At 33.9% G+C, this 72,089-nt stretch overlaps 2 pseudogenes across 1 annotated transcript; both read right to left on the minus strand.

The window, feature by feature from the left end:
- Window positions 1-39,955: 39,955 nt before the first annotated feature.
- Window positions 39,956-43,355, minus strand: LOC149556839 (pentatricopeptide repeat-containing protein At3g26782, mitochondrial-like; annotated as a pseudogene).
- LOC149556840 (pentatricopeptide repeat-containing protein At3g12770 pseudogene) lies at window positions 43,329-46,739 on the minus strand (annotated as a pseudogene). Its single transcript, XR_016364794.1, has one exon. The product of XR_016364794.1 is annotated as a pentatricopeptide repeat-containing protein At3g12770 pseudogene (transcript).
- Between the last annotated feature and the right edge of the window lie 25,350 nt (window positions 46,740-72,089).

Here is a 72,089-nt window from a genome sequence, read left to right on the forward strand (position 1 = left end):
AAACATCCCAATGAAAGCATAAATCACAAGAAGCATACTCCTTAAATTGAAGTACCAAGTGAACACATTCAGCAATGGTCACACTAGGATATAAGATCATCTCTATACACTAGTCCCTAGTAGCAGTGAAGGTAGCTATGCCTCCCAACCATGTGGCACTCATAGGTCCACACCTATTGTGCTGATGGAGATAATGAACCAACCACAACTACACACAAAACAAACTTCCATGGCTAACACTCATGCCAAGCAGTATGATGACTGAATCTAAGAGTAAGACAATGCATAACTATAGGTCCTAGTCAGACATCTTAGAGGGCTACTATGTAGGAGCTAAAATCATGGAGAATTTCTTGGCATTGAAAGGCCCAAGCTTAGATTGTGTTTCCTTAGACTTAAATGGGTGCTCACACATTGTGCCCTCGAACTTAATTGGTATGTCACACATTTTATTATCTTAAGCTTTATTACCACCCAGTATTTTCTTTAGTTATCACTTATATAAAGCTCCCTCTACCAACCCATGGCATCAAGATCACCGGGCTACAAGATAGAAGCCCCCTCCATATGCTACCCTACCCTTACCATGCTCATCAAACAATAAGTTTCCATAGGCATGCAAATTCCCAACCCAACCCCAATGATCATAATTATGAAAATACCATGAAAGATCAGAACTCGCAAGTCATTTGACAATGTACGTGCACATACTTGTGTGTGGCACACCACCATCACAAAGATCATAACAAAAGGACTAGATGAGAACACACAGCAAAATGTCCCTCAACTGAAAGTAGAATCAAGAGGATGAATGCAACATGCATCCCAATGCAATAAAATATTCCAAAGTGGTCTAACGGATATCCAAACAGATCATCCAAGTCCATGACCCACATTGTGCTGAGAAAAATTGACAAAAAAGAGTAGCATGCAAGACGAGGTAAAAAACCCAAATTTTGGAAAAATTCCAAAATTAAAACCCATTTGGCCTTTGGGTGCAAAAACCCAAAAATTCAAAAAATAATTGAAATCAGATGGCATATGCAAAAATGGCCAGCATGATGGCTCAAAACCCCAAACCCCCATTTTGAAAATAGGGGAAATGTTCATACCCATTCAACCAGGTATAACCAGTAAACAAAAATAGAGGGGAACACTAGTTCTCAACCTCCTAACATACTACTACAAGAAATGGAAGTTGAAATGGAGTGAAAACAACAAAATGAGAAAGCCCTACCTGATAGAAAAAGGGGCCGAAATAGTAACTTGCCCAATAAAATAAATCATCTGCCAAGTCTACTAAAAATGATGACAAAGTATAAACTCTCCAAGCCGAATCCAATGAGACCAACCTCGCACAAATTCCATGCTCATAGTTCCCATAATGAACAAAATAAGAATCCTTCAGAAGAGGATTTCCAAATTTGCTCTCAAAATTCTATTTCTAAAATGTGAGAGCTCCATAATGAATTCACTTTTCCAATACTTATTCATTTATCAAGTGAATAGTCAATTATCGCAAATAGCCAGCTGGAGTAGTTAAACTTTGAATTAACCCAAATGAAAATAGGTTATTATCCATAATATAAATTCACCAAGGCAAAGTTGCTAGAAATTAAATCCAAAAAGATTTAAAGCCTAAAAACCCAAAATCACAGAAAATAACTTAACACTTTTGTGACAAATGTGAACTTCTAAATGCATAGACATGCTCACTAGTCTAATCACCTAATGAAAATGAGTTTGGATTTACTAATCATCAAAAGTTTTAGATTTAAACAACTAAATAAGGATACATCAACCATACAGGGATGACATTGGCAAAATATGAATAGCTGGATCACAACTGAAGGAACATGTATTAAAATACCTATTTAATCCATTTACATCACTCACATTCATAGAAAGCATAAAAATAAAAGAATGAAGTAAATCACCATAGCATAAAACCCATCACATAACATAACCAACAAATATGTCCAAATAAACCATATAACTAGATATCATCATAGATCTACTCTCATCTCAAAATAGCATCAACATGCAAATATGATAAATTGAACAACATAGAAATATAGCGTCTATGGTACCAAATCAAAGTATAACATCTAAACCTCAGGTCATCACAAAGTACATATAATCAGAGTATCAAGTATCTCTCGAATCAAAATAACAAGGTACAGACTGCAAACACAAGAGGCACTACACCTTCCAAATTGTAAAGTTGGCTCAAATAAAAATTAGAATAACCAATATTCATCACCATAGTTGGCTAGAATCAATAGGTAAAATAATTAATATTTTACATGCCAAAATAAGAAAATTATTTCGTAGCTAACCTAGCTCAGTAGAAACTGATTCTGAGGTGATTTCCTATGTTAACCAACAAAAGCTCAGTTAACACTACAAACTTACAAAATCCCTTTGGTAACTGAGTGAACTTGGTTAATACTAACTCTATTCAACTTTCCCTTTATTAACTGAGTTAGCTTGATTAACACTCTTCTCTGCATAACTTCCTTCAATGCCCGAGTGAGCTTGGTAGATACTGCCTTTTGTATAGAGTACACTTAGGAATGCTCGGTAGACTAGGAAAATTGTCTTCACTGACTAAGTGAGCTCGGCATGCACTGATTGTCAACTGATATGACATTTGTGTAACATTAAATGCAACATACAATTAATCAATTGTATCCAACAGTCTCCCTCTTTGGCATTGATGGCAACACAACATGTCATAGCACAATGAAATTTTGAGAACAAGACTCCCTTTGTGAAGGAGCTATTTAACTTCTCCCTCTACAAAATTTTATAAAAAATATGACAATAAACTCCTCCCTCTTTGACAACACATGCCAAAGACCATTCTAATTAGTATCAATGTACCTTGAGTACAGATTCATCTACAATATGTCCTTGTCAATACTGCATCAATTGATTGATCTTCAACTTGGTTCCTATTGATGCATCGCTAAACTTTATTTGGTGAGCTTCAGATAGGGGAATAACCCCTAGCTTACCTCTTAGATACAAAAATGCATCCTTGGGTAATAGCATGGTGAATATATCTGCAATTTTTTCTTTTGTATGCAAATATTCCAATCTAATTTCTTTGTCCTATACTAATTCTCTTACAAAGTGATATTTTATAGCAATGTACTTTTTTTTGGAGTGCATCACTAGATTCTTCGATATGTTGATTGCACTGGCGTTATCACAATACATGACTATTGGCCCTTTGATTTCAACCTTCATTCCTTCCAACAACTATTTGAACTAATCAATGCTAGAATAATTCACTGCTACTACTACATATTCTATTTCTACTATGGATTGAGATGTGCAATTTTGCTTCTTACTTGTCTAGGATACCAGCCTTTTACCAAGAAAAAAATGCTCCACCACTAGTTCTTTTTCTATCATCAAGATTTCCTACCCAATCATCATTAGTAAATACTTTTAGGTCAAGGTTGCCTCCAATTTTGTACCATAAGCCATAGCCTTTAGTACCTTTCAAATATCTCAAGATTCTTTTTATTGCCATCATGTGGTTTTCCCTAGGTTTTGCTGAGAATCTTGCCACTATCCCAATTGCTAAGGCAATATCAAGCCTTGTATGTACCACATGCTATAATTACCCAATCATTGATTTGTATAAGGTCTGATCTACTTCTTTGGAGTCATCATTTTTGGTAAGCTTAAGTCCAATACACATGGGGGTTCCAACTAGTTCTGAATTCTCCATTCCAAATTTCTTGAGTATATCTTTGATATACTTAGATTGAGTGATATAGATAGCATTTGTGTTCTATTGTATCTACAATCCAACATAGAATTTAATTTCAACAAACATGTAAATTTCAAATTCTTTATTCATTTGTTCTAAAAATGCTTTGCATAAGTCATCATTTCTTGTGAATAGAGTATCATCCACAAATATTTTTGCCAACACAATCTTCTTATCTAGTCCTTCCTTGATATATACGTTATTTTTATCATTTGTTCTTTGAAAACCAATATGTATCAAATAGTTGTGTAATCTTTCATACTAGGCTCTAGGAGCTTGTTTTAGACCATATAGGGCTTTGTGTAATTTTTAGATCATGTCCCTTTTGTCTAGATCAACAAAACCTTCTAGTTATTCAATGTAGACTTCATCATCAAGAATTCCATTCAAGAATGCAGATTTAACATCCATCTAATATACTTTGAATCTTTTGTGAGCCACATAAGCTAGTAAATTCCTAACACCTTCTAATCTTGTAATAGGGGCAAATTTTTCACCCGTAATCAATACCTTTTTCTTGAGAATAGCCTTTACATACCAACCTTGCTTTGTTTCTTGACACTTTTCCATCCTCATTAAGCTTATTTCTAAATACCCATTTCGTACCAATCACATTTTTATCTTTGGGCCTAGGTACAAGAGTCCAAGTTTTATTCTTTTCTATTTGTTCTATTTCTTCATTCATAGCCTCAATCCAACTTTCATTTTCTAGTGCACTTTTAATGCTTCTAGGTTCAAATTCAACAAGTAAACATGTACCTTTTAGTTTGCTTCTTGTCATTGTTCCATCTAATTTTTCTCTAATGATCTAATTAGGTGCATGATGCCATCTGACATATTTAGCCAATACAGGTTCTTTAATTTTTGAATTAATTGTATTGTCTTCATTTTGAATCTCAACTTCAAGCTTTGGTACTTCTATCTATGGCTTAGGTTCTTCAGACTCGATATGCACTAAGTCGATAGCCCCTGAATGTGACTTGGGTCCCTATGACTTGGTTTGTACTTCCTGCAACTTGGTAACTAATGGAGACTTGGAGAGCTTGGGAGATGAAGTCTCCTTCTTGTTAAATGTGGACAAACCTTTTATAATCTTCTAGCACCTTTTTGCTTTCTTCTTTAGTCTTTTCTACAAACTCATCAATTCTCACATGTGCACTTTCTATGATTTTATGAGTGGACAAATCTAGACATTTGTATGCTTTACTTCTGTAGGAATATCTTAGAAATATACCTTCATCACCTTTTACATCAAATTTTCCTTTTCTAGATTCTTTCAAGATATAACATTTTCTGCCAAATACTTTCAAGTAACTTACATTAGGTTTGTAACCATACCATAGTTCATAGGGAGTTTTGTTTGAGTCCTTTTTTAACTAAACTTAGTTTAAAGCATGAACTGCAGTGCTGATAGCTTCCTTCCAATATTTGATAGCAACATTCTTCACAATCATTAGTGTCCTTGCACAGTCCATGATGGATCTATTTCTTCTTTCAACTATTCCATTCTACTTAGGAGTACCAAGGGCTGATACTTGTCTTTTGATTCCTCTTTCAATGTAGAAATTGTTGAATTCATTTGAGATGAATTCACCACCTCTATCTGATCTTAAGCATTTCAATCCTTTTCCAGTTTCTTTTTCTACTCTAGTCAAATACCATTTGAATTTCTTAAAAGTGTATGATCTTTCTCTCAAATACATAATAGTCATCATTCTAGAATAATCATCAACAAAAAGCATGAAAAAAATCTCTCCACTATAAGATTCTATTCCAATGGGTCCACATAAATCAGTATGCACAATTTCCAACACATCTTTTGACTAATAGTTTTTGCTCTTAAAACTAGTATTTCCCATTTTACCAATTTGGCAATTCTTGCATAATCCAACATCAAGTTTCTTTAAACCAATAAGACCTCTTACTCTTTTAAGTTTTCTTATCTTGACCATATTATCAATGTTTACATTTACATGACATAGTTTTCTATGTCATAGCAAGCTTCCTTCTACTTGAGCAATAAAGCATGAACACTCACCAAGATCAAGATAAAGTAGGTTACCTTTTGTTTGCTTGCCTAATCCAAAAAAAATTCCTTGGTTATCCAATAATCTTGCCTTGTCATTTATGAATTCTACCTTTAATATAATGTTGTTTAGCTATGCCACACTCAATAGATTATGTTTTAGTCCTTCAACCCAATAGGCATTGTCACATACTAGTTCATTGGTTAATGAGATACAACCTTTTCTTTTTATGCAACAAGGTTCATTGTTTTCGAACCTTACACTACCTCCATCATGGTGTTCAAAATGTTCAAACTTAGTTTTGTCTCTAGTCATATGGTGAGAACATCCACTATCTTTGATCCATGTGTCATTTTTGATAACATGAGAGACAAGTGCCATCTTTTCTCCTTCATCATCAGACTCATCTCTTATAGCAATATACACTATTTCATCTTCACTATTATCAGAATCATTAGCCATAAAACAAGTTTTCTTACCTTTTTCTTTGTAGGATTTGTGACCTTTGAATTCCTTCTTGCCTTTGTAGTTATGGTTTTTCTTCTCTTCCTTGCTTTCTTTGTTTGGACACTTAGAAGCAATATGACCAATTTCCTCACAAGAAAAATAGATTAGAGGGATTTTACCTTTGTACTTTCCTCTGCACCTAGAATATTTCTTTGCAAGTAGAGCTTCAACAATTCAATGATCATTATCAAAACTTTCTTCAATTTTTTCCTCACTTTCTAATTGATTTTCTTTTATTTTCTTTCCTTTTTCTTTGAGTGAGAGTTTAGCTTCAAATGTAGACTCAATATTCTTGGAAGCAGGAACATTGTTGTCAAAGTTGTCTAGTTCAAAAGCTGTCAACCTTCCTACTAGGGCATCCAAGCCTATCTTGTTATTTGGATCACATCTCTTTTCTTGAATAGTAGATACTCTAATTGCATATATAGGAAGCAAAGTTCTGAGTATTTTACTCACAACAATTTCTTCTTTGATTTCTCCTCTAGATGCTCTAATTGAACTAACATTGGCTTTGATTCTTTCCACATATTTTGCAACATTTTCATCTTCTCTCATTCTCATTTGATCAAATTGTCCTCTAAGGCTTTCTACTTTGGCTCTTCTTACATTGTCATCTGCTCCATAGATTTCTTTTAGTTTTTTCCACATATCAAAAGTAGTTTTATAGTCTTTGACCTCATCAAATTCAACATAACTAAGAGCAGATGGAATGTCAATCATCATGATGTTATTGTCCTTTTTCTCAGCAATATCTTCAATTGGTAATGTTCTAGTGGGAGTTTTACATTCTTCATCAAGATATTTGCATCCTAAATCACTGATGGTAGCTTGATGAAGCCTCATAAGTCCTTTTCATGCTATAAAGTTATCTCTATTCAGCTTTGGATTCTCTCTCTTGTAAGACATCTTGATCTTTAGCTTAGGTTCTTGAAACCTTCTTTGCAAACACCAAAAGCTCTGATACCAATTGTTGGAAATATAAGAGGAGTAACTAAGAGGGGAGGGGTGAATTAGTTACTACTAAAATAAATCCTAGATCCCTTGGATATCAAATCAAATTCAGACTAATAAAACTGATTACTGTTGACACTTGGTATGCATACAGAAATTGCTATGACTTAGTAAATGTAAAGTGTGTATTGCTTAGCACATCTTAAGATATTATTAATAATTACTTGCAAGCCTAAAAGAAATAACATGAACACATAAGAAACTAAGATTTAACATGGAAACCCAATTTGGGAAAAACCACCAAATCTAACTAGTTACTATTTTTCACTCTTCTGAAGTGAGCCCTGTTCAACCCTGTTAAGGGTTACAAAACATACTATTAGGTGTGACCCTAGTAAAGGATTTAATCACCCTATTAGGAGCAGCCTTGCAAGAGGTCTTTAAACAACTCAATGGAATTGCCACCTTGTTAGAGGATTTACAAATGGATATTAAACCAACTCTATTAAGAGATTCTAGTTCACTGCTACAATGGTTAGAAAGTAACAATGAAATGACCTAATTATATACAATTGAATTACTGATTACAGATCTCTATTTTGGGTCATACTTGATGCTTCTTGATTGAATAACACTTTTTTGCTCCACAAGGATACCTACTTATCTTTCAAGTTCACTTCCTTTCTTCTTATCTCTTTTAACTTATTCAACTTGCATGTTACACTCTTTGAAATCACAACTTGACCTTTTACTTATACCTTCTAGATTGTCAAGTCATCTCAAATACAAATTAGAATAACCAATATTCATCACCATAGTTATCTAGAATCAATAGGTAAAATAATTAAGCTTTACATGCCAAAATAAGAAAATCCTTTGGTAGCCGGCCTAGCTTGGTAAAAACTGATTCTGAAGTGATTTCTTGTATTAACCAACAGAAGCTCAGTTAACACTATGAACTTACAAAATCCCTTTGGTAACTAAGTGAACTTGGTTAATACTAACTATGTTCAACTTTCCCTTCATTAACTAAGTGCATTCAATTAACACTATTTTGTGCATAACTTCCTTCAACACTCGAGTGAGCTCAGTAGATACTACCTTCTGTATAGAGTAAACTTAGGAATGCTCAGTAGACTAGGAAAACTATCTTCATTGACCAAGTGAGCTTGGCATTCACTAAATATCAACTAATATTATATTTTTGTAACATCAAAGACAACACACAATTAATCAATTGTATCCAATAAGTGATAGGTTCAGAATTGCAAGGTACACCTTATCTTCCAGTTCTAGCATTAGAGGATGACTACATAGTAGATATTTTGGGTTTTTTTACGGATTCATACATACCAAATTTTGGAGACATAATTGATGATATACATATTATCTTTGATGAAGAAGATCCTAATTCAGTTGTTGTGAGGGCTCACTCTGACCCTCATGTCTATTCTCTACATGATCAGTCTTCACAGGTTGATATGATTGTGGATTCTTATGTATAGAAATTGTAGGAAGTCTCTTTATCCTTTGAGGGTATAGTAGGTTATTTTGGATAGGTTCTACATCCATCCTTGCTAGATCTAACATTATTCTTTTCAGCAACATTAGAAGGGGCGACTATTAGTATCGACACAAGGATAGTTGAGTAGGTTTTAGAGGCATCATTGATCATTGAGATTCTTTCTACACATAGGGGAAGAATCTCATATGTACCTATGATATTTTTTCTTTCAAAGGGGAGGAACATTATTCAGCAATCATGGATCATCTTCTACATTGGAGTAGCTATCATTGATCGGCATTCTACATTTTTTTGGGGGGGGTAACTTTTTCCTCTTATGGGATTTTGTCCTTCTCATACTTCTCTTTTGTATATACTTTATGTATGTCATAATGGGGGGGTCTTTATTACTCCATCCATCCATGCATCTTGATTTTTTATCTCTCTTTTTGGGGGAAGTTTTTTCCCATGAGGTTTTGCCTCTTTCTCTGCTTTATGAGAGATTGCATTGCATTATGTACATGGATACCTAACATGGCCTAGTAGCCAGGACCCATCTTGCATTCCATCCTAGCTTTTGTAAGCTTAAGTGCATTCCCCTAAGTTGCACTTAAGGGGGGTGTTGGTGTAAATAAGTATTTACTTATTACACTTTACTTAAGTTTACTTAGTTCAATGCATTATTTTATTATTTCTTAGGTGAGACACTTAGGATTTTGTGTACTCTTATGAGTTGTCATGTTGATAACACTAGAGTAAGAAACTCTAATTCAGTACATGGTGTCTACAACACTGGATTTTGCATAATTAACTAAGTTTTCATGTAGAAAACATAGTTATTCACACTCCTATTTTAGCACATGGTGTCTACAACATAATTGTGCGATCTCATTATTGCACATACTCCTATGCTTAGTGGAGGATAATCCACACCTGCTAGACATGTGCCTAGTTGTATGACTTATCATGTTGCAAATTTCTATTCATTCTAGAAGCCTTTATATATAGGCACTCCTAGTGTACTTTCACATTGAATTGAATATCATATTGTTATTTTGATCATACTCTTTTGGTCTACTATTGTGTTTATGCTTGAGTTCCTTGGTCTTGGGTGATTTTTCCCTAAGGAAAATTCTAACAGAATGCATTCCAGCCTATATGTCCAAGTTCTATATCTCAGATCTTAGAATATAAATCTATCAATTTGGACTTCTTTGGTATGCCTTGAAACTTGAAGGTCACCAATTTAGGTGTGATCTTCATGGCCATAGAAGATGAGGATTCTATTATAACCTATACAAAAATTCAAACATCAAGATACTATAGCTTGGAGGCCAAAATGGTGATCAACAATAGGACAAAACTAGCAAAACATAAGATAAAACCAAGGAAAATACAAGGTGCCTAGTAGACCACCTTGCACACCTATACAGCGTGCACCTAGTGTATTGATGCCTAGCTAAGAGGTTTTGTCAGAGTTGGTCTTTTGAAGTTTGTGCACCTTGCATAAGTGCACAACTCTATACCATCAATTTGTGCACTTGTGTTTGGACATGGTGTTTATAGGGTGGTTGTCAAAGGTCATGCACCTTATGTACCTGTATAGGTTGCACATGTGCACTTTGATTTTACCTTGGTTCTATGGGATTTAGTGCACAAATTCTTTTTGGTAGAGCTCTAGAGGGTGCAATAATCAAGAGCTCATAAGCAACAATGAACCCATATGGGAGGAGGGTCCCCTAAATATAGGCATAGGCTACAAAGAATGTGTACATTTCTCACATTTCCAAGGAGCACAACTATTCTAGGTGCACAAGTGCACCTCTTGGCCTTGTGTGAATTGGTTTTGGAGCTTCACATTTAGCATAGTTTCACACCTATGCAAATGTTTTGGGTGCACAATCGTGCACCTTAGCCTTAGGTCAATAATGGCCTTTCCTAGCTGCTAGATTATGGATGATAATGCCTAACCTAAATCCTAGAGCTAACCTAGAGTATTCTTGCTCCATGAGATGTCTTAGAAGATGCCTTGTTATAGAGAATGGGGCCCTATGACTCAAAAGACAAAAGGGGGTTCCCATTTTTTACTCAAAAATGGGGCATGTTATGAAGCCACAATAGATAGCCCCAATGAAAGGAAGAAATAACAAAGGCATTTCTATATTAGCAAGCAATATTTAAATGCACATCAAGATGGGACTTGATTCTCAACATCATGAGAGGTTATTTGAATATGTGAACCTGAAACTCAAACCTTCAACCTTTACATTTAGTGTGTATTTGGTATCTTAATTTTGTTGACTTTCCTAAGCGCCAGCCACCATGAGTATTTAGCAGTTATAGAAAAATCCATCATTCATCAACAAGATTTGTGGAAATATCCTCATGAACAAACTTTTGATCACTTTATGACTAGATGCAAGAATCCATTCACAGGATTCTTGATGAGATGTCATTTTTGCATTTCGTGTTTCATTGATCTTTTGTCAACTTCACAAAGTTCATATGTTTCCACTTGATTCTTCTTTGAAATTTATTTTGTTAATCTATGTAGTAGTTATGTTGTGCTAGAATTACTTGATCATTTTGTATATTTATGAAGTCCCTTTTATGACATCATTTCTCTTTTTTCCTTTTTATTTTCTTACACCTTGAACACAATTAAATGTGCAATCAAGGTGCGGTGTTCTTTTTTTTAGACTTTTATTATTTTGATGTCTTATGTGTTCCTCTTTTAGTGAACTTTGGGAAACTCACACACCAACATGTGATCTTGGTATGATAATGGGAAAAAACTTTTCTAAAACTAGAGAGTTTCAAATTTCCCTTGGCTACTACTTAATCATGTTGAAAGAACCTTTGTGAATCATTTATTTATATGAGTAAAGTGTTGAGAGCAATCAACCTCTTATCTAAGTTAGGAGTTGAGAATCTCTCATTGCCTGCACATGAGACTAGTATTTAGTCCTCATAAGAAATAAAGTTATCTAATTATTATGATGATGCAATACCTCTTCCAAGGATCAAGGTCAGTTGGGATGGTTCACTTACTAGGGGCATCCCCAAATATACATTGACTCCCAACTCAAACTAAAACAAACAAAATAGAATAGACAACTTAAGAAAAAAAAATGAATAACTCAGGCTTTAGAATAATGTTTGAGGAATTGACCATTAATGGGAAATTAAATCCATTCCCTTTTAAGTGTACATAGCCTAAAATTATCATCCTTTAGGATTTCAACTATTTGGTAGGGGTCGACCCATATGCACTAGAATTCAATGTGACTTTATGATTTCTACTTGGCTTTATCCAACATGAGGACAAGTTCAGATATTATAAAAGCCTTTATTGTGGATCTTTTGTTGAACTATTATTTGACAAAAACATGGTTCTTTTACATATATTCTAGTGCTTCTATTTTTTCTTGTCCAACTTCAAAAGGTTCATCAATCTGACTTGGACCTTATCAACAGTTTCAACATATCCTTTCATGAATTTTAGTATAGGAATCTTGAGATTGAGGGAAAGATAAGATCTTGACCATAGACCAAAAAATATATGGATGTGCCCAAAGAATTTTTAACTATAACCATATCAATCCACATATTTAAACTATGTTTTCCAATCTCTTAAGTCCTCAATGAGTAGGCATTTTACAACAGTTATTAATTTTTTGTTTGTGGACTCCACTATTCCATTTCCTTTTCCATAGTAATTGGATGAGAACTTGATTATTACCTAATTCTCTAGTGCCCATTGAGTAAGGATGATTGATTCAGAGGAGAATCTATTGTCACATACTAGAAAAATAGGCATTCTAGACCTAGTGATGATGTGTTCTTCAAGAAACTTGGTAACCACTTGGGCAATGCAATTTTGAAATGTTTCTTCTTCTATCCACCTTGTGTAATAATTAATGGTTATCAATATGAATGATTTCTAGGAGAAGATGGAATTTCTATAGTCCTAATGAAATCCAACCCCCACTTGGAAAAAGGGTATACCTTTAATATTGGTTGCAATGACATGATTGGATTTCTCTCTCTATTGGAACTAGTTTGGTAGACATGATAGGAATGAACATGTTTGTATGTATCCTTCAAAAGGATAGGCTAATAATATCCTAACCTCAAGATTTTATGATCTCTAGATTTGGTTAACCTATGCTTGGTACTATATTTATCATGATATTTCTCCAACACCTATTTAGCTTCCTCACTATTCAAGCACTTTAGGTAGATTCCTTCATAATTCTTCTTGTAGAGCTTTCTATCCTAGAGCATATAGGACTCAAATTTCATTTTTGAATCTCTAAAATGTGGATTTTTCATCCCTTGGAGACATTGGTTTTTCAAAAGGTAATCAATGATGTTGAAATACCAAACATTTGATATGAACCCTTTGCTTGTGTATACACAAGAAACTATACCTTGTTCCTCAATATCTCCCATCTTCTTGGTCAATTCATGTCCTCTTACTAGCTTCATAGGTTGAATTTCCAAGTCAACTTCCTACAAGATATCTATCCATTTCCCTCTTCTCTCACCTAGCTCATTCTATATCAGAAATGAGTTAACTACAGTGTTGGATATAATGGGGTAAACCTTGCTTTAGAGTAAGTAATGGCAAAACTTCTTGATTTACTTTACCATGGAAAAAGATTGTTTATCCAAATTTGAATAATTTGATTCAATGTTCTTCAAGGGGAACTCATGAAAGAAATGGACCTCTCATCTTCACCATTCTTCTTTTTCTTCAAAATGTCTACACAAGAATGCTTTGAGGAAAAAAAGTAGACCTTGAATGGTAGCTGATAATCCAAACTTATGAATATTGGGGTAGTATAAATTGCCACCTTGATACCTTCAAAATATTTCTCTAACCTAAAGTACATTTGATCTTCATCCCTCTTTTTACTAAATCATTAAGAGGGCACAGTATTTCAGAAAAACCGCTGATGAATTTCCACATAAAGTTAATCTTCTTGAAGAAAGACCTTAATTATTTATGACTTTTGGGTGGCATCAATTTTGATATTGCTTATGTTCTCTCTAGATCAATTGAAATCATAGCTTTAGAAATGATACGTCCAAGGAAATTCCCCTTCATAACCCCAAGTGTACATTTTTTGGGATTGAAGAACATGTCAAACTTCTTGTATCAATTAAGCACTTGTTTCAAATTTGTAATGTTTTTGTTCATGTTCTTCAAGAAGACTATAAGGTCATCCATGTAAATGAAAATTCACTTTTTCACTAGCCCTTTGAAAGCTTTGTCCATGGCCCTTTAAAATTTTGGTCCAACATTGATTAGTCTAAAGGGCATCCACCTATATGCAAATATTCCCCATTTTGTGGTGAATGTTGTTTTTAATATATCCTCTCCATCCACCATTACCTAATTATATCCTAAGTACCCATCTAGAAATGACATCATCTTGGATCCATTCACAATTTGCAATACTTCATTAAGTGAAGCTAATGGGTAATTGTCCTTTTGGGATGCTCAATTCAAGTTCCTAACTCTCTGCTCTTCTTTCTTACAAGCACCAAATTGGCCACCCAAGTAGAGTGTTGAACTAGGAAATGATCTTGGCATAAACCAACTTTTGGACCTCCTTCATTATCAATGGTTTGGCGATCAAATTCACAAGTCTTTTCCTTTTCCAAAAAGGATTGGCATCGAGATTTAGAGGATTATTGTGTGTAATAATGTTTGGATCATAAATTCTGAGCTCTTCATAAATCCATGCAATAACATATCTATATTTTGTGAGGAGACATAACATTTCATCTCTTTCCCATGTGCTACATGCTTCCTCTATCTTGAACATTTTGGGATCATCTTATGTACCCAGATTGTAAGAATCACACTCATCACCTCCTTCTTCTTTGAGGGTTCTCTTATAGTGTGTCGATACATCTCAGTCAAAAATATGTTCTAACTCTACCATCTCCTTTGGTATAGTGTTTTTTTCAGGTTTATGATATTGTATTGATCTTCATCATCTTCTTATTAGTCTTCTTGAAACTTATCTTCAATTTTTTTTCTTCAAACAAAACATTGCACAAGATGAAATCTAGAATATGTTGGTTGTCTTGGAAGACTTGAAAATTAGTGATATTATCTAGGATAGATCGAGTGATCATGATCTTGACAAAGAACCTTTTGAGATTTTTCTTTTCAAAAAGTTCCAAAATGCTAGTAGAGATAGCAAGTGCATCGAAAACCACATTCCTCCTTTTGGGGATAGATTTGATGTTTAGTGACTCAAAGTTTTCCATCGAATCCCAAACTCTTTTATGATAATCCATCAACCTTTTTTCATTGCAAGAGTAAATTATATTAACTTGTTGAACTACTAGTTGTGGATCTCCTTCTACCACAAGCACTTTTACATTCTTCTTGAGCGTGTAAAGGAGTCTGTTACAAGGGCTTCATATTCCACCATATTGTTAGTGCATATGAATTATAGGTGGTAGGTGGCATAGAAATATTTACCTCTAGGGTTGATCAACTACATTCTAGCTCTAACCCCTTTCTTGCATATGGATCCATCAAACTACAGAGTACATATCTCATCTTCCTTTGGTGTTTTGGACTTAATTTTATTAGTTTTGACATTTTCTTTTACTTGGTTTTTGAAAGACCTTTTATTGGGAACCCATTCCATCTTCCTTTGATTTGGCCTAGGCATGCTACTTGTGGTTGCCCCTAATACAAAGATAGCTTATTTTTGTTGTTTGTCTTGAATTTATTCAATTGATTCGGTGATCATGAAAATTTGGAGTTCAAGGTGTATGACCATTGAGACCCAACCTTGTCCTTTTACAAAGTGTTGCCTCTTGCAAACTATGATTATTCCCTCAGCAGGAAAGGATAAGGCCCCACCACTAAAGGATGTATCATTGTATGATGCATTGAGATCCTCTTTAATTCCTTCTACAAGGGTGCCATCATCCATGTTAGGCTCCTCTTGATGAACCATAATGTGGTCAAAATTTTGGTTCCTTACGATGTCCTTAGGAGTGTTTTATGTTGACTTTTCATTTACCATCAAGAGATTATTTGATATTGTGTCTAAGCATTGGGACAACTACATCAATAGCTAGGCAACATCATCCTAGAATCTTGAGCATTTGAACTCAAAATGACTAGCATGATATAGTCTACAAAATATGGGGAGCAAGAGGATATGTGGGTTTGCATCATCCCCTATATATTGTAGTTTGATAACCATTTTGTCCACAAATTGAGTGAAAACTTCATCTTGCGAGGAAAATTCTTGCAATCCCATAATGGGGCTGACATCAGTCATTTCCACCTGAAGCACCTCTATTTCCATAACTTGATAGGAGCCCATATCTAACTAAAGAAATAATACTTTGTTAGGAGCATTGTATAATGTAATCATCATCTTCATCTTGGGTTTGACATCAATCTTGATTTGGTTGTTAAGCCCCTTCAATAGGAACCATAATTGAGTAAAATTAGTAGAAAACCATCCTCTTAGGCATTTGGTCCATTCCTTGCTTAGAATCATGTTGTACATTTTAGGGATGTCCACCACATGAATGTTAATGGTATCTTGGACCCTAGGGTCCATATTCAACTGGATATGTGCATCTTTCAACACTCCTAAGACCTTCACCTCTATTTTATCAAGTTGGATCACCACTCAGCTAGTAGGTTGTGTAGTAAACCCTAGCCTTTCAGATATTGAGAGTAGCATGATGTTATAGGAAGTGCCAGAATTAGTGAGGCAATTATGAATTTTTTTCCAAATATTTTGATGCTAAGTAGGAAAGGTGGCACCTATTTCTTATCTTTAAATATGGTGGGCATGGCTTTAGTAGTGTTAATCTAAGGTGTTGATTCCCTTTGGTTGCTTGTGTCAATAGTTATCTTCGTTTGATCAAGTGTCTTTAACAAGGTTTCCCTTTGGCTAGGAAAAAATTGTAGAATGTCATATATTGAAATATTTTCCTTAGTCCTTTTCAACTCTTCTATTGCACTGTACTTTTTTGTTGACCGTGTTGGATTCTTCAGTATGGAAGGGGCATTTCTTGGCACCTAAGCAGTGACATATGATTGTTACTTTCCTATGGATCAAGAGGAGTAGGTTGTAATCACAGAGGAATTATGTCAGTCAAAGGTTCCTTTTGGTTGCACAAGTTGTATTCTAATTATCATTACGGAAGCCAAAAAAGTTAGTTGTCTCAGGATCTGCTTCTTGGTTGAATGGGAACACAATTTCTTTGTTAGCCAAATCTTCTCCCTTAGTATGTAGTGGAGTGTCATAGGATTATAATAGCATAGTTTTGAATTAAAATGGAGGCATGTTGTTAATGTCATGCAACTTTTGGGCTAGATCTTGATTTCCACCAAAGAACATGTTATTGTTTTCATTGGAGACATTCTAGTTCATGCCTATTTGATTGATTTCAGCAAACTAAACATTGTTTTTATTATCACATGGGATGCTTCTATTGTTTGGGTAAGTATTCCACTACTATTTTTTCCTTGGAAGCCCATTGTTGCAATCTAATGTGTTGAAATTATTTCCCATGATGTTATTCACATAGGAGTTAAAGTTCTTTTTGTGGTTCTATGCATAACTATTATTGTTCAGGGTTCTATTATATTGCTAAAAATAGTTATTTAGTCCTTGTGACAATCAAAGATGAGCGAGATCATTTATTATCTGGGACATGTTCCTCTTTTTCTGCTCCAATTTAGCTATGCACTATTTTCTATTTTATCAGGTGGTGTCACTTTTTGCTAAAAACATGTTGCTTTTGGAGGCTCATATCCTGGATAATTTGTGGAAGGGATTAAGAAAACTAGCACCCATTTCATAGGTACATGATTTAGTGAGGGACACTGGTTGGGAATTACTTGTGCCCCCATGGGGTAAGGTGGGACCATTACGATGGTGTTGGCAAGAATCATCATACTTCCTCCACCATTAAGATTAGCCTATTTTGTAAAGGTAATCACCTCTTTGTGACTTTCTCTAATGTGTCAATATTTGCAAGAGGAAGGCTTCATAAAAAAATAGATTTGAGCTAATCTATTTAGTTCAAGTATATTTGTATCCTAGCTCCTAGTGGTATGATGTAGGGGGACTCTAACCTTCCGTAAGCCATATAGAAATAATTATCGAACCACAAGATACTTTTTGTTGGGTCCCTCTTGATAGACACAAACTAGTGGTGTAAGATAGCTGGGTTGATGAATGTCTTGAACTGGTCCAAGACAACTTCTAAAAAACTACCTAATTTGTGATTGAGGTCGGTGGTAGATTCATATACCAATTGATTGCAACTTCCCCCAAGCTATATGATAATAAACAAAGGACCACATCTTCATGCTGGATTTGTTTCCTATTGCATATTTCTTTAAAAACCTTGGTGTGGTCTTTTTTCATTCATTTTTTTCTATAGATGAACTTTGGGTAGAATTTTTTTGAATTCTTAGGCATATTGTGAAGTGGACCTTCCAAGCTAATTGGTGAATCATGTGTGTTTTCAAAGAAAGCTATGGGTGGAAGTGTTAGTACCTGACATTTTTGTGGTGGAAGGTTGTGCAAAGTGGTGTGGGGAGAGTTAGTTGAATGTGAGGTGGATGAAGATGATTATGGAACTTGTGGCATGAATGGGAAGATTTTAGGTATCCCTTTGTCATTGTGAAGCTTATGAAAATGGTTAAGTTTTAGGAACTCACATTTTTTGGGTGAAGACCTCAATTCCTACTGCAAGAGAGATAATAGATCAAAATTTTCCATTTTTTGCACCTTTAGAGAAGTGCACCTACAAATATTCAAAGTTGTAAAAATGTATAACTAAGGCCCTCCTTCTAGCACCACTTTTGTTGAGCAATCGTTTTGCATGATGACAACAATAGATTTCCTTATGAATTTCTCTCTTGAAAATTTGATGTTCAACCAAATCCAAGGTTATGGATGGTTCTTTCTCACTTAAAGATAAATGTGTATGTTCACAAGGAGCCCTTTGTTAGTATTTGTAAATCATACATAACTTTAAAGAAACATGACCTAAAACTGATATATTTTGTGTATTTTTTAGATTTTATGATGAATGCAAATTCTAACAATGCAACTATATGAATTCCTATTCTAACCATGCATTCAAAAACAAATTACTTAGATAGGGTAAGAAGAAATCAAAGCAAGTTGGTGGAAATAAAATTCCTAATTGACATAAGTTATAGTAATAATGCATTTGAAAATTAAATTTTCAAAAGGATCAACAAAGAAACAAATGAAATTAAGAGTAGCACATCCTTAAATCCTGTAATGCAATTTTCAAAGGAACTAATAAAAACCCAATGGTAATTTCATGATTTAACAAATTGTACAACCATGGAAAGTGCACACACATGAGACAAATCACTATGCAAAAACTCAAAGGTGATCCTTTCTCTAATTCATCACAACAAAGGAATGTGTTAACAGATATGAAAAACACCAAATCTAATTTATTTGGCAATCATTAACATAGCACAAAACTATTGGCTCTATCATTATTCATGAACATAAAATTCATAAAGGAAGCACACAATCCAACAAGAAACACTAAACACAAAATGAGAGCACCAATAGCATACTTTATTACATCAAAATATCAACTTTGAATACATATTACATTCTTGTGTTTATAGGATACCTCATCCTTCATGCAATTTTGAGTCTAGGGTTTTTTCCTTACAAAAAACATGCTAAAAACACTAATTTTAAGCAAATTATGTACAAACAAACTCCTAACTAGGTGCTAAGCAGGCTTGTACTCTTTATTTTATTAATTATATAGTGTGAGGACCTTTACATGACTTCAAAACTATCAAAGAAGAAAGAAGACTTTAGGTGAACTTGGAGTCTCTAGGACTTCTAAAAATGCAAACTTGACCTTCTTTGAGTGTCTCTTCCAATTAAACTACCGCAAAAAAACATTTTTAGTGCATGAAAATGTCTAGAAAATGGAACTAGTAGTTTACTATTAGTGCCACCATAAGTGATCAAAAATATTAGTGCATTTGTTCACCTTGGAAAATTGTTCACCTGCACACCTTTAGGTATCATAGGGTCAAAACTACCAGGATTTTCCTAAGTCCCAAAATTTCAATTTCCTACATCTGGGTCTTGTTGATCCTCCACCAAAATCATGTCTGGATGTTCCACCTTGAATATCTCAATGGAGGTAGCAATCTCCTAAGACTTTGGTAACTCTAAGGCTTGATATTTTCTTGTCACTTCTCTATGAAATCTCGGACCTCTTGTGTCACTTTGACAAATTTATCTATTTTAGAGTCCAACTCTTTCAATGTCTCCTTGGCTTTAAACATACATCACACATCATCCTTAGAGGAGAGTGCTTCAAAAGATGGCTAGAATTTTTGCACTATCATTTCCATTGAGCATAAATGTGTCCTAGATTCATCATCAAAAATCTCCCAAACTGGTCATGCTGTGATACTTATCTACCTCCAAAATTTGAGAGTGAATTTTGGCTTGCATCTCTTGGTTATCCTCATATAGAGACAACGTGACTCTATTCTCTGATTGTATCTTCTTAATCCAATCATCAATCTTTTTAATTCATCCCATATATAGAGTAACATATGGTACCTCGAATTGAGTAACAACTGGAAGAACAATTAGCCATTTGAGTGGCTGCTACTCCCATTCAAAATACTGGTTCTCCCGCTCTTGGTCCTGTTCAAGATTCTGGATCTCCTACGTCTGGTCCTGTTTGTTTTCCTGGATCTCCCGATTTTGGTTTGGTTTGAGCTCCTGGATCTTCTACTCATGGTCCTATTCATACTCCTGGATCATTCGCTCCTAGTCCTCCTCGAAAACCTAGATCTTCCATCCATGGCATCCCTTCTTCTGGTCACATGGGTGGAGGTGTTGTTTCTAGAAAGGAAGTCAGCTATGGTAGCAACAATGATGTTGCTAGGGTTTCTGGAAATGGTGGTGTGGTGGCTTATGCATCTACAAAGGTTGCTAAAAATGAATGTGGGAATCAAGGTGCTAGGGTTTCTGAGGCTTCTAAACTTGGCAAGGCCACTTGTTGTGGAAGTGGGAAATCTAGATACAGAGAAGTGTTGGCTTCTGATTCTGGAAATGTCACTGGCTATGGAAGAAGATCTGTGGTATCCACTTTGATCCCTTGTAAGCCTATTTCTCTTACTCTTGGGGAAAAGTCACTTTTAGAAATTGAAGAATGTCCGAGGGATCTTTCCAAGGATTCTGTTATTTGTCGTTTTAAAGATTTTTGGCATTCTTTATCAAAACTCCATGCTTGGATTTCTAAGAATCGGGATCCATATGTTACAAATACTATTGAGATTTTCCCTTTGGTTAAAGGTTTTTTCATTGTTACTTTTCTTAATCTAGAGGACAGGAATGCTATTTAGTGTGATCGGGTCTTTTTTTGGGAGGACCACTATCCTTTAATGGTTAAACCATGGCATCCAAATTTCAACCCTCAAATGGAGACTTTCAAAGTCCCGACTTAGGTAAGGTTACCTAATCTTCCTCTTCAGTTTTGGGTGAAATCTATTTTTAAGGAAGTTGGTGAGGCTTTAGGGGATTTTTGTATGGTTGATCCCCAATCCTTTGAGCATTACCATTCTACTCATGCAAGGATTCTAGTTGATATTGATGTTTCTAAGGGTCTCCCAGTTGAGCTTCTTTTACATCATTCAAAGGGATCTTGGACTCAGTTTATTGATTATGAGAGCCTCCCTTTTAGGTGTAAAAATTGTTTCAATACTGGTCATTTGGCTGCTAAGTGTGAGTATAGGAACTCTTCATACAAACGTCCCTCCTCCTAGTGGAAGGGTGTTCTGGAATAGCATTATACAGTTTTCAAATCTTCTCCTGTTGATGGGGATTCTAGTTCTGTGTTGGTGAATGCTTCTACTTCCAAGGTGGATGCCCAAGATGGTTGTTCTGGTCCTCTTGGTGCAAATTCTGGTCTTGTTAACAGTGTTGTGGATCCTATAGCAGAATCAGGTCAAGACTCTAGTTTTGAGGATGCTATGGGCTTGTTAGACTCTATTTCTATTATCTCTGATCATGGTGCTAATTTTGGTACCCTTTTTTTTGAATCTGGTCGAGATAATGTGGCTGTTGATTTTGGAAAAAAAGTGAAAGTATCTAATCTTAGTGATAATGTTGGTTCTCTGAATACTGGTTCCAAATTGGTGGATGTTTTGAAGGCAGATTGCCTTGGTCAAAAGGATGTATGTCCTTTTGATGTTGTTGTTGGAATTGGTATTCAATCCCATGGTTTTTGCTCTAGATTGCAAGATGTTGTGATGGTTGATGGTCCTAGCCATAGTTTGGATGATTTTCCAACTATTATGGATGCTCAAAAGTAGCAGTCAAAGGCTGTGTTGGTTGAGGAGGGATGGATACCTGTAAAAATGAAAAGATCTAAAAAGTCTCACCCTCAATTCGATAAGATTTTGCATTCTCATAAAAAGGGAGTGAAATCAAAATCTTAGTCCTTGCTTTTCTAGTCTGGGAGGTTTCTCTAGTTTATCCAATCTATCTTTCTAGGTTCCAAGTTTCTCTTTGGTTTTTCTTTCTAAACTTTTATGTTGATTTTAGGTCCTTAACTTGGTTCTGTAGTATTGTTGGTTTCAGGTCCGTTTGAAACATGGTAGAGCTTAATGGTAAATATTTCTTTATGATGTAAAGGGTTTCGGGGCCCCTTCAAAACCTACTTTTACCTTAATCTAAAACATATGGTACCTCTAGCCTTTTATTGTTTACAACACTTCTAGGTCATTAGTCCAGGTAGATACTTCACTCATCAAGTGAAAATCTTGGCTGACCATTATTGTCAGTCTCTCTAGATTGTTCTATGTACTATGTAGGAGATGCATATTTAGCTCTATGATCTCTATTCCTTGCTCCTCAAAACTATAGAATCATTTCTTGCAGGGTAAAAGCACAAACTTGTGTCACCTTTTATAAAGGAAAAGTGATATAAGAATTTAAATTCTTCAACTTTAACGACATAAAAGTGGCATTTGTGCTTAGAATTTGAAGATGATGTAAACTAATGAAATGTGTAAAATTAGATGAAGTTTATCTCTATAATTTTAAAATTTTAAAAAATTGAGTGAAAATTTTATTTATTTTTGAATTTTTAAAGTCTATTTTTTAATTTTTTTAAAATATTGAAAAATATAGACTTCTTTTTCCGTCAAACAAATATATGCAAATGTTCATGTTTTGGTCTAATTTTGGAATATGTTAGACTTGACATGTATACCTAGTGCACCAAAAAAGAAAAATAGAAATTTGGCTAATATTTTTCAAGTTATAACTAGTCAAAGTCAAAGTTATTAGAAATTGACAATTTTTTTCTCCCATCAAATTTTTTCTATCAAATCTAGATTTTTTTTTTTTTTTAATTACATATTCTTGAAGAAGACTCTCTCCTCTAGTGCAACATTAAAAAATAGTAATTTTTGAATATGATTTACTATTTTTTTCCTACTTTTGAATAGACATCTTCCTAAATCTTAAAATACGTACTTGTAATATTTTCAAATTATAACATATTATCCATAATCCAAATAATAAAAATATTATATGGTCATAATCTTGACTCTGAGACTTACAAAAGTATATTTTTAGTTTTTAAAAAAAATCAATTTAGTAGGTCAAATTGGCCTTCAAAGTGAGATGTTTGCAGAAGTTCTTATTTTTTCTTGTGTGGCTACCACCTAGGATGCCACATATGTAGTTACAGCCAAAACTATTTCAGTCGTAACCATTCTGGCCAAAAGGGTTTCGGCCAGAACCCCTATCGGCCCAACAAACTGTAAGCAGTTAGTTTGGCAGTTTCATGTATAAAATAAGTTAGTTTCCAAGCTATTTCATGTAAAAAATAAGATTTGTGTTTTCTTTATTTTAATAAATATAGAAAACAACGAAAAGTAGAAGAGCATTTTTGGAAGACAATGATTTTTGAAGCCATTTTCAGCAACTATTTCATGGAAATCCTAAGAATCGCAAAGGATCGAATATTTTTAAGGTGTTTTTTCCCATCTACTTATTTTTTATTTTTATGTATTCTAAATTGAAGTGTTAGCTAGTATTTAGTGTTCAAAATCTAAACTAATTTTTTTGTTTCTATAGATTAAAGTATTCAATGGGCAATAAAAGGAAAAGATCAAGGAAATGTGATAGGAAAAGAGATGACAAAATGAAAGGTCATACAAAATGTAACCAAAACCAACCTACTGAAATTCCTAAACAAGATGAGATTCATGAAGAGAATGAAAGTAATGAAGAGGAAGAAATTAGTAGTTCAACTAATAGAAACAAATTAGAAGGCATAACAAATTTGATGGATTTAGATGAAGAACTACTTTTTAACCAAATTCCATCTAAAGATCTGATAAATGATAACACTATTAGAAAGCATTGTCAGAACATGTGGGATGAATATTTCAAAGATAAAAGTATATTTGGATAGACACAATTATTTGTCAAGTTATTTAGGAGAAAAGATATGAGACTTGTTTTAGATTTGTTGGGTGTTGATAATAGGAAAAACCATATGCATAATATTAATAAAACAATAGTTGAAAACTTGCAAAATGCTTATAAAAAAATTGACAACACAACTCGAGGAGGTGATTTGAGTAATGCACGTAGAGTATTGATGACTACTATATCTAGTAGAAAATTGACAAATAGACAATAGGTACGTGCAAATTCTAATGTACTACATATATATAGAAGAGTTTTTCAGAGATACATCAAGAGGAGAAATATGCTAGATGATAACATTGAGAATAACTAGGTGAATATTTGTAGAGTTCCTCGAAAAGATAGAATTTTTGAAGATGTGAAAATACAAGTTACTGAAGTTTGGACCACACACTCTTGTGTTTCTTCCAACAGGCATGATACTATACAAAATAAAGATCAAGAGACATGGGCCAAAATTGAACATCCAAAACATTTCATAGTTATGAATTATTTCAAACATTCAAGCAAGAATTTTCAAATGTCAAAATATGTCAAAGAATGTTTGAGAGTTTGTGTCCTTCCTTTGTATGCATAAATAAGATGTGTGAAACTTGTTGTTGTCAAAATCATGTTGAATTTGGTCTATACTTGCAATCGTATAAAAAAGTTATGGCAGTACTTGATCCTAATTTGGTCATCCCTAATAGTACAAAACAATTTGTGAAGTCCATATTATGTGATAAATTAGAAGATTCAGATGAGTTCAAAGTGTGATACATCAAAAATTAGTGTGAAGATTGTGGAGATTTACGCAAATTTTCTAAAATGCACATTGAGAATATTAATGAATCCACACTAGTTTCATGGATGAGATATGAATATGAGACATACCAAAATAAGATAGGAGATGAATCAAAAATTGTATTGAAGGAGAGTGAATTACATTATGATGAGTTTATGACCAAGTTCTATCCATTGATATATCCACATATCCAACATTGTCATGGTGCACGATGGCAAGCTAAATAGTTTTGTGATTCCAAAAATTGTTTTCCACCATTGCTCATTTACTAATGGGTTCAGGGGTGTCCACAGGTCTAAATCTCTCTAATAGTCAGCCTCGGCCCTATCCAACATGACCAGAAAAATCTATATAGTCAACATCATGATGTAAATGAAATTTTGCAAACAATTGTTTGTAGAAATAAAGGGGAAACTCATCCTTGTGTGGCCACCTATGATGTGTGGCTAACCACTGAGGATATATAAATGGAGCCACGAGTTGATATGTACACTTCATCGTTGAATAACCTCTAACCCTAGCCCTATCTATATAAAAGGGAAACATGGTCTTCACCATAGCGATGGATACCTAACCATCAATCTGTGAATAATTCACAATGCTAGTGACACTATGAGAAAGGAAAAAGTAAAATGTCTCAATGCTAATATCATCAAATGGGTTGTACCCAGAGATCATCTTGATCATCAGGCATAACTCATCTCTAATAGAAACAACCTTCTCCCTATTAGGGAGAGTGGTAGAAGCTAACAATGTAGAATCAAGATACTTGAGAGCACGAGATAATCTAGTAATAGTATTTGTAAATAAACGATGTCTCTCCTCAGCAGATAATGTTGGTCTACGTGTTGTGCCCAACTTAGCACTAGGACCCCCTCCATGAACACTAGCCTCCCCTAAGGATGTAGGTGCTCCACCAATACCAAATGCCATAATGATATATGCAAAGATCTAGATATCTATAAATGTCGAGTTAAGATATACATACATAAGTACATATAAAAATGAAAGTTAAAGTTAATTTAAAACATGTATGTATATAAATATGTACAAAGTTGAATGTAACTAAAAAAATGCACATGTTATTTAGTATATCTAGCTCATGTATGTGAACATCTAGCTCAAATGTGCACATCTAGCTCATGTATGTGAATAAAAAATATGCATGTATGTTATTTAGTACATCTAGGTTTACTATGTTAATATTTTCTAAAATGTAACTTATAGGTTTGTAAAATGTAATGTTATTTAGGACATATAGGTTTACTATGTTAATTTTTTGTAAAATGTAACTAATAGGTTTGTTGTTAATGTTTACTATGTTAATGTTTTGTAAAATGTAACCAATAGGTTTGTTTTTAATCTTTACTATGATAATGTTTTCTAAAATGTAACTAATAGGTTTGCTATTAATGTTTACTATGTTAATTTTTTCTAAAATGTAACTAATAGGTTTGTTGTAAATGTTTACTATGTTAATGTTTTGTAAATTGTAACTAATAGGTTTGTTGTTAATGTTTACTATGTTAATGTTTTCTAAAATGTAACTAACCTGTCATCAACTACTAAAAAAAAACACTTAAAATATAATTAATAAAACACTTTAAAACAATTCATTTAATTAATGTTATCATGTAATAACTAAAAAACATTTTTTTTTTTTAAATACACCTACCTATTACAGCCGAAACACTCTAACTTCCTGGTAGCCACTACAGTGAAAATGACTACTAAGAGAAATTTTTGGTTATTTATAAAACTGAAGGGATTACTATCGAAACCCTTTTAGCCAAAAGAGTTTTAGTCGAAAACCCCACTGCCACATTGATGTCAGAAAGCGCCATGTTTGTACAGTTGAAAATGTTATGGCCGTTTCGGTCGAAACCCCTATGGATATCACCAAAGGTGACATAGGTTTGTGCTTTCACCTTGTACACATCCAAAAATGAGTCACTAGGTTCTAAGGCTAGAGCTCATTTTTCGAGGGTAGATGATAAAACAATCTTAGGGAAATCTGAGTCAATGGGACCCACCACCTCTTTCACAAATTCTCGTAAGACATAGTTTTGTCTTCTCAAAACTTGGAGCTCTTCCTCTCCTTGATCCAATTGCTAGAACAGATGTTTGAGACCCACGGTTTTCAATGCTTTGGTGGTGTCCCTAGTAGGTTTCCCCAATACAACCTCTTGTATCTGATAATCCTAGGGTGTAATGGCTTCTAGGTTGTAAAGGAGTGGAGGAATGGCTTTATGTGTCAACATGCCATCCTCCTTGTTCTTTGATACAAAATCCTTTCAATGTGACTCCTCCAAGGGAGACACTATTGTCTACACAACTTGTGTCCAAATTCATAACTCTTCCTCCAAAGTTTGTATATATCTCCTTTGTTAGGTCTACATTCTCATGTCATCCATGTTGGAGTAGTACCCATCAAAGACACATACTGACTAAATGAAAAACATTTTGTGAATGCTAAGCCCTTTCCTCTATTTGTGCTCTTTAGGTCTCCTCTACTCTTAGTTGTTCCACACTTGAGGTGACCATTACTATATTAGGAACAAAGGAAGATGGATGTACTATCGAGGGGGTTTATTCTTTTTCCAACTTCTAACACTCTATTAAAGCTTCTTCAAGGTGAACTACATGTATCCCCCCCTCTACAATATTCTTACTTTTTGTTTCTAGCAAGGGAGGGAGCACTAACATTGTTCTCACTCTAGTAGAGGTAAAGGAGGTGTTTATGGCTTTCTAGAAGGTAGAGGAGGTATGCCAATTGGACCGTGTGGGAGAGTAGGTATTTTATTCTAGTCATTAGCTAATGGCTCTTAGCATAGTGTATCCCTTATCTCTCCTTCCTCCAAATGTGTCCCAATGGGCATCTAATCAAACTCAAACAAATCAAACACATTTGATCCACTCCCTAATGTAGACTCAGTTCATCCCTCCTATTCTTGATTAGTGATATCTTAAATTTGGATTGACTGATCTTAAGTAGTCAGGGTGTTTGTGTCACACTTCTCCTTCTCTCCTCTTCAGTAGCCCATACTGAGTGTGTCCTATTAAGAGGGAGATTATCAATCTCATCCTCTTCATATTCTTCTTCCTCAACCTCTGGAATTGTCTTAGGAATTTGAGGTGAAGCAACACTTTTCTTCTTCAATTTCCTCCTTTTCACCCCTACTACCATCATCTTTGTTTTGCTTCATTTTGGGACTAGTGGGGAGGCTTTAATCTAGATTGAATACTCTTTAGGTCATTGTTCTTCCACATCATTAGACATCATTTTCTTCTTTCCCCTACTCTTGTTTTCCCTTTAGATGTATGCCACATCTTCCTAATAGGTAGGGATGGTAACTTTAGTCCCTTTTCCCTTTTATGGTCTAGCAGGTACCTATAGAGTTGGAATATTAGGTATCACATCCAAGTGGTAAGGCTTATTTACTCATTGCTTTGTCATCTCAATGACATTCCCAGCCTAATGTTGTATACTAATCTCCTCTCTACACACCTCTACTTTCATAATAGGACATTCAAAGATCTTATCTCTATTATAGAGGGGATCTAGGATATTTGAGCTATCCTTGCTCCATACCTTGAGAGGTATGTGTAGGTTCAGTGCCTTCTTTACTAGTGATAGACTCATCCTATAATAGTTCCTTATTTGAACTTCATAGTCATCTACATTGTTCAACAAATGATCTTAAATGGTGGGATCTAGGATGAACTCCTTTCCTATGACTTGCTAAGGGATCCCAATGTTATCAAATTTTGGGTAGGGCATTGAGTAGTCCTCTAAAGGAGAATTATCCCATTCCACCTCATATGTGGTAATGTCTTTCTTTTGCATCTTTCAAACTTTCTTGTAACGGAAGTTAATTTCTAGAAATCTCCAAAAGCACAAGTTTATATGATGAATAGTGTGGTAGCTTCTTGGGAAACAAGAGAGTTCTAGCTACCTAGATGTATGTCAATGTGTGGTATGTGATAAAGTATCCACCCACTTGTGTCACTCTAGCTGCAACTCCTATTGATATCCTCTTCACGTAATATGCTTCAATGAACTAGATAATGGAAAAGATAAAGGCATCATGCACTAATTGGTATTCAAAGATCTTATCTGAGAGCTTCTTTTGCACCAACTATGAGTACACAATGTATGGCCATGCATTAGGATATTGTATGTTTCTTGCTCACCAGACCTAGATAGTTGGTTTCCCTAGCTACTAGTAAGTAGACCATGTATGATGTCATATAAAATTACAAGTTAGTCTATACTGAAGTAAGTTTCTCATTGAAATAATAAAGGATGATAGTGCCCCAGTCAATATTAAATTCCCTCTTCCTAATGGTCTCTATGAAGTTTACCATCCAAATCTCCAAATAACTTGCCGAAGGAAATCCCATTACTCTACTCAAAAGAACAATGTTGTGGCCAATATCATCAATCATGTTCCCTCAGATGATGTCTACCTTTCCTGATTTCATGTTGTCTAGGGTTCTAGTGATCAAGTATTTATCCTGCACCAAAGCTTTTTCTTCCTGTTTATTCTCTTTGTACCACATGATCATTGTGTCATATATAATCTTTAGATTCTGATCCATGATAGGTAAGTGGAACACCTTCTCAAAATTTCCTAGTCACTTGTACAAGATAATCTCTCTAGTTACACTCTTGAATGCCTTTTCCTCAAGCACACAGTCTGCGCCAATGTCATAATCAACTCTAAGGATTGCACCAACATTGGGTGTGATGTTGTATTCACTAAACTGCTCAAAAAAAGTTATGGGATCTTTTCTGATTTCTCGTGTGGTTTGTTGCACAATACGAGGAATATATTCTAGTCTATATGCCCACATTTTGTATCTCAGATATCAAAATGAAAATCTATGAATGTGGACTTCTTCAGTTCACTTTGAAAATTGAAGGTCACTAGTTTAGGTGTGATCTTTGTAACCACAAAAGATGAGGATGTTGTTATAACCTGCAAAAAGGGTCAAACATTAGGATATTGTAGCTTAGAGACCCAAATGATGATCAACTATTAGACAAAATTGGCAAAAAATAAGAGACTAGTTTAGAAAATCAAGGTAAACACAAGATGAGCACTAGTGCACCTTGCACAATTTCGAAGGGGTTGCCTAGCACATTGATGTCTAGCTAGGAGGGTTTGTGGTTGACTAGAAGGGTTTGTGGGAGTTGGTTTGTTGAGGTTTGTGCATCTTGTGTAGGTGTGCAAAGTGTGTAACTATGCACCATCTATTTGTTTGCATCTGTTGGAATGCGGTAATCCAAGGTGAGACTATCAGAGGTCATGTGCCTACACACGCTAGTGCTTTACCTTGGTGCTACAAGAGTTAGTGTGCATGCCAAAATTTTGCAGAGCTATAGAGGGTTCAAGAGTATGATGATTAAAAGCTCATAACCTACAATGGGCACTTATGGATGGAGGGTCCTTTATTTATAGACGCAAGCTACAGAGGATGTGGACATTGTGCAACTTGCAAAGGTGTGCAACTATGCCTCTTGGCCTTGTTTGAAGGGTTTGTGGAGCTACATTGGGTGTGCAACTACACATTTTAGTCTTACTGTAATAATGGCCTCTCTCAACTACTAAATTATGGATGACGATGTTTGTCCCAAATCTTAGAGCCAACCTATAGTAGTCCCACTCCCCGAGGTGTCTCAAAAGATGCCCTGTTCTAGAGAGCAAGTCCCTACAACTCAAAAGAAAAAAAGAGGGGGGCATCTTTTACTCAAAAATGGGGCATGTTGTGAAGCCAAACAGGTACTTGATTAGGCTTGGTATTTACCAAGCTTGAATGGTCAACACCCAAAAGCCATCCAAAGCATGTTTTTAACCTCTTCCTATGAGTTTCATACTTCGAGTGTGTAGCTAACAACTTTTTTTTCACCTAAATTTGGTGAAACAAAAAGGTTTTCTTAATTCTCATCTTTCCATCAATATAATTGATGTCAAAATACAAGTTCATTAAATAAATATTACTTATTTTCTAATGGAGTTACCTATAAAGTGTTCATAAACATAGTGATTGAAAAATATCAATAACTTTCAAATGGTGTAAAACCTTTTTGAAATCCAAAAGATGCATCACATTCTATGCTTTTCCTACTGTGAGAAAGGAAAAATTAAATTTTGTTAATTTTTGAATGAGCTAAGGTGGTCAAACATGAGAGTTATTTTATTCTAAAAATGTTGTAGCGGAAAATTCATAATTATTTATTTATTTGGAATAAAATTACATAAAAATATGTGTTATGTCTAGGCATGAGTCTACTTGTGATTAAGGTGGTCAGACATACAACTACTTTTTTTTCCTAAAATTTGTGTAATGCGACATTGAAATCCAAAATTTTGACCAATCAAATTAAATTTTTTTAATAGAAAATGGTTAGTAGTTTAGAAACTAAATTCAATTTCCTAGAGATTGTATTCGTACAATTTTTTGATATAAGATTCATAACTAGTTCAAATTTCACATTGAATCAACTAAACCCACTTTGTTGATTTTTCCTTAACACTTAAGGCCCTAATGTGGTATACCATTATCTTGCATATACTCACAAACAAACAAAATTGTATTCCAAAACACATCAAAGCTCAAGGTGATTGCTAGTTATGATTGCCTTAGGGATAGAATACCTACTAAGCCTTAATAGATGGCTTCATAGTTTGTAACTTTTTCATGGTTTGGTTTCTAGACTACAACCTTGATAGGAATAGGAAATTAGAATATGTTTTGTATTGTCTATTTGTTGTGCCAAATTGGAATTGGGAATAGGAATACATATTCTCATTTTGCCCCTCAAATGAGCATATGTCCATTCAAAAAAATATGTGTTATTGGAATAGGCTATTCCTATTCACATTTTGACTTTTTCTTATTTGATGATGTTTTCAAATTCACTTCACATTGATATTGCTCGCTCACCAATCTAAAAATTCCAATTAGTGATCTGACATTGGAGTAAGGGAATGCTTCTACTGAGGAAACTATCATAGATCTATAGTTTGAGGCTACCCAATTGGAGTTAAATGCCTGGATCAAAGAGGTAATGTCTTTCTCAGTGGGTAATGTGATTTCCCCTGGATTTAGCCTTCATATCTCCGTCCCTTAGGTGTCCTTGAAGATGACAGCAGAGTGATGTTCAATGTCAATGGCCACTCCATATGTGAACGGGGTTGTTGCTTTGTTAAAATATGTTGACCTAGAATGGAGTCCTACGGCCATTAATTCTACACTTATTACCACTATAGAGCACCTTGATAAGAAAGGAAGGTCGATTCTATTGGCTTGATTTTCACCTAGCTAAAAAAGTTTTGAATTATTCTATGAAAATTAGGAGGAATTTGTGTCTAAACTGCTTAGGGTTTATGAATAACTTATCATTCCTCACAAAAAAGCCCCTAATTGCATTGCTTTAAATGACATTTTTACCTTGGGCCTCTAAGTTTGCTTCACATTGTTTGTATTTTCAAATATGGGCAAGAAGGTTTTTTAAATAAAGCCCTAAAACCTTTGAAAATTATTTTATTATATTTATTGCACAGTCTTTTCAATATTTTCGCAAAAATCCTTTCAACCCAACGCATGATTCCTTTTAACCTAGGTTTGCCTATGGTTAGTTTGCCTCTTTTTTTATTGCTAATTCCTTAACCCAAGGTCTTGTCATTATCCCTTTTCCTTATGTGGTTTACCTTTTAAAATTAAAATTATGATCAGTAAACGATGGCCCTTAATCTTCCTTAAGATCAAGGGTTGTCACTTTGTTGTTGTGGAAATCTGGAGGTGTTTTAATCATAGCGACATAGTGACATAGTGACATTTTGACACGTGGAAGGAAGTAGGACCAGCTCATACAAAAGGTTGCCAACAGTTTCAGTCATGAAGGAGTTTTCAATTGTCAAGTTCTCATTCGCCCCAAATGAAGGCATAATGGAGAAAAGGTATTTTGTTAAAGTTGTTTGATCTTTTTCAAGATCAACAGATGTCACTTTGTCGCTATTGAAAGTTGCACGATCAATATTCATAGTGACAAAGCGATAGATAGACATGTGGAATAAGTGGTCCTGCTTGTTTGTAGTTAGGTGCAGTAATCAACAAGAACATGGAGGGTCATAGATCTTAGAGTAGATGTGTGACTATCGTCATGTCGCTATGAAAAGATGAAGGTTTTTTACTCTTGGTGACATAATGAAAATGAAACACATGTCCTACTAGGCCCATCACAGTTATAATAATTACTTTATTTTCACCATCAGATTGAAGGTCAATCAATGGATGTCATTATGTTGCTATCCAGAGTTGCAAAGTTTTTACTTATAGTGATATAATGACAATGTGACACATATCATGATGGCCCACTTTCAAAGGATTTCAAAGTATCATTCGTGATTGTCAGATGTACGAAAGATCAAAGGTTGTCATTATGTCGCTAATAGGAACTACTAGATCTTTAGCCATAGCGACATAAAAATAGATTGACATGTGTCTTATGACATGAAATTGTTACACGGGGAGCACCAACAAGGTACAGAGATATCCATGTGTCAAGGTTTGTTTGGTTTAACTGCCAAGTCGGATTTTTGAAGGTGAATCAAAGTTGTGATGGTGCAAGTGATAGCCATGGTGGTCAAGTAAGTCAGTAGGTTGTAGTGTCACAAGCATGGCCTAATAGTTATGAAAAAGGATCATGAAGTTACGAGAGGCTGACATGTGGCAATAACTTGATGATACAGATAGAAGGTGGCGGATCCAACCAGTCAGAAGGTGACAAATGGTTTTAAATGGGTAGTCAGTTCAGTTTGACCTTGAGGTGGCAGAAATATTTGATTTGAAATGTAGATTGCAGAGGTAGACATGAATGAAATGGAATCAAAAGATGAACATTGAGTTGATTGTTCGATCTTATACAACCTTAATAGAGATTTGATTTCTAGGTGAAGTATGATAGTAAGAAGATCAGATAAAATTAGATTTATGGAATAGAAAGAAGTAAATATTTTGAAGGAAATTGCAGATATTAAGGTTATGTCAGTGGAGGCAGATGAAGAATTTCATGCTTAAAGGCAGTAGAAGACAAAAGAAAGTAAAGTCAAAGTGCCTAAAATAAATTTTCACCAACTTTTTCAACTACTTCCTCATTTTTTATTAAAACACTGAGGAATGTTTTGTATAACTTTCAGGGCATGTCTTGCCACCTTTTCTATCCTTTTAAGTTTTGACATGTGTCCTCCTCCCATCTATAGCTTGTTGCAATCCTGTATAAGGATTTCCAAGATGGGGAGTACAGGTCAGAAGTCTATAGAATTTTCCTATTTTATGTCTTTTTATAGTCTGTCCAGTTTAGTAGTTATATAAATGTAATCATTTTTGTATACTTGAATATACAGTTAATACAAAGTATTAGTTGTTAGGTTCTGAGTTGTATTTCGAGTCTTTATCAATATTGTACTCAATTTCAAAGGAAATAATACAAGGAAATCCTACATATCTATGTCTTTCGGTTTTGTCTCCTTTCTTATACATCTATAATCTTGAGATTGAAATGAATAAGTTTCTTTCACTTTAATACAATTTAGGTAAATTGTATACCTCTTACTAATTGTTTTTGATTCAAAGAATTACGTAATTGCTTTCTGTAAGTGATAGGGTTTAGGGTTTATGGGAAGGATATGGTAAGAATGAAATTCAGAGTTCACTGTTAACAAATTTAATTACAATTTGATTAAATAGGTCCAAGTTGATGCTTTTGACTCTATATAATAATGGATAAGACACTAGTCAATTAATTTCAAGTATAATTTGATGGTTCATCTAATTGTTGAACATACATAACAAACAAACAATCAATTTACCATTTTATGTAATGAAGAACTAAAAGTTGTTGGTTAATACTTATTTGTGATAGTTTTCCTGTTGATTATGACTAGCTATTGTAGTCAAGGAACTTGTTACAAACCTAAGAAGAATTTGTGATCAATATCTTCTATAAGGGATAAGGTTTGAAAGAGGAAGTAATAGAGAGCTAGGTGTTTTAAAGAAGAAGATCATAAAATCATTCATATCCTTGAGATTTACTCACCTTGGCCCTGCAGAGCCTAAAGTGAAGAAAGTCCTAATGAATCTGTTGAAGTTGGCCCAAAGCTAAGGTTTAACCCTGCTAAGTATAGGATTTAGTTGATCCTTAGGTTGGTCTCTGTCTCTTGCATCCTGGTATTGGGTTTAAATCTACCTAGTATGTTCCTTACCAAAAAAAACTCCAACAGATTCTTGATAGCAAAAATATTTTTTCTCTAGCAGATATGTTTTCTACAAGTGTTGGTCATATAAATCTCGAAAGAGAAGTCAATCCATGGCTTATATATGACCTTAGCACCAAAGATTATGTTCCTTAACTTCGTGGGTTGAACTACAGAGCATCACAAATTCACATGATCCTAAATGAGAATATTGGGTGCCCTTCCAATAATGAAAGCACTCTTCCAAGAAAACTCAATTATCCATGCTTCTCTCTGGTTTGAGGCTACCCAGATGTTTGCATGATATGGATTCCTACAGGCAATGATCTCAAATGATGTATGCATGCTATTATTGATCGGTGATGTCTGTCGATCACATGGAACATAGCGAAGAGATTTAAATTTCTATTCCCTATTTCAATTCTAGTTTTGTACAACCAAACACAAGATTAACATATTCCTAATCAAATTCTAGGTGAACCAATTGGGTATGGAAATGTAATTTTCAATTTCCATTCCCAATCCATATTCTCATTCCCATTCTTGATCCTAATTTCCAATTCCTATACTAGTAACCAAATGGGCCTTAAAAGTTTTGGATATTTCATCCAAGAATAATTAGTTTATTTTTAAATTTTTTTCTCTACTACATATCAACTTGCATTATGTTTTTTGACATTTTCATCTAAATGTTGGTAGTGGGCCAATGACCTTGGCAAGGATTCATAACATGCTTTTATAACCTCATATATATTCTATAAGTCTAGTAATTGTATTGGGAATTAACATGCCAACCTTTTGGTGTAGTGACAACCCTATCTTCTAACAAGTGGTATCAGAGCTTGGTCACAAGTTTGAATCTATGTAGGTCATGACTTACAACCCTAGGAGGATGGTTGTTGGCAGTGGGCCAACATCTCTCTCATGGATTCATGACATGGTTCAATAGCCTCATGTGTATTTTATAAGTCTAGTGGTTGTATCGAGCATTATCAGGTCAATCTTTTGGTGTGATGATAACCCTAGCTTCTAACACTAAATGCCCAAATTCTCACTGCTGCTTGTTTCAATTTCTTAGATAAAAATAAACACTATCACCAGGAAACTCTTGAAAATTTGAATATTAATATCAAAAAAACTAACAAGCTTTGTAATGTAAGTTTACTTACTCCTAATCATTGCAACATTTTCTTATTGATGTATAAGGACTACCCATGTACTAAATTCTCTTAATTTATTGAGCTTTATTTTGGATTATGGCATACCTTTTCTGATGTTATCTTAATAATTATGATCCATATATAATTTCTACAATATTTTTCATGGAAATTAATATAAATCACAAGGTGTGTGGGCTTTATTTAATTATTACTTTCTCTTCCAAAATACCTTATGCATGACTATAACAACTAATGCACACGATGGCTCGTATTGGATAATGTTGTTGCAAAATTGTAAGTTTTCAACAAAAGTCAACAATTTATTATGCTACAGATCAATGGTGTTGTGACATTAACACCTGATCAAGGCAAATAGCATCATCTAGAGTATTTCCTTTATCTTTAAATAAGTCAACATTATATTATCTATAAATATTCCCTTGCGTGATACTAATCTGAATTGCTATAATTGTGGTTGCCCAATTCAGCTCTTATTGGGATTTATCTCTACTAAGCATCCAAGGAACATTTACATAATAGTACATAGTTCCCATTATCATAATAGAAACTTTAGGTAAGAATATGTAGCTTTTGCATACATTTAAAATGTTTCCATTCTTCTTATAGTGTTATTTTGCTTAAAAACAATGTTATAAAATGCTATATTTAAAGCAAATACTGGAAATTACAAAATAGTGCTCAACGCCATTAAAATTTTGTAATCAAAGGCTACATGGATACTAGCATCTACTCTTGATGAATGTAATGGTAGAATTGAAACCCTCGACACATCACCTAATGTGTACATAAGAAATTACATTTTTTTACAGACACCCCATTTGTTTTCTTGTGGAAGGACCTAGCTTATTGCAAAAATATCTTATATAACAAATCATATTCAACTATTTCATTTTAGCACCAAGCATTTTTCACTCAATATGCACATCAAAATTATTCATTCAAAGTTATATACAAGGTTTAATTTTAAACCAATATGCCCCATTCAATATAACACTATATGACTTCTACAAGTTGGTTGTGCCAATATTCTATCACTCTCTCTTAAATACATTCTCATTTCACTATATCTCACTCTTGAAAATATTAGAGTATAGGAAAGAAGTTTGATGCTCGAGTCTCGTGTTGATCTTTGTACATTATTGCATCCATAATTAAACAATTCATCCTCTTTCTCAACTCTCTTCTAGAAGGCAATTTTTTATGTTGTAGGTTATCTTGGGGCATGTGACCTCACTATTAGCTCCTAACTAGTATGACATCTTCAAATTTGTAAATTCTTTAAGCTTATAGGTGATTCAAGCACAAGCTTTCATTGGATGCATTTCAAGGCAAAAAGTACCTCATTATTAAGTCTAACTCCTTATTTATATATATGACACTTGATGTTTGGTCTACAAAAACTCTTGGATATTTGTAAGGGTTTGACAAATTTGAGAACTCAAAAACTTTGTGCATTTCATAAATATATATAGAATTTGTCCACTTATATGGTTCAAAAAATTATTGCACATGGACAGTACAATTGGGACTCTATTCATATTGGTATCGAAACCTTGTGTATTATTGTTCCTTTCTCATGACACTCAAGAGAAGAATACTCTCCCTCTAAACAATTTTCCTTCTTTTGTTGGGAGATTGTAATTCACATCTTTGAAGCTTTCTTGAAATATATATTACATTGTCTTTCATTTCATAATACAATGTTCTCTCTTGTATCCCTTTGCATTCATTTTATATCTCAATTTGTCTTGGTTGTTCATGGAGGTGGAAAGACCATAGTAGGCTTGACTATGGCAAGTCCATGAACCACCACACTCAACCTTTATCATTGGTCTTTTTTGTGCAAGTTTGGAGGGAGGGAGCACTATAGAAGCTTTCATAATCTTTTGATATCTTTTATCGTCTTTTCCATTTCTCTATTCAATCTCTTGCAAAACTTACTACTTTATTTTCTTTCAATATTCAATACTTAATATACTCCACTTTATCATATTTTAGCATTTTTTGCCCTCCAAACTTGTGCCAAGTCTAAGTAAGCATTTTTCCATTGTAATCATATTTTTTGGTTGCACAAGATGACAACACACCACATTGACATTTATGGGTCATGCATATGTCCATGGCAATAAGCTTTTCTGGCTATCTAGAAAGTCATTATCATCTACATGTCTTCCAAAGCAAACAGATTAAGTATTGATCATTTATGGGTCATGCATATGTCCATGGCAATAAGCTTTTCTGGCTATCTAGAAAGTCATTATCATCTACATGTCTTCCAAAGTCATTATCATCTACATGTCTGGCTATCTAGAAAGTCATTATCATCTACATGTCTTGTTTTTGAAGACCTTGTTACTTTTTGTTGTCACATATTAATTTGCTCATACAAGATGACAACACACCACATTGACATATATGGTTCACGCATATGTCCATGACAATGAGTTTGACTGGCTATCTAAAAAGTCCTTATCATCTCTATGTCTTGTTCCTAAAGACCTTACTATTTAATGTTGTCTCATATTAAAGATATAAATAGAAACTCACAAAATCTCCTTGATTAAACTACAACTTTGCAATTAATTTAGTAAACTTGAAGGTTGTGATTAACTTTGGTTTACTCAAGCGTATGGTTGTAATTTGAGCTCCTGAAAGATAGTTTACCTTTTATAGAAGCTCACTTTTTACATCAAACCCTACATTTTATACATAGTCACTTTTTACATCAAACAACCCTACATTTTATACATACTTTTTCCTTTGTTCAATTAGTTAATCTTCATTTGCTCTGCTTCTTTCGCTGATCTGAAGACTGGTGCATTAAAAAACACCTTCAAAAGTGAGGATATTACAATGAATGTGGATATGGATGAATGCAATTAAATGTCTTTAAACATTATCACATATCATCAAAATTCACAAAATGTGTCCTTATTTTGTTCAAAGATGGTCAACGAACAAAATTTAAATTGATATTTAGAAAGAAAAAGATTAAATGCATGATTGCGTGGTCAAATCTAGGACCATAAAAATAATCTTGGATGGACAAAAGGCCTTATCTATATATATCACGAATATATATAGGTAGATTATAGATGAGTGATACTTGTATAAAATAATGGATGTATTCAAGTCTGTATGTACGAATAAAGTGGAGGCCAGATATTTTTTCATTGCATAGCCATAAAACTATTGGGAAGTGGCAGGAGTATGCAAAAGTTCACCATTACAAATCTAAAATTAGATTCTTTGTCAACCCTTCTCCTCTTACTTTCCTAGTCAAGATTCCCAAATTCTTCAACCATTCTGCTCCTTTTCTTGCATTTCACATTCTTATGCCAGCTTGATTTTTTCATTACATAGCTGTACAAACTTCCTGAAATGAAGTTCAATCTTATGACTCCCCATAGTTATTTAAATCAGGGATTTGACAAATAGCTTATTATTACACCTATGAGTAGGCAGTGATATGTCTTCATCAAGTCAAGAGAATGGTGTAATGCTCGACTTGAGACAAAAATGGAAATCACACCCGATACAATCTTTCTCATTACCAGTCTCACTTCATACATCTTGCTCCATGGTGTAACAATTTACTCGCAGCTTGCTTCACTCTGCATGTCACCAATAGTCTCCACAGGAACACTGTCTATATTTGAAATGATGGAACCGGTTTGCATCTCTCACAACAATTTCTCTTCCAACTATCTTGGAGATAGACTTGGGTGCGTTGTGGTAATCATTACATATTCGAAGGTTCTTGACTACTCTAATGGTCGTTTTGGAGGATGTGTTTAACATTCCAAATGCAATCGCCAACTTCTCACTATGGTGGCAAAGGAATAATTCCTTCTCCTCGTCCTCCGCATCATTGATTAAAGGTCTAGTCTGTGGAATATACCCGTCTGCCTTCATCTCACAAGATAATTTCTCCAACATTGAATACATCTCGTGCATTTGTGGGTGTGATCTGTCTCCTGCACAATATACATGTACAGTTTTATGGACTTCAATCCAACTACAGCCAGGTTTCTTTTTAATTTCTTTACCTGTCATCAATTTCCTCACATTTCGAAAATCACCCCATTTGCCCATGCCTGCATAAATGTTTGATAGAAGAATATAAGGTACGGCGTTTTTAGGAGCCAACTCAAAAAGTAGTGTTGCGACAAATTCTCATAGCACTGTATTCTTATGTGAACTACAAGCAGCAATCAAACATAGCCACAGCCACATCAAGAGTTATTGGCATTTTGAGGATAAAGTTTTGGGATTCCTTGAGATAGCCAGCATGGCCAAGAAGGTCAATGATCACACATAATGCTCCATTGTAGGCATAATATAGAAATCACTCATGAGATTGAAGTATTTACAGCCCTCATCCACTAGACCTGCATGACTGCATGCAAATAAAACACAAATGAAACTTACATGGTCAGGGTTGGTTCCGGATTGCTTCATCAGTTCAGAAAGACTGAAGGTGTCCTTGCTAAAGCCGTGCATTGCATATCTAGCAACCATCACAGTCCACGAGACCACAGTTTGGTTATGCATTTCATCAAACAATTTAAGTGCCTTCTGTATGCATCCACATTTAGCATACATATCCATCAGGGAATTTGCAATTACATCATCTGACAGAAATCCATTTTCAATTATTTTTAGATGGATCTCTATGCCCTGTTCCAAAGCTCCAAGTTCGGCATAAGCAGGAAGGATACTAACAAAGGCCACTGATGTTGGCTTTACACCTGTAAGTTGTATTTGCTTAAAGATCTCCAAAGCTTTTTCAACGAATCCATTTTGTGTATATCCAGCGATTATTGTATTCAACGAGACTGCATTGTGTTATGCCAGTGTTTCAAACAATGTGCATGCCTTATTTATTCTCTCCCATTTTGCATTCATGTTTAGTAGAGCAGTCACAACTACAACATCCGACAACAATCCATTTTCAGTATTTTTTCCACGGATCTCTACACCCTTGTCCAAAACTCCAAGTTTGGCACAAGCTGGTAGGAGGCTGGTAAAGGTTGATGAATCTGCCTTTATGCCTTCCACATGCATGCGGTTAAATAATTCCAAAGCTTATAAAACAAACCCATTGTGTGCATATCCAGCAATTATTGCAGTCCATGAGACTACATTTCGTCCATTGATTTCCTTGAAAAGCTTTAAAGCCTCTTCAAGGAAACCATTTCGTATATATCCTACAATCATCGTGTTCCATGAGACCACATTTCGGTGAGGCATTTCTTTGAAAAGCTGTAAAGCCTCATCAAGAAGACCATTTTGTGTGTATCCTGAAATCAGAGCATTCCAGGAGACAACATTTCGTTAAGGTGAATTGTCAAACAATTTATGCGCCTTCCATACACTTCACATTTTGAGTACATATCTATCAGTGCGCTCACAACCATCACATCTAATGCCCCGCCTTATATAACCGTTTCATGAATTTCCATACTCTATTCCAAAAACACAATTTTGGTAATTGCAGGGAGGATGCCAGAAAACGTTGTTGAGCATGGTATTACACCAGTCAATTAAATTTGCTTAAAAAATACCAAAGATTTTCGGAGAAACCCATTCTGTGCACATCCCACGACAATTGCAGCCCATGAAACCTAATTTGGTTGAGGCATTTCTTCGAAAAGACTTAAAGCCTCATGGAGAGCACCATTTTGTGAATATCCTACAATCATAGCATTCCATGTCACCACATTCCGTTGAGGGGTTTCTTTGAAAAGCCTTGAAGCCTTATCAAGAACACCATTCTGTGCATAACCTGAGATCATTGCAGTCCATGAGACCACATTAGTTTCAGTCATTATGTCAAACAATTGGTGTGCCTTACGTATGCTATTGCTTCCACATTTTGCATACATGTCTATCAGAGCATTCCCAACTACTACATCTGATAAAATTCCGTTTTCAATTATCCTTTGATGAACTTCCATGCCCTGTTGCAAATCTCCAAATTGGGCACATGCGGGAAGGAAGGTGGAATAGGTGAAATGATTGGGTTGGACATCTGTTCGTTGCATTTGCTGAAACAGCGCCTGTGCCTTTTCTGGATGACCACGCCTCCGGTATGTTAAAATGATCATATTCCATGAAAAGACGGTTTGGTTAATCATTTGGTCAAACACTTTGCGACCATCCTCTACCCTTCCGCACTTGTCATACAATTTCATGAGTGTATTTTGTAACAGAGTGTTTTCGTTGGCATGAGACTGCATTAACTTACCCTCTGAGAGCATATTGCAGGATTGCATTAGTTGAAGATATGCACAAGAGTGTACTGTAAACCTGATGTATGCGCTCCCTTTCAAGGAAACCCCTGTATAGTGACCTGAGCTTGAGATTGGTGAAGGAAGAAATTAAATGATTCAAGGATACGCTTCTCAAACATGATGATATGGCCACATAAAGACTGGGTTGCTTCTTTCCCACACGCTGAATCTTAATTCATCCCATTTTTCATGTTGCAGATGATTTCATGGCATCAACAAAAGTCCTCCTTAGCTGCCAGTCATGGCTGACCACTTTATTTAGAAACATCCCAGAGTCATAGTGACATCTTGTAGACCAGCTGGAGTGGAAGCACCTGTTACGAACAGAATAGGAGAAACAGAAGATTTTAACCCTCAATGAGGTTAACATGTTTTCTGGGATATTAGATTCTGTAATTAAATTAATTTGAATTTGACTTTTTTTGTCATTTAATTTGATAAATTTATTTCTAGGTTTTATTTCTTACTTTCCTAAGTTCTTCAAGCATTCTGCTCCTATTTTAGCATTTCCCATTCTTATGCCAGCACGACTTTTTCATTACATAGCTGTACAAACTTCCTGAAATGAAGTTCAATCTTACGACTCCTCCATGGTTATATAAATCAGGAATTTGACAAATAGCTTATAGTTACATCTATCACTAGGCAGTGATGCATAGAGTACAACAATATAACTTCATCAAGTCAGGAGAATGGTGTAATGCTCAAAAGGCAGAAGCAAAACTTCAGACAAAAATGGAAATCACACCCAATACAATCTTTATCATTACCAGTCTCACTTCATGCCATGGTGTAACTATTTAGTCGCAGCTTGCTTCACTCTGCATGTCACCAATAGTCTCCACAGGAGCATTCTCCATATTTAAAATGATGGAACCGGTTTGCATCTCTCACAACAATTTCTCTGGCAACAATCTTGGAGATAGACTTGGTTGCATTGTGGCAGTCACTACATATTCGAAGGTTCTTGACCACTCTAATGGTTGTTTTGGAGGATGCGTTTAACAATCCAAATGCAATTGCCAATTTCTCACTATGGTGACAAAGGAATAATTCCTTCTCCTCGTCCTCGGCATCATTGATTAAAGGTCTTGTATGTGGAATATACCCACCAGCCTTCATCTGACAAGATAATTTCTCCAACATCGAATATATCTCGTGTGTTTGTGGGTGTGATCTGTCCCCTGCACAAAATACATGTACAGTTTTATGGACTTCAATCCAACTACAGCCAGGTTTTTTCTTAATTCCTTCAGCTGTCATCAATTTCCTCACATTTCGAAAATCACCCCATTTGCCCATGTCTGCATAGATGTTTGATAGAAGAATGTAAGGTGCGGCATTTTTAGGATCCAACTCAAAAAGTAGTGCTGCCACAAATTCTCCTAACACTGTATTCTTATGTGATCTACACGCAGCAATGAGGCATAGCCACACAACGGCATCAACGGTTATTGGCATTTTGAGGATAAAATTTAGGGATTCCTGGAGATAGCCAGCACGGCCAAGAAGGTCAATGATGCACACATAATGCTCCATTGAAGGCATAATGTAGAAGTCACTCATGAGATTGAAGTATTTACAGCCCTCATCCACTAGACCCGCATGGCTGCATGCAAATAAAACACAGATGAAACTTACATGGTCAGGGTTGGTTCCAGAGTGCTTCATCAATTCAAAAAAACTGAAGGCATCCTTACTAAAGCCGTGCATTGCATATCCAGCAATCATCACAGTCCATGACACCACAGTTTGGTTATGTATTTCATCAAACAATCTACGTGCCTTCTGTATGCATCCACATTTAGCATACATATCCATCAGGGAATTTGCAATTACAGCATCTGACAGAAGTCCGTTTTCAATTACTTTTAGATGGATCTCTATGCCCTGTTCCAAAGCTCCAAGTTTGGCATAAGCAGGAAGGATACTGACAAAGGTCGCTGATGTTGGCTTTACACCTGCAAGCTGCATTTGATTAAAGATCTCCAAAGCTTTTTCAACGAATCCATTTTGTGTATATCCAGCGATTATTGTATTCCATGAGACCGCATTGCGTTGTGCCATTATTTCAAACAATGCGCATGCCTTATTTAGTCTCCCACATTTTGCATACATGTCTAATAGAGCAGTCACAACTACAACATCCGACAACAATCCGTTTTCAGTTATTTTTTCATGGATTTCTACACCCTTATCCAAAGCTCCAAGTTTGGCACAAGCTGGGAGGATGCTGGCAAAGGTTGATGAATCTGCCTTTACGGCTTCCACTTGCATGCGGTTAAATAATTCCAAAGCTTTTACAACAAATCCATTTTGTGCATATCCGGCAATTAGTGCAGTCCATGAGACCACATTTCGTTCGTTCATTTCCTTGAAAAGCTTTAAAGCCTCTTCAAGAAAACCATTTTGTATATATCCTACAATCATCGCGTTCCATGAGACCACGTTTCGGTGAGGCGTTTCTTTGAAAATCTGTAAAGCCTCATCAAGAAGACCATTTTGTGCGTATCCTGTAATCAGAGCATTCCATGAGACAACATTCCGTTGAGGCGTTTTGTCAAACAATTTGTGCGCCTTCCATACACTTCCACATTTTGAGTACATATCTATCAGTGCGCTCACAACCATCACATCTAACACCCCGCCTTCTATGACCTTTTCATGAATTTCCATACCCTGTTCCAAAAACCCAATTTTGGTAATTGCAGGGAGGATGCCAGAAAAAGTTGTTGAGCTTGGTTTTACAACGGTCAATTGCATTTGCTTAAAAAAATCCAATGATTTTCCGACAAACCCATTCTGTGCATATCCCACGATGATTGCAGTCCATGAGACCACGTTCGGTTGAGGCATTTCTTTGAAAAGAGTTAAAGCCTCATGAAGAGCACCATTTTGTGAATATCCTACAATCATAGCATTCCATGTCACCACATTCCGTTGAGGGGTTTCTTTGAAAAGCCTTAAAGCCTCGTCAAGAACACCATTCTGTGCATAACATGATATCATTGCAGTCCACGAGACCACATTAGTATCAGTCATTCTGTCAAACAGTTTGCGTGCCTTATGTATGCTTCCACATTTTGTATACATGTCTATCAGAGCATTCCCAACTACTACATCCGATAAAAATCCGTTTTCAATTATCCTTCGATGAACTTCCATGCCCTGTTGCAAATCTCCAAATTGGGCACACGCGGGGAGGAAGGTGGAATAAGTGAAATGATTGGGTTGGATATCTGTTCGTTGCATTTGCTGAAACAGCGCCTGTGCCTCTTCCGGATGCCCACGCCTCCGGTATGTTAAAATGATCATATTCCATGAAAAGACATTTGGTTTAGTAATTTGGTCAAACACTTTGCGAGCTTCCACTACCCTTCCGCACTTGTCATACATATTCATGAGTGTATTTTGTAACAGAGTGTTTTCGTTGGCATGAGACTTCATTAACTCACCCTCGGAGAGCACATTGCAGGATTGCATTGGTTGAAGATATGCACAAGAGTGTATTGTAAACATGATGTATGCGCTCTCTTTCAAGCAATTCCCTCCGTATTGTGATCTGAGCTTGAGATTAGTAATGGAAGAAATTGAATGATTCATGGGTACGCTTCTCAAACATGGTGGTACAGCCATATAGATGGCTGGGTTCCGTCCTTCTCCACACTCGGAATCTTAATTCATCCCATTTTTCATGTTGCGGATGATTTCATGGCTTCAACATATATTTAGTTGAAAGCAAGTAAAAGGCTGTTACAGAAGCTCTTCTTAGCTACCAATCTTGGCAGACCATTTTGCTCATAGCGACATCTTGAAGATAGCTGTAGTGGCAGCACCTGTTACGAACAGATTACGAGAAACCGAAGAGTTAAACCCGCAAAGAAGTTGACATATTTTCTGGGATATTAGACTCTGATACTACATTTATTTGAATTCGAGTGTTTTAGCTATCTAATTTGATAAATTTATTATTGTTATTATTCTAACCAAAAATACCAAAAAAATTGTCAAAAGTTGTTTGTTTAATTGATTTATGCATTATTGTACGTGTATGAATAGTCCTTTTTTATTAATAAATAATATACTAAGATTACAATTCACAAAAAAAGGTCGGGGATACAAGATCGCCCTTCCATAATTCACATGACCGAAGCTAGAACCAATAACTATTCATCAAAAAAACATGTAAAAAGCAACACTCAAGCAGCTAAAGTAATGCTAGCTAAGGGGGGTGGTTCATCCCGATCATGAAATCCTAGTCATCCTTGGGATTGGCAAGGGGATTGGGAATAGTCCAACCGTCAACGGCATCATCAGGAGCCTAGTCAGCATCCTTGGTATCAAGCCACAGAGGTGATTTGGCCAATTCCAAGCGAAACGACCACTTTCTGGAAACCACACGCCGAGGATCAAAAGGAGGAACCATCGGGCTCGAGGACTAGCCTGTGCCACCACAGGGTGGCAAAATTGAGCAGCAACACCAACCACCATTGCCACCACTAGGAGAGCAGTGGCCAGAAGCCTGTAAATGCGATGTGTGTGAGCAGAAACCCGAAGAATTGCACCCTCGACGGTGGCCTCTAGGCAGCGTGGTATCAACTGAGACATTTGAAGGTACTCTGGGAACCATATAAGGGGCATTGCCCTAGTGATTGAGAAGCTCTTGAAGGTGGGCCGCCTCCAAAGCCACCTTGTTGGCTTGCACTTGTATCTGCATCATTACATTATCACAAATGCATGCTTTAGTGTACATAGCAATATTTATATCAAGAAAACTGTGAGCGAAAAGAACAACATTTCTATATATCTACAAAGTGAACAAAATCTCCATCCTGAAAGTATGTCAGATCTGGGTAAATTTTTGAGGGATCTTGGGGGAATCACCCAAAATAACCATATGCCAAGAAAAGGGTTTAGGTCGAAATGGCTTTAAAAAATCATGAATCCAGTGCCAATAATTTTGAGCACGTCTACAGAACCAGAAAATATGCAAGAAAGGCTCTAGTTGGCCACAAAATAGATATCAAGGATCCGAAACCCCAATATGCTTAAGCTGAGGCCCAAGGGGAAGACCTTGAAAAGCCAAGCATCAAGAAAAATGAGCAATCTTGGGTTCTGTAATGGCACTCCAAATAGTGTCAAAGCGCTTTCTCCACTAAGAAAGGGAAGATTGCAAATGCCATTTCTAATTGATGGTATCCACCATCAGCAGATGGGGAGAATGCCATCAATATCCCAAGCTTGGCTTGTAGCTGGTGAAGGGAGTGGCAGGATACCACTTCATTCAGTCCACCAAGGTCGAACAGACTGGATACCCACTTTATGAATTAAATGACCTGGAATTGTAGAAAGCAACAAGTCAAAAGTCTGCTAATCTGAACGGGCAAGACAGAATTGGACTTGTATATCTTCCCAAGATGTGAGACTCATGGAGACCTTAGAGAAAAGATCTTTAAGAGTCTTGATGCCACATTTGAAAAAATGCAGAGCACTAGAATACCTTGGATGGAAAACAAAGGAGACCACCAAATCTTTTGTTGGTTTTTTTATATTTTAAAGTACAATACATTTTATTCAGTTAGCTATGTAATTTTCAATTCTTCGGCTTTAAATGTTTTCGTTTGTCATTTGTTTGTAAGGAATATCTTTATTAGTTCCTATCGTAGTAGGAAACTATAACATTCTATGCATTTTTAGTTTTTAATTTGTTTGTCCAATTAGAACACTTTATTATTCAATTACTTTTTGAGCTATAAAGTTTTCATATTTATTGTATTTGCAATCATTCAAAACAATATATATTGACAATTTGAGTGGTTGTTTTGTGCTACAGTAGGGAGTGCAACTTTTTCCTTTATTTGTTTGTCTAATCAAAACAATTTATTATTCAATTACTTTTTGCAACTATTAAGTTTTTATCTATATTCTATTTCAAAGAACTAATAATTCATAAAAAAATTATTTACCTTTATTTGTTTGTCCAATCAAAACAATTTATTATTCAATTATTTTTTGTAACTATAAAGTTTTCATCTATATTATATTTGAAATAATTCATAAAAAATATATTTCTTGACAAATGGACTTGTTGTTTTGTAGGGCTTTTAATTATTTATGCACAAAATGCAACATATTATTTTCGAGACTTTATACATTTTATTATTGCATAGAATTCATATTATTTTCTTCTATTGGCAGGAACTAGACACTTTGCGTCCTTGTTTATAAAGACTTTTTATTGATGATCATAAGTAGATTGAATTTCATCAAAATAATCTTTTTTCTTTCTTTCTAACATTATTTTTTTTAACATAAACTTGTCAAATATATCTATAACATCTCTTTGTTTTTTATTATGTAAAACAAGTTTTAGTGAATGCCTAAAACCCCATAGTAAACAAAATAAAATCGAATTATAGTTCAGAACATAATGCAGAACTGAAATAAACAATAGGCCAAGGAAAGCCACAAACCATTCCTAGGACAAAAAAGCCTCTAAAGGAGCAAGAAAACCCAACTAAACACCAAAAACTAGGGGAAAAAGAAGAAAAGCCAGGATAACATATTAGGGCACTGCCTCTTTGACCAGCACAACAATCTTGAGCTCCAGCTTCTACATGGTCTTTGCGGTTTTAGTCATCAGTTGATTATCTTCTGGGATATCCTCACTATCCCTCTTCCTCTTGTTCAATCTTGCTTTATAGTTCAATTTGTCATCGAGGGGGTTGGTGTCCACTTTAGGAGCCCTATCTTCCTCGTTGACCATGTCAGCATTCCTATCTATACCCACCTCCATCATCTCTTGCATTTTTTTAATATTATCATTTAAACCTTTGATAATATTAAGGCTCTGGTTAGCCAAACTATGAAGAGTGCAATCCATCCTGTCCAATCTCTTACCCATCTCAATGACCCTTGTTTCCAATATGCTAATTAAGTCATACCCATCATCACCTTCCTTCCCTTCCAACACTATAACCCTATCCTTTAGCTCTTCAATTTCATGGAAAATCCACTTGATTGACCGAATGTTATCCAACATGTTGTTGTGGGCATTGTTGAGGAGATTCATCCCCACTTCCGTAGCATTATCACTGAGAACCACCATTGTTGGATCAATCAATTCCTCCAGTTGGATTTTAGCATCATCACCCTCTAAGACCTTGGGTTGAATAGTCTCTCTAACAATACCCATCTTCGCAATCTGAGACTCAAAGTTCCTGCTGACTGTTTTCCTACCTTGGAGCTGAAAGAAATAGTGGTTTTCTCCTTGCCATAATCCTCCTTCCCGACTTCCTAGGCCATGGGAGTTATCTCCTGACTCTTGCCAAAATCTTGATTAGTTGCACTTTCAATTCCCCTTCTTCTCTTGGTCAAGCTTTCCACCTTCCTGCAAGTCTAAACCTTACTAGTCCCCTCCTCTTTCACCACAGTCTCCTCTTCCGTATACATCCCTTCATCCTCTTCATTGTAATCCTTTGCTGAATTTAATCTCAGACTTGGAGCTTTTACCCATTGAGCCTTTCTCGATCTTTTTCTTCTTTTTCTTACCCAAATCCTTAATTATCTTGACCACCACCTCCTCCTCGTCTGAGTGGAGCCCTGCACTATCCTTTGTATCCAAAGGGAGATACGAGCTTTCCATGTCATCCAAGGACTCCACTTTGTGAGCAATGGATCTACCACAGGTTTGAGTCTTGAATTTCTCATAGATAAGTAACAACAAACCCTCATGGAAAGCAGGTTTAGCATACGACTTCTTCTTTTAACCCATAATATTCTTATTAACTGAGGAGAAGAGGTAGAAGGGTATGAAGATTTTCGTTCCATACCTGAAGTGATTAAGGATGAAAAAGTCATGAGTACAGATTCTATCATAACTTGTATCTAGCGTAATGTAAGAAATAATTTCCCTTAGGACAAACCTCCAGAGTTTTAAATTGAATCTAGTTCATAGTATGCTTTCGTCTTCACTAGTTCGTTTATCTCCTTGGCATCTTTAGCAAAACCTTTCATTGCATTAAGGGAGACTTTCTTGTTCTTGAAGAATTTGATTCCCTTGATAGAGGAACCAGTGACCTCTGCTATGATGCCTTCATTTACCCCGAAATCAACCCTAGATCAATCTTAATTCTCCCATCTTTCCAGGACAAGACCATAAGATCAGTTATCTTAGGGTTTTGGCCATGCAATTTCTCAATGAACTTGGAAATACCCCCATACCTCAGTTTCTCCCATACCTTTGACCGTCTTTTCCATTTCATTGCCTCATCCTCCTACTCTCTGCAATGCCTTTCACCCACCATCTTTTTGTGTAGAGTATAAATTTTTTGCAATCTTCGATAACAAAGAGCTAAAAGCTTATAAAACTCATCGAAACAAAGCTTTCCTTTGTTCTTGGGAAAGTAATAGAAATTAAGCTTATCAATCACTCATAAAGCATGCCAAAAAGTCTCCCAATTAAGATAACTCATGTTCATCCTGTGCTTAGCTCTTAGTAAAGTTAATGTGAGTCTGACACCAATACCTTCATTATTACTCTTAATACTTCTGGTCCTCCTGTGGATTCTCTTAATCTCTATCATGCTTTTAGCTTCCACCAGAATCCCATCACCATTGATCCATCTGTATGATGTTTCCCTTTTGACCGCCTTGTTGGCCATCTAGTCACCAACTGAGTTAGCCTCTCTATATTCATGTGACACGTGGACCCTATCAAAGATAAGCAAGATTTTTTTGGTAGCTTCCACCAAATTCTTGATTGACCAGGACGGAGGATGCTCACCTTTTAGGCATTTAATGATGTTGTTTGAGTCCCCCTCAAGCCAAAGGCATTTAACACCAATATCCTTAGCCAACATAGTGGTTTGAAGGGTAGCACACACCATAGTGAAGTGGTTGGTTTGGTGTCCTAGAGGGAAGGTAATCGATGTAATGCCATAACCATAGCAATTACAAATCAAAATACTGTTGCTCGCTTACCTTTAGCTACCCCATAAAAATTCACTTTGTGTCATCCCATAGGGGGAAATGTCCATTGACATTCCTCTCTTCTTTTTTGTATGGCATTATTGCACCTGGCTTCTCCTGCAAATAGGTTAGTACCTTTGCAAAAAATGTAGTTCTTCAAAAGAGCATTAAAGATTTTACCTAACACAATCTTGGCAAGGAGGCTATTTTCCTTGAATATTCAATTATTACGTTCTTTCCATATTCCCCAACCAAAGTGGGGTAGAGCCCATTTGTTGATGACTTGAAGACCAAAACCCTTCCATGATTTGTCCCATTGCCTAAGGAATTCAATGATCTTAGCAAAGGTACACCATTCCAACCCAAAAGCCTGGCTGAAAAAAGACCAAACCTCTCTCGTAAAAGAGCAATGAATAATCAAGTGATCCATAGACTCAACCTAATTTTTGAAAAGGATGCATCTATTAGGAATGTAAAGACCCCTTTTGATGAGATTGTCGATAGTAAGCACCCTATTCTAGAGGAGAAGCCAAAAGAAAATATTGATTTTAGGAGTAAGGCCAAGGTACCAGGTCTTTGCCCATATTGGTTTGAAATTCTGACTCAACTGAACTTGGTATCTCGAGGCCACTGAGTAAAAGCTAGAAGAAGTTTTCTCCCACACTAACTAGTCTTGATCCTCATTCAATATCACAGTGTGAAGGATAATCATCAAAGGTTTGAGCTCCTCAGAGATTAGGGATAGATCTCTCCAAACTAAGCCTAATCTATAGTTGTTGGCTTTGCTACCATAGCTCTAAATGCAAGTATTAGCCCATCTGTCAAAAGTAGGAAGATTGTGGAGAGGCTCTATACCCTTACCCACTTTCTATTTTGCATTACTTTTGGTCATTTCTCTATCTTTGGGCATACCATTCTAGATGAAAGAGTCCTTAGGATTAGTGTCTTCATTGAACAATTGTCTAATAGAATGTCTCCCAAGGTATTTATCTTCCATGATATCATGCCAATCCCCCTTGCTAGAAAAGATTCTCCAAATCTATTTGGCTTAAAGGGCTCTATTGAAACGTCTCAGTCTTTTGATTCCCAAACCTCCTAAGTGTTTGGGGAGGCATGCATTATTCCAGGAAATGAGAGAAAATCTCTTGTGATCCTCCGAACTAGACTAGATAAAATTCATCTGAATCTTCTTCAATAAGTCAACATATTTACAGGCAATCCCAAATAGACTCAATGCATAAGTTGGAAGATTTTGAAGGGTAGATTTAACCAACTAAATTTTTCCAGCTTGGCTAAGGGTAATACCTTTCCAACTAGCTAATTTCTTGTTAAACCTATCAATAAGAGTGGTCCAAAAAGAATAAGGGGGTTTGAGACCCATATAGGTTGAGGGAAGGCTACCCATGCCAGAACCCATAATATCAGCTATCTTCCTCTGTCTCATAGCTAGAGTATTAATAAAGAAGATAGAGCTCTTATTCCAATTGATAAGTTGTCCCGAACCCCTAGTATATGAGCTCAAAATCTATTTGACCCCCCCTGGCTTCCCCAACCAAAGCTTATTAATAACATCTCTTTGTTATTATTAAGATATAAGTTTATATAAATATTCTATTTTCTCATTTATTGATTTTATTTAATTTTAGACTTCTTTCTGTAATTCAAATTTTATTTGAAGATCATTTTGGATGATTTGTTTGTCTCTATTTAATTATTTTTTTAACAATTTAAGAGATCCCATAATACTAATTTTGAGTTGAAGAATCTCATAAGGACCTTAAAAATTAATGAAAGAAGTATTACTTTTTATATCTTTGTTTTAATATTGTGAATGCATTTTATTGTCTCTAAATGGACATGTTTAGGGATTGAATAAATCATATCATTATTGTCATAAAAATATATAGCTAAAGGAGAACATTATTTTTATTGTTTATATTAAGGTTGTAATTTTAAATTATATATAAATTCTTTATTTAAAAAAATTAGTTGTAAATATATAATAAAGGTTGTGGATGATTCTCCCTCCAATCTAAATAAATTATTGTCACAACTATCAAGAAAAGATAACCAATGGATTCTACCAATACAAACTTATCATAGCCAAGAAATCTATATGCATATAATAAATATGGTCGACATGTTATTTTAATTAAGAGATTCTATATTAAAGCTATGTCTGAAATTCGTGTTCAGTGTTTTCAATCATACTTAGTGATTCATCATTAGAAAGGAATAATGTGCGATTCATAATGTTTACAAAAAACTAATTCATATTTTAATTAATCTTGAGGTCTCAAATCAAAATTTATAGGCCATGGAAAACGCTTATCAATAAATCATTTCACTAGTGTTCATATTTCTTACTAGTTAACTATTGCAATAAATGTATTTTAACTTTATTAAAGATTAAACATGTTCAATAATGATAATTTACCCACCTTTTACATATGCAATATTTGTTATTGATCAAGTAAAGCACAAGGTGTTTGATTAACTCTTTGGACTATGTTTATAAATCTAATCATTTCACATTTTCAAAGAGGGCTACATTAAGAAGTTTAGGTTTCATCAATATTATAGGGTTCACTCAAAAATCTACACCCTTTAAGTATCAATAGGTTTTTAAAGTTCCCTTTAATAACTAGATCAATAGACTTTGGTCATTAAATCTAAACCTTATACTAAAATCTCATTGATTGTCTTGGTTAACTAAATCCCAAAGCAACTAAGTATAAATAATCCTAATGCCTTTTAACTCTATTGAAATTTGAATGCATTCAATAATCAAGATTTTCCCTATGTTAAATCTACAATTTTAGAACATTTAAAAGTATAAAATATATTACTCATTTATCAAACTAAGGTTATTGCAATTATAGCATGATATTCTATCAACATCCACAATTACAAACAACATCATGTTACCACCAATTAAAACTAAATATTAATAATATGTTCTTTTTAAAAAATCAAAGAAAAGCCTACTTGTCAAATAACATAATCAATGCTTTCTATATAAAAGAAAAAAAGGCTTCAACTTTCTATTCTAAATTATATGCTTAATCTATTATGTGTGTTAATCACCTTTAATTTCATTGTTGCTAGGAAGAATCCTCACGCAATTTGACTTTTCTCTTAGTGGATTATAAAGTTAATATACCACATAGCTTCCCTAAACACTATTTTTTAGTTCTTGCCCTAGCGGAGGACTGTTGCCCAATGCTAGAACATAAATCCTGATTAATATTCTTCTCCACATCCAATAATATCATTTCACTTTCCTCCTGCTCTATTTATGTTCAATATTTCCTAATAAAAGGTGATCAAATGTTACCAATTTCCTGCAAAATATGAATGTTGTTACATTTATTTTGGTCAAGTTGGAGACTTTTACGGGTTCAAATGCAAGAGAAAGCATGAAAATCAAAGTAACATTGTTAGACTTGATGTTTTTGCAGAAGACCTTACAAGATGATGTGTTTTAAGCATGAGGTGAGTGAGTATCGAAGTATTATTTTAGCATGATAGTGAATGTCAAAGTGTTACATCTATCATTTTCTCAAAAGATTTGTTGTTTTGGTTGTGCATATGCCATCAATAGTTGGCATGTTTGCATTTTTTTTGCATGCAGGTGATTTACATGTTGTGTACTTAGCTTTCATTTATTATTTTTGTGACAACATATTTTAGGAACAATATGTGCTAAAAAACTTCTAACTACAACTTGTTTATACCATTTTCAAAGAGTTAATGGAGGTCACACTTTAAATACATTAATAACAAACTTATTTCTATAAGCTTGTCTTCCTGTTGACTCAGGAGGCTACAAAGATTACACATTAAGAAGTAGAGAGCATGTTGTGCATGTCCACCAGGTATGGCTTTGTGTACCATTTCATTTTACTCAATAATTATGTTAACTGGTTATTTTATGTTCTTCACATTATGGTTGGTGATTTGATTTTTGCAAACAAATGAGAATAATCTATAAAAGCACATTGTTTCTATTAGCAAATCTTTGAAAAGTCATCGATTTATATTTATGATGTTGTCGTGCCTGCTATTATTGCTAATTTATCTTGTACTCTTTCAATGTTAATTATGTTGCTTCTACCCAAAATCCCTCTTTTTAATCATAACAATTTTGAAGCACTTTCCTCTCCTTTTTATAATGTGGGCTTATGCTTCTATCCTCACTTTATGGGCTCTGATAAAGCATAGAACCTTTTTTTTTTTGGAAAAATACTTGAAATTAGAATTGTTCAAAGATGATAGAAGAAAAAGTTGTTCAACTTGCTATTAAACAAATAATTAAATGCATGATGTGCAAAAAACACTAAGATACAAAGATTGACAAACAATCCACAATTTTTGGAACCACACTAAACTATAAAATATTCATTATTAAATGGAAAAATTTAAAATAGACTATAAATATGATAAATGCTCAAAAGAAAACTTACGCTATTATCATGGGAATCAAAGGAAAAATTATTTTCCCTTCATCAGGACACAATATGATCTGCTAAATCGGAATCTTGAATTTAGAAATGAATACCTCTTTAGTCTTAGCCCTAGTGTGACTCCCTCCACACCATGGTGGGTGATATAGTTGCTACCCACTTGTGCTTCTTTATGTGCCTCTATTGTAGCTCCCCTTTTTCAACTTCCTATTTTTGTGCCACTATAATTCCCACCCCATTGACACTATAACATTAAAGAGTTATTTATAATAAAAAACTTTATTAAGAAATCATTATTTTACTTTTGCTTGACTGGATAGGTCTAAAAGTTATTGCATATATTATTTATCCAAGACATGGACAACAACCATAGTACAAATCATAAGTGTATGTCTTAAGATTGTGCAAAAAATCCTCAAATAACCACAATGATTATTTATGGAAAAATTTGTTCTAATATTTGATAATATATGGAGACGTCAAATTCGTAATAAAAGATAGGTAACAAATGAAATTTTCTTCTAGAAAATGCATCAGTAGAGCTCACACTACCATATAAAAAACTTTCCTCTAACATTTTTCCTATATGCATTGGCTTAACTTACATATTATTTTTTCTAAAATATATATTACTTGTAACTCTTCATTAAGGATAGATTTTCATTTGATGCTAAACAATCAACCTGGGAATGTTTATATTTCTATGTATTTTAAATTGCTACATATTTTGCAAAGTTAGAGCCTAAATTGCTATATATTTTGTAGAGTTATATCCTAATTTGAATGCATCAGCCAATCGATAATTTGACATGTGGCTTGATGATACCAAGCTTAATGATGCTCTCTTGCAACCCAAGTATATGGAGTCATCAAACATCTCCACCCTCACTCTCTATCCTAAGAAAACTACCATGCAATTTTACTTGATTTACATCACCCTAGGTTGGACTTCAATAAGAGGAGGAAATATATATTACCTATAACTCTTCGTTAAGGATAGATTTTCATTTGATGCTAAACAATCAACTTGGGAATGTTTACATTTCTATGTATTTTAAATTGCTACATATTTTGCAAAGTTAGAGCCTAAATTGCTATATATTTTGTAGAGTTATATCCTAATTTGAATGCATCAGCCAATCGATAATTTGACATGTGACTTGATGATACCAAGCTTAATGATGCTCTCTTGCAACCCAAGTATATGGAGTCATCAAACATCTTCACCCTCACTCTCTATCCTAAGAAAACTACCATGCAATTTTACTTGATTTACGTCACCCTAGGTTGGACTTCAATAAGAGGAGAAATAATAGCTTATCCTACCACACCTCCTCTCACCTAAAGAAATAATAGAAAATAGTTGGATTGGGCCAGAAGGATTATTTGATTACAATCTTAGAATAGATAAGGCCTAAACATTTCTTTGAAATCAATACCTATAGAACAGTATGGGCTTCCCACTCTACACCATCTAGAATTCTAGGACATGAGCTAGCCCATCTCCAACTAGAGTTGTTTTCACCCACAAGGCCCTCGGTAGAAAAGGAAAAGAGCCCCCTACTATACTATGAGAAAGAAGATTTCTCAATCACAATAAAAAGCATGATTAGACCAATTTGATCTTTGCAAAATGTCTCCATACAGTCAATGCCAAGAACTTGTGGAAATCCCTTTTAACTAATTAACATTTAAATCTATAAAGGAAAAAGTGTGAAACAACTAGGCATCATAAATCCACTCACATTGAATATGGTTTTATCTACTAGGAAATAAAATTAAATACAATGAAATGTACTCCTATATAGACACATCTTACTCATGGATTCTTGATAGCTCTGAATAATATTATACATTATAAATGGATGCAATTAAAGTATGAGGTAATTCCTAGAAATATGATTGGGTGCACTTGGTGTTTGAAGGATCTCCAATCCAATCACCTATAGAATTCAAAGGTTATGCTTGAAAAAAAATTGTGGATTTAAGAGAATGGACCATAAAATTGTAGATTTAAGAGAATGTATCATCGACTAGCATGGAATATTTTATCTAGAAGCCCAAAAATGAGTCAACTGTCAGCATGGAAGGTGAAATTTATTCCATGCATTTTCAATATAAGGATTGTTCTATATATTGGTACTATTTAATAATTGTTTGAGACTCCATTCAATGAAATTATCTGTATTGTACTTCTCAATAAGAACTGGGTATATTTGTGTCAAAAAAAATTAAAATTTTGATTGGCAAATATCTAATTATGATTAATATTATAAATTATTAATATTATAAGTTATAGATAAGAATTGAAACATATTCATCTTTATTAATCATGTAGGAAGGATTCATTATATTTTTATTTTAAATTGTAGTGAAAGCATTAGCCATTATCCATCAACAATTAAATTTTACTTATGTTGGGTATCCATGCTTGTCCTTATCATATTCATGGGATTGGTTAATTTGTAATGATGAGAGCTTACCAATAATCATAAGCTTATAAGTGACATCTTAAATTCTCATTTTCTTTTATCTTTATATATATAAATAATTGAAAATGCTTATAAATTTTATTGTTGTGCAGGAATTTATCAAACTGGTAGCTACCAATATTAGTAATCTGACCATAGATCAGATTAAACATTCAATTTATTCTTTCACTATTTCAAAAATTATAATTTAAATAGAAGCATACCTAAATCATTGGGTAGGTTGAAAAACTTAAGAGAACTATGAGTATATTCTTCTATTATATTTTTTTCTAAACAATTTACCCCAATATTTTATGACAAATTGCTTTCTTTGAATTATTATTGAATTCAAGAGGAGGTAGATAAATTTAGGTGACTAATGTTTTTTGAGTTGAAATTTACTTTTGTAATTTAGTAGACAACAATCTCATGTGAATAGTATTGGTGGCTTTGTTGAACAACAAGAACCTAATTCAAAGGTAACTGCATAAAATTCTTTACAGTTGAAGTATTATGGATCATTTTTATTTACATTTACATTTGAAATCTAATAATAGCATTATGATTTATGTGATTTGGTGGTCTATCTTGAAATGTGTATCTTTGTGAAAGAAGTAAAGATAATTGTAAACAGCTCATTGAAAAATAAAGTTTTGATTATCGGCTTGGTAACTAGTGGTGATGTAGTTTAGAAATCCTCTCCTCTGCTACAATGCTAATTAATCTAAAAATATTAATTGTTTACATGTGAGTGATGGTTTCAATTATAAGATGGACCATTGTTTCAATTGTCATATCAATTTCTCATTCATATGTTTGAAATGTTAGAGTTGAATAAGATTCTAGATTTCAACCAGCCTTAAAACCTAACATTAATAACTACATTTATCCAATAATTTGTTTTCTTGAGTCATTTTTTATATGAGTTAAATCTTTCTATGATAGTTCTAAGTGATTATCCTAAGCAGACTAAATATGAAAATGCAGAGTAATGTCTTTTGGCATTGCTTTTTAGATGGACTTATTTATGATGTTTTTTTATTACTATTTTATTGTTTAGAAGTAAAAATTGCATGTTTAAATATTACTTTATATTTGTAAGTAATATCTCATTTATAAAAAATGATGTTTGCATTTAAGATATAAATGTCAATTCTAAATATTATCCATATGAAAAAAATCAAATTTGTGTTTGAGTATCATCCACTTTCCACTTTCTTTTGGTATGACTTCATATTTATAGCTAATTGACACGAGCTCAAGTTCACATTCTTGACATGAGCTCAAGTTCAAGTTCCACCCAGTCAATATTGGAAGCCTAGGTTTTACTAATTCTATGTTATTTCATACATTTATGAACCTTTTGGAAATATGGAATTATAGAGTACTAACTAGGCACCTCAAAAATTCCCATGTTCTTTTAGATTCACTTGTCATCTATTATAGTCTAATATGATGCCCCATATATTTTACAAGCAATAATGTTACATATGTTACAAGTACTGAAGGTCTTGCATTGAATTTTTTTCTCTATGTTTTTAATTTATCATGAACATCAATGGAGTTGAATTGATCAAACCATGGGGATATTTAGCTACCACAAAGTTAAGTTTCAACTTCCATAATATTTACACAACTATCAATAAGAGGTTTGTCACTACCAAAAGATAAGTTGGTATAAGACAAAATCTAGAAAGGACCACTGAATAAACTTGAAAACTAGAAGATACACAATGTAAAATAACTACAAAGATTGATTATGTGTTGGTCTTCTACAACATTTATATAAGTCTTTTGGTTGGCTTGACATTGCTTATTTATGGAGAAGATGTATCATAAAAATAGGAGATTAATAAAAACAAAGAAAAAAAAGACCATTTTCTTTTAAAATGCATCAAATGAACACAAAATCAATCCAAACAAAAATCATTTTCATTGATTATATAGATTTCTACTATAGATAGCCATAAACATCTCTAGCTTTTTTTCCTCCCCCTCTAACTTCCAAACTTGCCTCTCTTGCACTTGGTAGGAATTGTGTTGCACTACAACTCTTGTTATTTATGGTTTATCCTCAATAAATTACCACATGCTCTCAAATGGATTTAGTGTACAATATATTCAACTTATGAATTACATCAAATAAGAGCTCATTTTATGTATATTTACATAGAATAAAAGTCATTCTATCAAGAAACACACTCTTGTATATTTAATATTCACCATTGTTTTATTTTCTTTTTGTAACATGAAAATGGTTTCTATAGTCTAGATATACTTTGTTGTATTTGTGATCTCACATCATCTAAATGCCATCATAAATTCATTTATTCTTTAATATTCTAATTGCAATGCTCAATCTTTGTGGTGTTTTTCATATTTATTTTCAATGAACATATCTTATTTAACTTTATGATTTTGGTAAATATACACTTCTATATGTTGAGCATAAAGATCAAATTCTAAACAAGTGCTAATTTTGGATTAGATTGTGTGAAATTTTTTTGTATTAATATTTTAGATAATATTTTATGAGTCATCATAGGATAATAAAACATGATCTAAAATGTTTATGAAAAAAATCTCACATAATATAATATAGGAACAATATGTAGTGATCAATATCATGAATTATGGAAATCTACGATCTTTAATATCCTCTAAGAATCATGGCTTGAAATGAGTCTATTCATATAATGAAGTGGAAGCAAGAAAGACAATAATCCAAGGTCTTTAATATTTGTCTATGCATTCCACTCTTTTAAGTGCTTCTCATTCTCATTTTCTTTTCTTTTCATTTCATATATTTTTCTAACAATATAAATCATGTCCTTCCCTACTTGATTTATGTACCTCTCCTCTTCCATGCCTAAATCACCCAAATCATCCCTTTTTTACCACAGATTTTGTAACACTTAGTATTTTAAAAGATGTGAACCAAAAAATGATTTAATATTTTTTTATGTTTGCACAAAAAAATTAAAGAATTTAATTTTTATATCAAATATTTTGTCAAGGAAAGGAAAATTAAGGAAATAACAAGAATATAAAATATCTCCATCAATGACAATAAGACATGAACAAGAACAAATAATGAGATAAACTCTATGTAATAGTTATTTTATGAACATGAAACAATTTGGTAACATGTTTAGCCTCATTCATTATAGTAAGACGTAGACAAACAAGCAAGTTATCATTATTAAGTATAATTCATTAGATCATGATGATAAATCATTATTTTGCACTTGTGATGGCTAAAAAAATTGTAATAATATCATATAATAGATTTTTACTTCTAATCAACACTGTATGAGAGAAATACCTTTATAATTTAATTTGTGAGTGCAACATATGAACCAGTTTTCACGCACTCATATCATTAATACATAAAGATTAGAGATGTGTGAATATAAAAAAAAAAGAAACCCTTGATATGATCCCAATACAAATGAGTTCTCTTTATTAGTCAACTTGGTATGTATGGATTGTTAAGGCTTGTGTCAGGTAAATGGGTATACAAATATTTGTGGTACTATTTGACAAAATTTATTACAATATTATACAATTCATACCATTGTTTCAAAATTTGTCAATTAAACTCATTGACATGATCACCTTGCACAATATAAATGGTCACAAATGTGCCAAGCTAGTTCGATATTAAATTGCATGTTTCCATTATACTACATCACACAATTGTTGAATTGACCCAATCATATTTAAAAAAATATGCCCATAATCATACCAAGAGTAACTTTCATGTATATAATTAAAAAAATAAAAAAAAAATTGATAAAGTCAACCAAATTTAGTAATGGGAATTCTTAAAACTTGCAAAGTGCATAGTCTCCAAAGTAAGGTCACTATACACAAACAACATAAATAAAGAGAAATTCGATCTTGATTATTAATTTAAACCCAATAAGTGTTTATGCTTATTAAATAAGGGCTGGAAAATATTTTTCAATTGTATTGATATTGCAAAAATGACTTTTTGTTGCTCCACAATCCTTACAGTGGTGATTTTCTAAGGAATTGTTCATATAATTTAAAAAGTCATTTATAGACGAATAAGGTAAGTAGTAGTACTAATAACCACAAGATAAGGATTAGCCATTGATATGTTATCCATATCACTATAAGATAAATTCATTTTACTCAAATTCCATCAAATAATTCTTAAAAAGATATCATAATATTTGAATTTTTATGTCAAAGATTGTTTTTCCTATGAAAGAAGATTTCATGCTTAATTTTTTTTTCCAAAATATTTGAAAATCAATAAGATGACAAGATAAAAGTCATAACTATTAATTATACGGTTGAACTTTCAACTCATATCCTGTGCCACTTTGTTAGCACCTCAAGAAGGTGTGGAACCTATAAAAAGGACCTAAATTTGATGGTTGAACTTGCATATCAATTAATTTTTTACATTTTCCATTAAAAATATTAATGTATATTTTATTTTATAAAAAGGGCTAACATGTTTTAAATATAAAAGAATAGAAATAATGCAAGCTTTGGTATTAGAAAAGAGGCCATAAGTAAGAAGGAATTGGAGTTTAAATTTGTACATATAACTTTATTCACATATGTGACATGGGTAGGAACAATTGATTTTTATTTTTTATAGTGATAGTGTAGTGGTTGATATAGGCATTTTCTATTCCTCGAGGTTCGGTGAAGGTGAAGATTTATTTAAATATCAATGCCATATATATAGAAGTTGGCTCTTAGCTATGTAGTTATACTTGATGTAGATTTGAACATTATTTTATTATGTACCTTGGAAGAGACTTTTTTTTTATGAAGTGGTGTCATGAACAAAACACAATAACATATATTCCTCACAAGAAAATAAGAATTTTGTTTTATTCTATTGAAATAAATTAAGTTACAAATATGGGAAACAGTATAAAGAATGAAATCCTTACTAGAATGCAACACACTACAACTTCTTTCCCTTTGTTTTGGATACCTTCTTCCTTACTCTAACTCCATATGTACTTACATGAATGATGGTTCCTCTTCTTTCTCTTGACTTACAAACTTTCCATCATGAAACCATAACTTGAAAAATGCTCAAAAATGTTCATAAATAATTTTAGGCACATTCAAGTTTATTTGACGAATTGTAACTTTGAACCTTTAAATAAGATAACTTATGAGATATATAAATTTTGATCCAAGCACACAATTGTGTCATTTCGAAAAAAATGAAGTACTTAGTATTGTACAATGCCAAAAATAAGTAAACATGTTTTTTTGCCAACTTTGGGGCCATAAAAGATTGGTACAAGCCTCAAAACTCACTTTAAAATATTTTTCTCAAGATTTTGAAAATAATTAATTAATATTTATATTCTAGAGATACTCTTAGCTTAAAACTTACCCACAACACATAATTTTCTATTTTTGTGCTTTTGGAAAGAAACAAATCAAGGCTATGCATGTTTATATGCAAACATACAAATAATAACTTCTCTTACTAGTCCTTTAAAAAAAAATTAAAGTTCAAAAGTGTTCTCTATATCCTTAAAGTAAATAATCCTCATAAGAGTTCACCAATTAAGATAAGTCAAAATAAAATAAGTTTTAGATGATGTGCAATATTGTCCTAACATTCTAGATGCATTCACATCCAATACTCATTACATTTTTAGAAGTGAAGATAAACAAGATAGTGAACCCCTTCCCTATACAACTAAAATAAATTCTCAAAAAGCTTTACTTTTTCCATAACCAACTATTTTCATATTTCTTATCCATTGTACATCTCTTCATTCTTAGGAGTATATCAAAAAAATTCTATTATTCATATCTTAGTTCATCTTTCCTATCTTTTTCATGATACTCTATCAAATCAAACATTTTGAACACTTCTAAAATTTTGATTCCACTTAGAAACACCATGTCGTACAAATTTCTTGAATCATGTCACTTTACAATCTTGTCTACCTCAAAACTTACCTTTCTAACTTATTATATATTTCAATGTAGGGAGCTTTATTTTCTAAAATGAACTATAACTCCATTTCCAACCTTGATTTCATTAAATAAAAAATATACATCTTAGCCATGTACTAAATATTCAAAACTTACCTTTCTAACTTATTATATATTTCAATGTAGGGAGCTTTATTTTCTAAAATGAACTATAACTCCATTTCCAACCTTGATTTCATTAAATAAAAAATATACATCTTAGCCATGTACTAAATATTCATCTTATTAATTGTTTCCTTACTTATTTAAGCAAAATCTTTAGGTCCTCTACAATGCCCTCAATATTGACACCTCTCTTTTTCTCTATTGGCTATATTTAATTAATTCCTCATAATAGTCCCATATAAATTCTATAATAAGGATATCTAGTACTCTAGTCAACCAATTGTTAACTACAATTTGTGTTTTTATTAGAATCCAAACCATGTTTTGGGCTTTCTCAAGCATCATGGTAGATTTCAAAAACTTATATTCACCACCTCTATTTGTCTTTAAGTTGGTGAATTGTGTTAAAAAAATGAACTTAAAATTAGTCTTGGATTTCTTCCAAAATATCCAACAAAATTTATATCTCCATATGAAACTATATTCATTGGTAGACCATGAAGTCTAACCCCCTATTTAAAAAATAAATTCTATAATTTGATCATCCTTTTTGGTTTTTGTGAGTCACATATTATGCCCTAGATTGTATAGATGAAAAGGTTTTAAAATACAAAAAAAAAAGTTCTAGAGTCTCAAATTCAAATGAATCACAATGTTCCTTAGTATATACCCAAGTAGTAGAATGTCATGTTGATGTTTAGATTTTTTACTCCAAGCCTAATTATCCATATAGAGAAATCTTCAAAACCATAGTTGTTGGAGTCCCCAAATGATGTATACTTCAAAAAAAAGTATTTTGGAATACCATGTCCATAATTCTAGTCAATTCCTTACCAAGATCATAGTCATTTTTCTAGAATCTCAAGCCTCACATTCTAAACTAAAGAGTTTGAAGTAATGCAATCAAAGCAAAAGGTTTTTTTATTTATAAAATTTAGAATACCCATCCAACCTCTACTAAATTGATAGATCATTTATAGGAAAAATAGAACTTAAAACCCATAGCTAAAGCATAAGTGAATCTCCAAGAAAATTTAGATTTCTTGTACTAGGATGTTAGTATAACTCATACCATACTATTAAAATAGTCTTTGTTAACCCAAATCCCATATAATAAAGCCAAGAATTATAGTGATAAATCATTCCATAATCATGGGCATCAAAAAACTAGCCCATTCTTTATAATTTTGGTATGCCATATTCGGTAGAATGAAACCAAGAAGTTTGATTCTACAACTAATGAACTATAGAGATGGATTTTGGAGTCTTTGTCAATCCATAACTAGAATAGTATGAAATCTTTTGGAAGCCTTATCCCAAAAATCTAAGCCAAATAATTTTATAATGGGCATACTAAAAAAGTTTGGGATCCAAAATATCTATCTAGCAATTAGCCTTTGGCACATCGTAGATGGTAACTCCTAACTAAAGAGTTTGAGATGCTCTTTGAAGTGATTCATGACCAATATTTAGGAAACAAAAATATATGATACATTAGATATTAAGGGGCCATAAAATGATAAAAAAAAAGTTCTAGACCCTTATATCTTAACAATAGACCTTCCATGGAATTTTATTGAACTTTGTACTCCAATGACTTTATCCAACCTTGCAGTAGATGTTTTCTAGGAATCTTAGACCCTAAACCTCAATTTTCCTAGGAACTTAAAAAAATTGTTGATGTTCAAAAAATGGCTTAGGATCTAGTAATTATAATACATTAGGAGTTTATTAAAGAATCTAATTATTTCCTTAACCTCTGATAAATCCCTATGATTATATGGAAACTCATTAAGATGTTCTTATCATTGAAAAGAAGATAAGATCTAAAGCCCAAATAGACAAACTCCTAATCACTATGAAGTAAATGTATCAAAGACAACTTAGACTTTCAAAATTAAAAAAATTGGTTTAGAATAATACTGGTACAAATATTGGTCTAATAGGATTTAGAGGAAATTAAATATTTGTTCCAAATTATTTCTTGTCATGAAATTTTATGAAGTAAGGAAAACTAAGTTGGTGGTGGCTACTATTTTCCCCTGAGAAATACAATCATCAAAGCTCATCCTTTCCATATCTCATTATTACAACCTACTAATAAGGAAGTTCACTACTGGTAAAGGGACAGTGATAGTGGACCTCTCCCCTATTTTAGGATTAGAGAGACACTAGAGAGAGTACATAAATAATAATTACATACAAATATAACCAATATTGTAAATAATAAAGCACACATAAGTGAAAAAAATACACAAAGATTTAACGTGGTTCACCCAATCCTTGGGTTACATCTAGAAAATAGCAAGTCCAATATTATGATCCAGTGATTTCAACCTAATTATAATTTGCAACCCCTTGTAACTCAATAATACCACAAGAAGAAATTAAATCATTATAAAACATAAAATACCTAACCCTAAACTATTTTATACAGGACTTATGGTGATTAAAAAATTAGGGCTACAATATGTTGTCTAATATTTTAAAAAAACCCAACACCTTTTATAATAGTAAAGTCATTTTTAGCCCCAGGGAAACTGCCCCTCAACCTTGCCTTGTATTATGATTGAGAGTGTGATTGTGGCTCTTTCATAGGACCCCCCACAAGTCACATTCCCCCTTGACCCCTATCATGGTGGTTCTAATGTGAAACCCCTCTAGAATAAATCTAGGGGAAAATCGCATTGAAGAAAGTGGAAAAATAAATCCTTTGAGTCTAATTAGGCTCCATATAACAACACCCTAGTGTAGTAGACTTAGAGTTTAATTTACATTTAAGGGGGAAATGGAAGCAATGAGTTTGTTTTTTATTAAGTAAAATAGGTTTTAACGGGTGCCTGAAACCCCATAGTAAATAAGATAATACTGAATTAAAGTCTAGAACATAAAGCAAAATAGTAAAAAACAATAGGACAAGGAAGGCTACAAACTAGTCCTAAGAAAAAAAAACCTCTAAAGGAGCTGGAAAGCCTAGCCAAACTAAAAACCAAGGGGCAAAAACAAAAAATCTATGAGAACAAATTAGGGCACCATATCTTTGACCAACTCAGCTATCTTGAGCTCCATCTTTTCCATGGTCTCTGTTGCTTCAGTCATCAACTAATTATCATTTGGAGTATCCTCCCTATACCTCTTCCTCTTATTTGGTCTCTCTTTATAGCTCATGCTTTCATCCAAGGGGTTGGCATCTGCTTTAGGAGCCTTATTTTCTTCATTGACTATGTCAACTTTCCCATTTGTACCAACCTCCATCATCTCTTGCATTTTTTTGATATTATCATTTAAGCCTTTGATAATATTAAGGCTTTGGTTAGTAGAACTATGACAAGTGCATGCTATCTTGTCCAATCTCTTATCCATCTTCATAACCCTAGTTTCAAGAATGCTAATTTTGTTAGTTTGTGGTGACTGATCAGGGAAGTACAATACATACTTCATAATACATTAAAATTGGGCCCTATTTTATTAGGATTTTGGGCCAACATGTAATAACTAATTATAACCATAAAGTGGTAAAAATACTTGTATAAAAGAGCTTAGGGTTAGGGATTTTCATAAGTGTGATGCGAAAATTGCTTCTTGCGGCGGTATTGAGCTATAAGGGATTATGGATTGTAATTAAATTGTAATAACTAGATCATAATAATATTGGATTTACTATTTTATGGACATAGCCCAAGGATTGTATGATACATGTTAATTCTTGGTGTCTTATGTTCTCTTCTATGTGATTTATTATTTCCTAATATTATTTATATTTACATGTAATTTTTATTTCTATCTGAGGTTAATCCTAACAAGTGGTATGATAGTGAGGTCATTTTTTTCAGTTATTCTCTACAAGAAAGTCTCATAGTAGAGTGGGAGCAATGGCAGATGAGGGCAAGCTAAAGGTTGACAAGTTTAATGCACAGAACTTTCAATTATGGAAGATGCAAAGGGAAGACTATCTTTATCATAAGGATTTATGGAACCCATTAGAAGCAAAATCCAAGAAATGGGTAACTATGACAAATGAGGATTGGGAGATTTTACACAGAAAGAAACTTGGAAGTATTTGAGTATGCCTAGCACCATTAGTAACTTTTAACATTACAAAAGAGAAGATGATAGAAGAGTTGATGGAAACCCTAGTGAAATTATATGAAAAGCCCTCCACTTCAAATAAGGTATTTCTCATGAAGAGTTTATTTAATATGAAAATTGCAGAAGGTGGATGTGTTGTGGATCGTTTAAATGAGTTTAATACTATTACTAGTTAGTTATCTTCTATGGGTATTAATTTTGATGAAGAAATTAGGGCTCTCTTGATTTTGTGTTCTTTACCTAAAAGCTGGAATGGCTTGGTAATGGCTATGAGTAATTATGTTTCTGGATCTAATACCCTAAAATACGATGATGTGATTGGTATTATTTTGAGTGAGGAAACTCATAAGAAAACCTTAGGTGTATCTACATTAGGAAGTCCTTTAAATAAACAAAGTAGTGGTAGAATGACTAAGAGAGGAAATAATTTTGGAAACCATGGGAAATCAAGATGAAAGTCAAAGAGAAAGAGGTCTCAATCCAGAGGACCAAAAGATTGTCAGTACTATGGTAAGCCAGTGCATAAGAAGAAAGATTGTTAGATTTGAAAGAACAATGAAGGAGATAAACTAGAAGGGAACAAGGAGGAAAATGTGGTAAGTAACAAATCCAAAGAGGATGCTTTGCTTCTTTCTTTAGAAAGTGTTGATGATTTATGGGTTTTAGATTCTAGTGTTTCATTTCATTCTACACCCCATAGAGGTTATTTTATTGATTATGTTAAAGGGGATTTTGAGCTTATTTATTTTGGGGATAAAGAACCCTGTTAGATTGTTGGAAAGGGAAAAGTTAAGATTAAGTTTCAAAATGGGAATCACTGGTTACTACATGAGGTAAGACATGTTTCAAGGCTGAGTAGGAATTTAATTTTAGTAGGGAAACTCGGTGATGAGGCTTGTGTAGTTACTTTTAATGATAAAAATTGGAAGGTTTCAAAAAGTTCTCTTGTAGTAGCAAAAGGTGTGAAAGTAGGCACCTTATATCTTTGTGTAGGTCATATTGTTCCTTCTACTTTGATTGTTTTAGAGAAAAATGAATGTTTAGGAATGGTTGTGATAGTTGAGCAAGGAGAACAAATAGTTGATGTAGGTTCTGATACAACACTATGGCACCATAGACTTGGGCACATGAGTGAGAAACATATGAAATTACTTCATTCAAAGCAAGTTTTACTAGGTCTAAAATGTGTTAATATGGATTTTTGTGAAAGTTATGTGTATGGAAAAAAAAAAGAGTGATTTTTGTAAAGAGTGGAAGGAGAAGAAAAATGAGAAATTAGAGCTTGTGCATATAGATGTATGAGGACTAGCTTAGGTATTTTCCCTTGGTGGCTCTCATTATTATGTTACATTTATTGATGATGCAACTAGAAAAGTATGGATTTATTTCATTAGACATAAATTTAACTTATTTAAATTTTTTAAGAAATGGAAATATTTGGTTGAAAATGAGACTAGTAAGAAATTAAAATGTCTCAGATCTGATAATGGTGGTGAGTACTACATTTGAAGATTATTGTTCCTCTAGTAGTATTTGTAGATAGAAAATTGTTCCAAGGACTCCACAGAAAAATGGAGTGGCTGAATGCATGAACATGACTATAATGAAGCATGCAAGGAGCCTAAGGTTACATGCAGGGTTGCCCTTAAACAAGTGAATATAGGCTATTAATATGATTGTACACTTGATCAATAGAAGTCCCTCTACTTCTTTGGGCTATGGTATTCTAGAGGAAGTATGGACTGGTAAGAAGGTGAGTTATTTTTTTCTCAAAACCTTTGGTTGTGAAGTATTTTCTCATGTAGATTCTGAAAATAGAACCAAGCTAGAAGCTAAGTCAAAGAAATGTGTATCAGTTGGATATGGCATCGATGAATTTGGTTATAGGCTTTGAGATTTTTGAAATTGTAAAATTGGAAGAAGTAGGGATGTCATATTCAATGAGAAAGTGTTGTACAAAGATCTATGAGAAGAAAGAAGATGATTATGTAGTGCTGAATGATACTCCAAAAGATGATGTTCAAGCAATTCCTCATGATCTATAACAATCACAAAAATAGATACCACACACCCTAGTGAATGTTAGATGGTCAATAAGGCCATGTAGACCTCCAAAAATATTTTCTCCTTCTTTGTACCCTATTTTACTAATAGATGTTGGTGAACCTGAATGTTATGATGAAGTTGTTTACGTGGATACTAAGACTCAATAGGAGCCTGCAATGAAAGACAAAATTGACTCTTTGCTAAAAAAATAAGCCATGGGATTTATGCAAGTTGCATGTAGGTAAAAGGGCTTTACAAAATAAATGGGTTTACATGTTGAAAGAAGAGGATGGAGGTAAGAAAAGATTTAAAGCTAGGTTAGTTGTAAAAGGATTTGTAGAAAAAAAAGGCATTGATTTTGATAAGCTTCTCTCCTATTGTTAAAATGACTTCTATCCATATTGTTTTAAGTATTGTAACTACTAAAGATTTGCATTTGGAGCAACTTGATGTTAAAACAACCTTCCTTCATGGTGATTTGGATAAAGAGATATATATGGCATAGTCACAGGGATTTGAGGTCCAAGGTAAGGAGAACTTAGTGTGCAGATTGAAGAAAAGTTTATATGGCTTGAAGCAAGGACCTCGGCAATGGTATCTGAAATTTGATAGTTTTATGCATGAGCATGGATACAATAGGTTCCATTCATATCATTTTGTTTATTTTAAGAGGTTGGATGATGACAACTACATTATTTTATATTTATGATGATATGATTGTAGTTGGGGCTAACATGGATCACATTAAGGGGTTAAAATGCCAGTTAGAACATTCATTTGCTATGAAGGATTTGGGGGAAAAAATTAATCCTTGGTATGAAGATTTGTAGAGATAGGAAGAATAGAAAATTGGCATATCTCAAGTTGATTATATTGAGAAGGTGTTGCAACATTTCTTTATAGAGAATGCAAAAGCTCCAGCACATCTTTACTTGGTCATTTAAAGTTGACCAAGGAGATGTATCCCAAGACACAAGAAGAGGAGGATAAGATGTCCAAGGTACCTTATGCTTTAGTTGTAGGAAGCTTGATGTATGCTATGGTTTATATAAGGCTAGATATTGCACATGCAGTAGGAGTCATTTGCGT

The sequence above is a fragment of the Cupressus sempervirens genome, chromosome 5 (genome assembly GCF_028749045.1).
Source record: "Cupressus sempervirens isolate cs-2001-9-10 chromosome 5, ASM2874904v1, whole genome shotgun sequence".
In the NCBI taxonomy this organism is placed as follows: Eukaryota; Viridiplantae; Streptophyta; class Pinopsida; order Cupressales; family Cupressaceae; genus Cupressus; species Cupressus sempervirens.